The sequence below is a fragment of the Phragmites australis genome, chromosome 20 (assembly GCF_958298935.1).
Source record: "Phragmites australis chromosome 20, lpPhrAust1.1, whole genome shotgun sequence".
NCBI classification, from domain to species: domain Eukaryota; kingdom Viridiplantae; phylum Streptophyta; class Magnoliopsida; order Poales; family Poaceae; genus Phragmites; species Phragmites australis.
Window position 1 is genome coordinate 16,277,969 of NC_084940.1, and position 72,089 is coordinate 16,350,057.

At 46.4% G+C, this 72,089-nt stretch overlaps 1 protein-coding gene across 1 annotated transcript; it reads right to left on the bottom strand.

Moving 5' to 3' along the window:
• Nucleotides 1-48,000: 48,000 nt before the first annotated feature.
• On the bottom strand, nucleotides 48,001-59,064 carry LOC133902229 (dehydrogenase FPY6). The gene is made up of 12 exons (XM_062343837.1): nucleotides 58,709-59,064; nucleotides 58,311-58,451; nucleotides 57,842-57,890; nucleotides 57,625-57,642; nucleotides 57,415-57,530; nucleotides 57,213-57,326; nucleotides 49,989-50,039; nucleotides 49,547-49,635; nucleotides 49,410-49,470; nucleotides 49,199-49,276; nucleotides 48,843-48,950; nucleotides 48,001-48,422 (listed from the first exon to the last, which is right to left on the bottom strand). The coding sequence occupies exons 1-12, from the start codon at nucleotides 58,850-58,852 to the stop codon at nucleotides 48,297-48,299; spliced, it is 1,095 nt and encodes a 364-aa protein (XP_062199821.1). The 5' UTR covers nucleotides 58,853-59,064; the 3' UTR covers nucleotides 48,001-48,296.
• Nucleotides 59,065-72,089: the final 13,025 nt, after the last annotated feature.

Consider the following 72,089-nt stretch of genomic DNA (forward strand, 5'->3'; position numbering starts at 1 on the left):
TCTTGGTGAATTTTTGCATCGTTGCTCTATCTTGTTTTATTATTTGATTATTTCGAACTCTGAATATTTCAATTTTTTAGTGCTATTTGACATTAATCATGGACGCTAATGATCATGATAATATGTCCATTGATCATGATTTTTTCTTCAAGGACTCACAGGGGACTACAGCCTCTTTGATAGCAGTGCTACAGGTGGAGGACCCAAAGGTGAACCTCCGGTTGGTTCACATACAGCAGCACCTCCATCGTTAGGCTCTACAATTGCGCACATTAGCAAGCACCAGCTCTAAAAGATCAAGAGTCAGTACTTTCAAAGTTTGGCAAGACTTTAAAAGGTTCTACAAAGAGAAAGATGGTGTAAATGTCAGGTATGCTAGGTGTTATATTTGTTGCAAACATGAATTATCTTCAAAGTCCTTATGTGAAACGGGGCACTTGAAGAGGCATGCCACAAGTTGTAAGCGAAAGGGTGGAGCAGCCATGAAGCAAATGGTGTTGCAGTACAACCTCGACGGCTCTATTCGTCATTGGGAGTATGACTCCGCTAATGCTCGAAAAGAGCTATGCTGCTTCATTGCAATAGCGGATCTACCACTCAACATCAGTGAGCCTGCTGCATTTGAAGATTACATTAAACAAGCTCATAATCTTAGGTTCACACATGTTTCTAGATAAAAAACTAGTAGGGATATGGTAAAATACTACAATATGTGTCGTAGCAAGCTTAAAGAAATGTTACAAACATGTACATTTTCAGTTGCTTTGACCTCGGATATATGGGTAGGTAGGTGTTGGGGGAGGATCTCCCGTACCCCTTCGGATGGCAAGTCAAAGTCTGCCGGTGGTTGAGCACTGATAAATATTGCAGTTGTGTTTCAGGAAGTGCAAGCGAAGGCTCTGGCGGGCCTTCGGTCGGAGGCCGAAGGTCGATCCGCGACACTAGCTGCAAGCATAGGCGAAGGCTCTGGCGGGCCTTTGGTCGGAGGCCGAAGGTCAACTCGCGGCATCGGGGATTAGGATAGGCAAAGATCCTGGTGAACCTTCGAGTGGAGACCGAAGGGTGACCCGCAGTGCAGCGCTGGGACTGATCGAAGGTGCATGGTGGGCATTGAAGCCTGTGTAGTTGCTTAGGGTAGTTGTAATTATGCAGATGTACTTGATGGTACCATAATGCCCCCAAATATACCGAGAATATGGCAGTTGGGGGGTGAAACTATAAATCCTAGCGTGAAGTGGTTGAGTAAGGGCTATAAATAGGCTTGTACTGTAACTGAGGTGACTGAGGAATTAAGATTATCTCACCCTCTAAACATGTGTCACACTCTGAAGCCTTCGGCTTCCCCTCCAATCTGAAGGCCTTCCTTGTCTGGGGACTTAGGTTCCAACAGTTTGCGCCCACCGTGGGGATCGAATAGACTGAAGCCATGCCACCTTAAAAGAAGACAAAGCCGCTCGGTACATCAGAGACATTGCTGGAGCGCCCGACTCCAGCCGGGGCTTCGGCCAAAACGCTCCCTTCGGCGGTGCCGGGTCCGAGCAACGCTTTGACCGGTGGAGCCTTCGGCGGCCACCAATAACACGATGGTGTTGATGTGGCGCCCTCAGGTGATAACAGAGATAGCCATGAAGCAGCCATCCAGGAAGACGCAGCAGGAGCAGTGCGAGGCATAGAAGCTAATGTTCGCACCCATTTTGAATCTTCAGCAAAAGAACGAAGAAAGGCACATGTTGAAGAAGAGTGGGATGACCTGGGTAACTTCAAAGAATATGAAGACGAAGATGAGACAGAAGAGAAAAGAACAGTCAGGCTAGAAGCCAAAGAATTGGAGAGGCAGATTGTGCAAAAAAAACGCATGCTGGATAGCTTGGCAGCAAGTCGGAAGGCCGCGGAATATCACCGGCGAGCGGAAGAAGCAAGAAGAATGCTGGAGAAAATGCAAGAAGAGATTGACATGCTGCATCGCGCAGATGAAACAGCTCGCCACATGACTCCGTTAGAAGTCATAACATGACCGGCGCAGGACCTTCGGTGACGGTCATGCGCGGGTGATCCAGAGTCACCACTCTCCGTTCGCTTACAGAACCAGCCATGGCCTTCGGGCTTCAAGATGCCTAGAGTGGTAATGTTTGATGGAGAGTCGGATCTGAGAGAGTTTGTAATGAGTTTCGAGGCGGCAGTCAAATCCGCTAGAGGAGACAACGCAACACAAGCGAAGGCCTTTGTATTGGCCGTTAAAGGGATAGAAAGGTCGTGGTACTCTGCGTTGCCTCTAGGATCCATTTATTCATGGGAGCAACTGCACAATGCCCTATATAATAATTTTCATGGAAATCGAGCGGACAAGGTTACAACCAGTGACCTCTTCGCACTGAAGCAACAGCCCATGAAGACACTGCAGAGCTATATGCATCGCTTCGTACACATTCGCTACCAAGCAAAGGGCTTGAGCGAAGACACCATCATTGATGCCGCTATAAAGAGCATCAGAGGAGGGCTTCTGGCAGGAAAGCTTACATGATAGAGGCCAGAGTCTGTACAGGAGCTCTTCAATAAGATGAAAGAGTACGCAAGGTCCGAGTTGGATCACCTTCGGAGGAAGAATGAGATGGCGGCTTCAAAAATGCTAAAGACAAATGCATCAGCCAGAGAGGAAAGCACTGGACACTCTAGAGATAGATCGAAGCATGTCAAAAAAAGCCAAAGCATTTGGGTACACATCGAAGCAAAAAGAAGTCAACCAGATAAACTCCGGACCAGTCAAAGTTGCCTAGGCGATAAGCGAAGTGCAAGGCGGGGCTACTCGAGGAGGCCAGAGTGTCAGAGGCCAAGGCCGAGGTGGACGGGCTCCGCAGGACCCAGCCACATTCTACTATGAGTTACATGGCGAAGGTGCTGGTCATAGGACTAAGTAGTGCCCACAGGTCATAGCCATGAAAAAAGTTTAGCAAAGCAATCCTTCGATCATGCAAGAATCGTGCATCATGCCACACATTTCAGGCAGGGCGAAGTGTGGGAACACAATCAGACACGCAACCCAGGCATAACGTTTGCTAACCAGTGGTGACCAATGGTTGTGCCAACACACCAATATATTCCTATACCTTCGGCCCAGCCAGACCAGATGGCTGGCCAGTTGGCTTTCCATGGAGAGCTACCTCCGCCTCCACCAAGACCAGCGATCGAACCCCCCCCCCCCCCGGAGACTAGCAGATCGGTGAGCACAGTAAACCGCTAATACAACGTTGTGTTGGCAATCTCTAGAGGATCCAATTTGGAAACAGAATCGAAGAGGCAGCAAAAAGATTATGTGCGAAGGGTTAACCATGTTGGTGTGGGGCCAACTTATGTTCATTCAAGGTAGTCCGATGTGCCCATTTCCTTCTCACAGGAGGACATGAGGGTTCTAGATTACCCACATAAAGACGCCTTTGTGGTTATGGCAAACATTTCAGGAAATGAAGTGCACAGAATTCTGATAGATGGCGGAAGCTCGGCAGATATCATCTTTGCCGATGCTTTCGATAGGATGGGTTTGCAGCGAAGTGACCTTCACCAGGCTGGGTCCCCACTACTAGGCTTCGGGGGAAAGGCAATCAATGCTTTGGGGAAGATAGCAATCCTGGTGTCGTTTGGCGAAGAGTCAAACTTTTGAACGGAGGATATCACCTTCGATGTGGTTGATATCAACTATCCCTATAATAAAATATTCAGATGAGGAGTCCTGAATACATTCGGAGCAATACCGCACCAAGCATATTCAGATGAAGATGCCAGGTCTCGGAGGAGTCGTAACGGTGCTCGAAGATCAACAGGTGGCCCGTAGGATTGAAGTGGGAAATACTCTAGGCCGGCAAAATGTGCACGTAGTGGCTGGACCTTTGATGGATCATGGAGAGTACAAAGAGCAACTAGAGGTACATAAAATGGTGAAGGCTGGACCAAAAGGGCAGACAAAGAAAGTGCCGCTTTGTCCAGACAGGCCAGACAAAAAAGTCATCATCGGGGCAGAAATCACAAAAGAAGATTAGCGAAGGTTGATAATGTTCCTTCGCAACAACAAAGATATCTTCGCCTGGTCTCCAAAGGATTTGCAAGGAGTCAGCAAAGAAATCATTCAACACACTTTAAATGTAGACCCAAATGCGAAGCCCGAGAAGCAAAAGCTTCATAAGGCTTCAAAAGAAAGGGAAGAAGCAGCTAAGGCTGAAGTGAAGAAGTTGCTTGATGCTGGCGTGGTGCGCGAAGTATTGCATTCGGAGTGGCTGGCAAACCCGATGCTAGTCAAGAAAAGAAATGGCAAGTGGAATGTGTGTAGATTTCACAGACCTGAACAGAGCTTGTCCGAAGGACGACTTCCCACTGCCATGAATTGATCAGCTGATAGATTTTGCTGCTAGCTGTGAGATGTTGAGTTTTCTAGATGCATACTCTGGGTACCACCAGGTTTGGATGGCGGAGGAGGACGAGGAAAAAACAAGTTTCAGAACCTCCTTCGGTTTATATTGCTTTGAAAGGATGGCATTTGGCCTTCGGAATGCTTGTGCCACCTTAGCCAGGTTGGTACAAACAGTGCTAAATTCATAGCTAGGGCGAAATGTCTTGGCATACATCGAAGACATAGTAGTCAAAAGCGTCAGAAAGGACCACCACCTCGAAGACCTTCGGGAAACTTTTGAAAACCTACAAAGTGCAGGCCTAAAGCTGAACCCTAAAAAAATGCGCGTTTGGGGTGCAGTCTGGAAGGTTGCTTGGCTTCTTAGTCTCGAAAAGGGGCATCGAGGTGGAACCCCAAAAAATTCAAGCAATAATTGACATGAGACCTCCGTAGAGCAGGAAACAAGCACAACGCCTGGCAGGCCGCTTGGCAGCGTAAACCGGTTCATCGCAAAATCAACTGAGCGAAGCCAACCTTTCTTCAAAACGCTAAAAGGCTCTGACCCCTTCAAATGGGGCATAGAGCAGTAGGAAGCCTTCGACGAGTTGAAGAAATATCTAACGAAGCTCACGGCCCTGTCCAGCCCCGATCCCGAGGCTGAGTTGTTGCTATACATAGCAGCATCCCCTTCGGCAGTAAGTGCCGTACTTGTGCAAGAAAGGCAAGAAAAAAAACAAGTTTCAACAATTTTCGGTATACTATGTGTCAAAGGCTTTGGCGGGCTCGAAGTGGTTCTACACCGAAATGGAAAAGGTGGCCTATGCACTAGTAATGGCATCGCGGAAGCTTCGCCATTACTTTACGGCTTACAAGATTACAGTGCCCACCTCCCTACCCCTTTGTGACATGTTTGAAAATCGTGAAGCTACAGGGAGGATTGCAAAATGGGCTACAAAGATCACACCATTCATGATAGTTTTTGTTGCAAGAACAACGATCAAGTCTTAGGCATTAGCGGAGTTCATGGCAGATTGGACGTCGCAGGCCGAAGCTACAGAAGAAGTACCGTTAGACCCGGTCTGGATTGCATATTATGACGGAGCCTGGGGGGCTTCGGGCTCTAGTGTGGTGGTAGTGTTGTCTTCGCCTTCGAGAGTGAAGTTGAGATATGCCGCCAGGCTCGAGTTTCGATCGACAAACAACGTCGTGGAGTACGAAGCAGTTCTCCTTTGCCTTCGCAAGGCGCGAGCTTTGGGCGCCCGAAGGGTATTGGTAAAGATAGACTCTAAAGTAATAGCAAGCCAAATTGACAAGACATTTCAGGCAAAAGAGCCAAAGCTTGTCAAATACATGGCAGTGGTTCGAAGCATGGAAAAGCACTTCCTGGGATTCACAGTCAAGAGGATATCAAGAAATGACAACTTCAAGGCTGATGACCTCGCAAAGGCCGCGGCACAAAATTTGCCAATACCACTAGATGTGTTCTATCAGAAGTTGAAGGTGCTAGCTGTAGAGGTATCTTCGCAGAAGGCACACTCAGTTGCTATAATTGAGAGCAAAGATTGGCGCTCTCCCATAATGGCTTATCTTCGTGGCTACTATGAGCCCGAAGATAATGTCGAGGCGAAGCGCATGGCCCAAAGAGCAAGAAACTACAAAATTGTGGGTGACGACTTGTACAAGATGGGAGTCTGTGCATCAATTCCGCGATGTTTATCCCAGGCAGAAGGGCAAAACTTCCTGAGAGAAATACATGGAGGACTATGTGGCTCGCACGTAGGCACTCGAGCCCTCGTCGAAAAAGCATTTAGGCAAGGATTTTTTGGCCGAAGGCGGTCAACGATGCGGAGTATATAGTCCAAAGTTGTACGCAGTTCCAGTACTTGGCGAAGGGATCAAACAGGCCTTCGACAAAGACACAGCTCATACCACCAATCTGGTTGTTAACGCAGTGGGGAATTGACATTATCGGCCAGTTACCAGCTGCCCGGGAAACTTACGTTACGCTGTCGTTGTAGTAGAGTACTTTTCCAAGTGGGTGGAGACAATGACACTGGTGAATATAACGTCAAGAAATATCCAAAAAATCTTGTGGCAGGATATCATCTGCCGCTTCGGAGTTCCACACGAAGTGACCATTGATAACGGCATGCAATTTGATAGTGAAGGGTTCAGGCAATTCTGTGAAGACTTGGGAATCAAAGTCCACTTCACGTATGTGTATCACCCACAGTCAAATGGAGCTGTGGAAAGGGAAAACGACATTGTTTTTGCTGGTGTCGCAAGACGTCTGCAAGGCCTGCCGAAAGGAAAGTGGGTGGAAGAGTTGCCAAAGGACTTATAGTCCGTAAGAACAACGGTAACAAGACCAACTGAGTTCACACCATTTCATCTGCTCTTTGGTGAAGAGGCAATGACTCTGGAGGAATGTAAAAATATATCATTTTGAGTCACAAATGAATCAGCACAAAGCGAAGAATTGACATCAAAAGATGCGCTGGAGGAAATGAGAATACAGGCCGCCGAAAGCTTGACCAGATACCAGGAGGAGACTCGAAGGTGGAGAGATAAGAAAGTGTCCCCAAAGGACTTCGCCCCTGAGAATTTGGTACTGCGAAGACTCAACAATGCTTCCATCATGGGAAAACTGCAAAGCAAGTGGGACGGCCCCTTTTTGGTGAAGAGGTCATTAAGGCCCAGATCTTATCACTTGGCTACTGTAGAAGGTGATGAGCTCCCGCATACTTGGAATGCCAACAACCTTCGCAAGTTCTATGTGTAGTAACCGAGGAAGTCTTCGCATCAGTGGGTGAAGCACACGAACCAATGCAACATTTATGTAATTTTATTTTCCTTTCATGTTATCAAAATAGTGTACGGGTGCTGTACTCTTCCTCATGGGGGGAACCCTTCGTTAGGGCGTGAGGTTTTTAACGAGGCAGCGACCTTTGTAAACACTATAATATATATGGAAATACCCCCAAGAAAGCATGTACTTTTGTTGAGTATGCATAATTCATCGTTGAAGTGTTGCAGGCCTTCGAAAAAAGGAAGCACATCAATCGAAAAGAAGTGCGCCAAGAACTCACCATAAAAGTTGAGGTGCGAAATGTCAAAGAAAGACATCTTACCCTTCGACCTCGGATAGGCATAAACCCAAGGAGAAACTTCGATTATGGGTTGCTTCGAAGTTGTCCACATTTTAAATATTTTCTTTCTGCAGCATGCTCGCATCTATGGCAAAGTAATTACGATCGAGTTATGAATGTCCATAATCCTTAAAAAAAGTCGAAGTGCTGCTCAACCACAAAGAAGGTGGTGCACCTCTCGGCTAAGTCGGGGGCTAAGAGTGCCTGCCCCCGTACCGAAGGAGAAACAAACCTTCGGAAGAAAAAACAGCCGAAGTGCTACTTGACCTCAGAGAAGACGACGCACCTCTCGGCCAAGTCGGGGGCTAAGAGTGCCTGCCCCCGCGCCGAAGGAGAAACAAACCTTTGGAAGAAAAAAAAGCCAAAATGTGGTTCGACCTCAAAGAAGGTGGTGCACCTCTCAGCTAAGTCAGGGGCTAAGAGTGCCTGCCCCCACACCGAAGGAGAAACAAACCTTCGGAAAAAAAAAAAACCGAAGTGCTGCTCGACCTAAGAGAAGGCAGCGCACCTCTCGGCTAAGTCAGGGGCTAAGAGTGTCTACCCCTGCATTGAAGGAAAAACAAACCTTCGCAAGAAAAATAGCAATTACAACGCGAAACCAAGTTATGCACTACCAGGCTATTAAGAGCAAAATCCCTACTACCGAAGGACCCTACGATTTTAAAGTGGGGGGGGGGGGGACGGTGTTTTCCAAATGATGCTTCATGTACGTTCTTGCCAAAGGTCCCTATGGCTTTAAAGTCGAGGGGGGGGGGGGGACGACGTTTACCGAATGATGCTTCGCTTGCGTTACTGCCGAAGGTCCCTATGACTTCAAAGTCGGGGGACGGCGTTTTCTAAATGATGCTTCGCGTATGTTGCTGCTGAAGGTCTCTACGGCTTTAAAGTCCGGGGGGGGGGCACGGCGTTGTCAAGATTACACTTCACGCGCGGTGCTACCGAAGATCCAACTCGATAAGCACAGTATAATAACAAAACATCATAATCGTCTCAACATCCGTTATTCCGCAAAATCATCAACATCAGGATCAACAAAATCCTTATACCATTGGCTAAAGCTAAATTTAAAGGCTATGCCTTGACTGGCATGAAAAGGCAATGTTGGATCCAGTGTGGATCCAACGTAAGAAGATGAAGAAGTGGTAGACGAAGATACAAGCGAAGTGCTCCTGACTTCGATATGTCGCACTATTTGCATAGAAGGCCCTCGGTGGTAACAAAATTGAAATTGGGGGGGGCAGGAACCCACCATTATCGTCTTCCGGCTTTGGCTTCGGGTCGTCAAGAATATGCAGAGGCTCAACGCCTCCGCGTGCAATCCGACGGGACTCACGCTCAGCCCTATGGGTATGTTAAACCGAAGGGCTAAAAGACTTCCAAAATGCTTTGGATTTGGCATTCATCACATCATAAGCCCTACACTTCGCCCTCCAGTACCTCTCAAAATTGATAGCTAGATGACGGCGGTGGAAGGAGTCCCAGCAAAACCAAGACATGAAAAAATTGTCCTGCATCATAGTGATGGGAATAGCATCTTCGGCTACCTGCGCAGTGTTTGAGGGGAGGACCTGCGCAGGGAGCGAAGAAAGTCAAAACATTTAACAACAAACAAAATTGTATATATTGCAGAATGCTTCAGTCGATAACAACAAAATGTTCAAAACCTAACACGACGCTTCGCGCATTTTCTTCACACCTTCCTGGGTTCTTCGGCCGCCGTGATCGTCGCCTTAGCTGAAGGGTCCTCCTTCGCCTTTACCTGCAGCAAAAAGGTTCAATGAATGCGTAGACGGCGCAAATCTCGACCCTCTTAAAAAATGACAAAACATGTACTTGCTGGCGATTGATTTCTGCTTCCTGGAGGGTGAGCTTGCAGCCATGTTTACACCAATAATTAGTGGTGAATGACTGCGTAGTGACCTTTGATGCCCTCGACACGGCCGAAGTTGACATATCCATTGGGTAGCAGAAGGTGGGTTTTTGAAGTGCAATGTGATGGTCACAGCCAGTCATCTCAATTGACTGTACTAAACTCTAGGCTGAGACCATGGCGCAGAAGTCACCGTACAACTGGGCCACAGGCAAAAGGCTTCCGCTGGTTTCACTGATCCATCCAATAAGTTCACCCAGCTCGACAAGATCAAGCGTTGGAGGCAGGGCCGAAGCACCGATCCCATCAAAGGTATTGCTAATGGCTTCGCAGACTGCAACGACCTTCGGCTCCAGCTCTCCAAGCATAGTGAGGGTGTCTTCGGATAGTACCTTTGCCCCGTCCAGCTCTTCATGCAGCCGCTGCGTTTTAGCTATTTCAACAGCGCAGAGGGCTTGCAGCATCGAAACTTGAGCTTCGGATGCCATTAGATTCTACCGGAGGCATGTGACCTCTTCCTCAGCACTCTATTTGCCTGAGCGAAGGGAGCTCACTTCTTTTTCAAACTGCTACAGGCGCAGATCAGCCTCTCTCACTTTAGCCTTCTCCGCCCAGACCTGAAACATGTCCCTCTGCACCTCTGCATTTCTTGCGCGGGCCTCAAAATTTTCCGCCTGCTTGAGCTGGGCACGCGAGATAAGCATAGCCTGCGATAGCGCACGGGTATGAGAATGAATAACCAAGGAAACAATAAACGACGGTAATAAATAAACATAATAAAATATATACAAATACCTTCGCAATGGCCGTCGAAAGTGTCGATGAGTTCGATAGCAGGCTTTCACGTGAGAGAAATCTCAAACTCGGGTAGAACGAAGGTGCTAAAAATTTTCTTTGCATCACTGACCTCCCTCGAGCTTGGCTCAAACGATGAAATCTTGAAGGCTTCGGCTTCAATAGCCTTCGCGTCGATTAACCCGCCGTGACTCATAAGCCCCTTTCCGCCACGGCGGGGCATGGGTGGCGAAGTCTCCTCTTCCGTCTCTGTGGCTCTGTGGCCACCGAACGGCTTGTCATCAGAGGAGGAACTCAAGGATGAAGAGGAAGACGACGAGTCAGCTAAAGTCTCAATATTCTTGGCCCCTTCAAACTCAGTCTCCCCTACTGCTGGCTCAGCAAATGTATGCGGATCCGAAGGCTCCTCCTTGTCGTCACTAAGAATTAGTGTGGGAAGATCCACGTGCGCGCAAAAGGACTACTTTGGTGAAGAGGAGTGAGGATCTTGTGTGCCCTTTGGGGGCTCCTGTTGAATGGGTATAGCTCAGAGGGCCAGTGAGCCCTCGGGAGTCAATTCCTCATGAAGGTCATCGAAGGCCACTTCGCGAGGTCTCTTCCTTAGGGCGAGTGCTTTCTTCCTTTTGCCCCCTTGCGGTGAGGGGTTTGCGTTTCTTCGCGTCCTCTGGCTGCCGGCGGAAGGTTCCCCGTCGAAATTGGCGGTTAGGGAGCCCTCTCCGCTTTGACCCGGTAAGGGCGCGATCACTTTTGGTCTGTCCTTGTAGGCGAGACCTCGAAACCCAAAAATCTGGTTCAGCTGTCGTCCGAGACCTTGCTCAGCGCATAGCTGGGCTTCACCCTGGGTGAACTTCCCGAGTAGTATCATGGCCTTAGTCTCCACTTCGGCTACCGTTAGGTCTACCACAGAGTAAGAAGTGTAAGCAAATGATAGCAAAGATGCACTTAGGAACGTGATAAAGATAATACTTGTGAAACCTTGCAGAGAAGGATGGGGACGACAGAGCCCCTTTGGCCCTTTGTCTCCAAATTCCGGGATGCTCCAGTCCCAGCTGAGGGGCCATACTCCGGCTGCCATGAACTCTTGTACGAGATCCCGAGTTGACAGATACTTTGCACATCTAGCGAAGGCCTCAAGTGCCAACCTTTGAAAGGCCTTCAACTGCACATCGGGGGCACGGTTCCCCTTCACTTCTTCACACTTGGATACAAGAAAATCTTCCCGGTCCACTAGTGGTGAACTGCATCCAATCCTTCGGCCATTTATTTTTGTATACCACGACTGGCGTGGTCAGGCCAGCGTGGTAAGTAAAGTTTAAGCATCCATAATGAGTTTCGCTCTTCACACTCCGGGCGAAGATCGGCTTCGGCCGATGGTGAAGCCGGTGGGTAGCGGTGAAGGCCCCAGCTGACACCTTCGCTCCTTCGAAATGGGCCGCCTAGGTGAACAGGCCAAGCTGTACAATAGCGTTTGGCGTGAGCTGATGCAGGTAGACTTCGAACAATTTCAAAACTTTCGAGACCATCTCATCGCAAGGAAAGTGGAGACCCGCTCGGAAGTAGTCAATGAAGACGATAGCTTTGTCATCTTCGGGCTACGGTGTCTCGAAGCTCCCCGGGAGCCTAACCTTTGAGACATCACTAATCAAGCCCTGCCTTACCAGCCCAACCAAGACCTCATCGTCCACCTTAGATTTCCCATCCAGTAGGTCTTCGGGCGGTTTGCCTTGACCTTCGGAGCCATTCGCGCTGAGCTTCGAAAGCTGAGAGACTGCAAGAGACTCCGGAAAGAAAACCTTCGTACGAGAGCTACGGCTTCAGCGAGTTCAAGCGATAAAAATTAAACCACCGCGTGAAGCATATTTATAGCGGTGAAAACAGGGGGTAACGGTGGTTAAAACGAGACGAGTCGGAAGTTGAACCGTAGCAGTAAAAGACGTTTTGGCATGCAGCGAAGACATTTATCGTCCTTTATCTGATGGTTGTGTAGGGGCAGAATGGTCATACCAACAAAAATACAAACGAAAAATAAAAATAACAATAGTCAAAATGAACAACATGAGGGGGCAATCTGCTAAAAAGTTAACCTAGCCCTCGGGGGCCTTTGACAGGCCGAAGGGGACGGCGTTGAGCTATATCATCCGATTTACAGGCTTGGCCCTTCGAAGATGAACCTTACCTGTAGGGGGCTGCTGTTGGGGGATGATCTCCCGTACCCCTTCGGATGGCAAGTCGAAGTCCGCTGGTGGTTGAGCACTGATAAATATTGCAGTTGTGTTTTAGGAAGTGCAGACGAAGGTCGATCCGCAATGCCAGCTACCAGCATAAGAGAAGGCTCTAGCGGGCCTTCGGTCGGAGGCCGAAGGTCAACCAACGGCGTCGGAGATTAGGATAGGCGAAGATCATGGCGAACCTTCAGGTGGAGACCGAAGGGTGACCCGCAGTGCAGCGCCGGGACTGGCCGAAGGTGCCTGGTGGGCGTCGAAGCCCGTGTAGTCACTCAGGGTATAGTTGTAATTATACAGATGTACTTGATGGTACCATAATGCCCCAAATATGTCGGGAATGTGGCAGTTGGGGAGGTGAAACTGTAAATCCTAGTGTGGAGTGGTTGAGTACGGGCTATAAATAAGCTGATACTGTAACTGAGATGACCGAGGAATTAAGATTATGTCACCCTCTAAACATGTGTCACACTCTGAAGCCTTCGGCTTCCCCTCCAATCGGAAGGCCTTCCTTATCTGGGGACTTAGGTTCCAATAGTAGGGCTAGAGAAGATTATCTTTGTGTGGTTGCTCATTTATTAATAATGATTGGGAATTAGAAAAGAGAATAATAGGTTTTCGGTTGATTGATGACACGTATACCGGTGAAAATATTGCTGAAAAAATATCTCAAGTAGTTGAAGACTTTGATCTCACGAATAAAATATTTTCTATCACTCCATTATTTAGTACCTATGCTGAATCTTTCTTGTTACATCCATGTTGTGCTTGTCATGTTATCAGTCTTATAGTAAAATCCTGTTTAAAGAGTTTGTTGCAATACCTAGACGATTTCCGTACTGCAATATCTTTTGTGAACTCCTCTAACCAGCGAATTGCTGCATATAAACAGTACTGTGTTGCAATGGATGTGCGTCCAAGTAAGTTTGTTGTGGACATGTCGGTAAGATGGAACTCTACTTTCTTGATCCTCAAAAATATTATACCATATAAGAGCATATTTTTTGTGTTTATTCATACACATTATCATCAGCATGGGGTCAAACTTTACTAATAGAAGTGCATTGGTATGTTGCAGAAAGGATACTAGAGTTTCTTGAATTTTTTATGAATTAACTGTGAGTTTATCAGGAGTTTATTATCCAACATCTTGTTTAGTAGTGCATAATATTATTAAAATTGCTACTCATTTAAACAGCTATGAAAATGACAATCTTCTAAAAGATTGTGTAGTTCCTATAAAATCTAAATTCTTAAAGTATTAGAAAGAAATTTCTTTGTTGTACGTCTTTGCCATTAGTTTATATCCTAGAGCTAAAATGCAGCTTTCTGTATAGTTCTCGCAATTATAGGTGATGCTCTTGGACACGATTATTCTAATTATTATACTAATATTCGTTGTAAGTTATTCAAAGTTTATAGTAAATATGAAACAAAGAATGGCGGAGTTTGCCCTCAACGACCTCCACTAGCACACATAATAAGTAAGAAGATGACAACGTGGGCAAAATATTTGGTGCATGTTCTTTATCAATAAGTTTAGACTCTTTGTCACGATCGTCTACGACCGCCGGAATTTCAACATCCAGAGGGTAGCTAACTACCTTCATCAACAACGATGTTATCAGCTATAAACAAGAAAACTTTAACATACTATAATGGTAGCATGAGCGTAAGACAAATTATCCAGTGTTTTCACTGTTAGCATGAGATTTATAACGGTTACCGTATCTACAGTTTCTTCTGAGACTACCTTCAGTCTTACTAGAAGGATAATCAAAAAGAGAAGAACAAATCTGTCAAGTGAGATGGTTGAAATACTCACCACAGTAAAAGATTAAGAACAAGTTGAAGCACAAATGCAACGTACTGCAAAGAACACTGAGCTTAAAGATTCATTCCAAAATTTATATCTGAATGTTAATGAGAATGTATAATTTCTAATTTCTGAGCTAGATTATACTCTTTTTTTCTTTGCTAGAAAGGTTTTTAATGAGATAACCTATCAATAAAGCTTAATTTTATGTTCCTATTATTTCTAAGTTTTTTATTTTATTAATGACTCTTATTTTTTTGAAATTGACCCACCACCCACCTCTCGTTTTGGCCTATAAATATTATCTCAAACTCCCTATAATTCTATTAGCCCTATCTCTCTTTTTCTACTTGCTAGCAGTAGCCACTTGCCTACTTCAAGAAATCAATTTCATATTTCCATTTATAGATCAAGATAATGAGAACTCGCATGCATGGTTATGAGTGTAGCAACATTTTGAAAATATATTTAGAGAAATTAATGAAAAACATGTAAGATTTGCTAAGTGTATATATGCAGTCATAAATTAGCTGTCAGATCTCTAAATGGAACGGAACACTTGAGGAAGCATATTAAATATTACAAGAAAAATTCTAGGGTTTCTACGTAATTTTCGAAGCATAGTCGTAGGTTGTACTCTTTTCTCCTTCTAGTGGGAAGGTTTTTAACGAGACAACCAATTAATAAAACTCTTTTTTATTTATTTTCTATAATTTATTTTGATTTTTTTGATTTTTGTAGCTATTGTTTTTTTTCTTATTTTTAGACTGCTACCGAGCCGAGTGTGCCTCCACCGTACCCACCAGCCCGGCCGTACGCCGCTGTGCCAGAATCATGCCTAGATCGGTCAGGCATGGCATAGTAAAAAATGGGCTGTGCTGTGAGCCGAGAACGCGACACACGCGCTAGTACGGTACAACCAGTTACAGTAGCTAGACCTATCAAATTGTACCGTAGCTGAGTTGTACCGAGCTGAACCTATGTCAGGCCGACTTGAATGATCCATTTAGTTATCTCTGCATTACATGTCTCGTGCTAATAGGAGCGGCTCCCTAACGCAAATTGGAATATGAGGAAAAATGTATAACGGCAAATGAGAGACGTTACTTTACAAGGCTCTTGCCTTGATTATAGCATCTAATTTATTGGCTCTTGCGGTACAAATTGAACTTACATCAATGCCCTTACAAAAATAGATCCGTACAGTGGCAGAGGGTCCTGTCCCCGCACCGCTGCTCACCCGCTCCGGAAGCCTTAAGTGATGATGTAGCAGCATGGACTAGTTACAGAGCTCGACAATGTTTGTTCCTCTTCTTTGAAACCATTTTGATGAATCACAAAATAATACTGATTGGCCTAAAATCCTCGACGGTGTTGACATTTTTTTTCCTTTTGAGAGGAGAGTGATGGATGCCTGGTTTAACCTCCAAACATAAAGGCAATTATTATGAAAGAGCTAGAGAGAGAGCTTGGATTACACATATTCTACGAGAGGAAGCCTCACTTATGTATCGAGAAAGATAGTAGATAGGAAAGATATGTTATCACTATTATAGAATAGATCTTATTTGTCGGTACATCATTGTTGGCTCGTAAGAATCGGTATTGATAGAGTATCAATGTCGGTTCGTATTAAGGAACAGCACTAAAAATATATTAAAAAAAAACCAGCAGTGAAACTTAACTATAGTTGTTGGTTCTTACGAACCGGCAGTGATATTATGATATCTCGTTCTTCATATGAATCGGTAGTGATGGGTTGACTATTACTATTGGTTCTAGGAACAATCCGACAGTGATAGTTTGTCAAGTATTACTATCGGTCTGTGTTACTAACCGACAGTGATAATAAGTATCACTGTCGGTCCGTGTTACGAACCGACAGTCGTAATGGATGATAATTTATCTAAAAAATCATAACTTTTTCATACGAAGTCGGATAGGGACAAACCTTATATGAAACTATAGTCCTTGACGAGATCTACAACTTTGTAGTTGAAAATCTTATAATTTAAAGTCATTTCAATATCCAAATAATCGTTTGAAATTTCAGACAGAAGAGATAAAAAGGATTACATATGCTATTGTTATCATAAAAATTTCTTTGGTGAGATGGTAAGTACGTATCGCGCGAGCTGAGTGATTCCGGGTTCGAATATCATGAACTGCACATGCGTGTATTTTGCGTGAAAAATCATGTGACTTGTGGCGACTGCATGCACATGGGGTGCCTGGTTGGCAAATTTTTTTTGCTTTTTTTAGCCAAAACATATCGATTCGAGCATGGACTATCACTGTCAGTTAAAGGCTTCAGCCGGCAGTGATAACCAACTATCACTACTGGTTGAATCCTTTAGCCAGCAGTGATAACACCTTCACTGTCAATCCCTGAGCCGACAGTGATAGTCAGGACTATCAATGCATGTTTCCCATTGCCGACTCCAAAATTAGCAGTGAAGGCCACTTTAGAACCTACAATGAAGACACTTTTTTAAGTAGTGTATGCACAACGATGGCCTCTTCTCTCAATGAGGGAGCAACAGTGGCCAAGTGAGAGCAAGAGAGAGAGTCTCACGATGCACGTGTTTCCTTTGTTATCACACCTAGTTTTATAAAAGAACAAAATCAGATGTAAACTACATATATATCAAGATCAAGTTTCATACATGCAGCGACTTCATCAATGTATCACACATAATGTCAATTATTATAACATGTAACTTAAATAAATAGAAAGAATCTCAATGGTCTTAAGCGAAACACAATAGCAAAACACAGCGGAGCTCCCATCTTCAATCGATCGGGTGTCCACCCACCTAACAATCTTCATCTTTATCTGAGAAGTAGTCTGGTTCTCCTTCATTATTTAAGCAGTATATGGATATACATTTGTATAAAAATAGTAAATGTGATTACATATCGTACTCCGCAATATATGGAAAATAAATAGTATGAAAGCTTGAATAAAAGAACTGAACATAACAAGTAAAATTTGCATAAATTCCATCTAGACTAAAGTAAGAGTTATAAAAGCATCATATTTGACTAGGTGATTTATCATGTTACTACCAACCTCTAGAAAAATCTTCACATGTTTTCCAACTACCTAAAGTCCGCATCAGGTTCCCAAACTAACCGACTTGATACCCATTGCAGGTAACTAAGAACCATCCACTACTACTACCTATCATGGGTACCAACCTGCCAACCAAACCAAACTAATCACGTGAAGGGACCACGCCACTCTTAACCGTGAGCACGACTGATATATCAGTTTACACTCTGCAGAGGTCGTCCAACTTTACCCACGAGTCGTGATTCCCATATACCCGTGCCATTACAACACTTACACACTTCCAAGTTGTACGGCTACGTTTCACTACAAGGCTGTTACAAAGTATCCTCCCAACGAGAATAAGCTCGTTGAGGTTTCACCGTCATCAAAGTAGCATCATACCACCCATGAGCCCCCTCTTGCATCTTGTAGCTTCAGAAAGAATTACTATTTTCTTACTACACCACTATTGGCTTATACCATGTTAAAAATCTACTAATTAATTGGTTAGCCGATACCCATATAAGTCTCGTGGTTGAACTGTTAATTAAGGTTAGTCGTTCCATGAACTAGTCCTTAGGATACCGAGCAGACACTAACACCAACCAACTATAGTGCTTCTACACACTTGTGCATTCTCACACCATGATCATCTAACATTCTACTCTACACCCCTATGCTCTCAGTTGCTACAACAACTACCAGAATTCTCAACTCATTGTCATATAGACCATTAATTATGTTTAGCCAACAACATGGAAAGGAGATTTGGGCCAGCAAGGAAAAATGGAGATTTTTCTTTTATGGAAGTATTTTCAAATATTTTCTAGAATTTAAATGGTGCGCCTCGGTGTATTCAAAAATTAAATTTTCACACAATAAAACACTACTGCTACTACTCAACATGAATACAACACAAAAACAAAAGCTGAATAACCTAAATTAATTATTTGATTTAGAAATTAAGCTTTTCTCTTAGGGTTTTCGAATGAAGGTTAACATCCTAAATCTAAGAAAAAAGAAATTTTATTACTATTCAAAAACTTGGAAATTTAGGACGTTACATTTGTCTAATATAATGATCTCTCAATCTAACCTTAACCTAAGAAAATTATATGACTTCTAAAATCATAATAGATGTTTCCTATCTACGTTCTTTCTCGGTGCACAAGCGAGGCTTCCTCTGGTAGAATATGTGTAATCCAAGCTTTCTCTCTTGCAGCTCTTTCATAGCAATTGCCTTTATGTTTGGAGGCTAACCCAAGCATCCATCACTCTCATCCCAAAGCAAAAAGATGTCAACACCATCGAGGATTTCAGGCCAACCAGTATTATTTCGAGATTCATCAAAATGCCATTGCAACTATACAAGTGTACAACAGATAGGGGTAAGGGGGTTGCCCATGCTGTCCGGGTCGTTCTGTCTCCATATAAGATGCCGAAGGGAGGTACCATGACTAGTAAGGAATTAGGAGATACAACGCATCTAAATGTTGCCGCCTTGGATGGCAGGTATCAGAGACGAGAAAGAAGGTGCAATGATATGTTTGTTGACGATGAAGTTGTACTACTTAAAAAATGGTTATATTTGTCGTATGATCTCTACTGGCTCATCAAAAACGGGTAGAGATACGATTATCATTGTCGGTTCGTAAGAAATTAGTATCACTATCGTAATTCGAACCGGCAGTGAATGATAGAGTGGACCCAAACTTTTGATAGATTGTAGTTTTGGCTCGTGCCCTGACGTCCGGCGCTGCTCGCACTCTCTGTCTTATCTGATCACACGCAGCCCTCCCCACCACTCTCTCTCTCTCTATCCTCAGCTCCTCCCTTCCACCTCTACCTCTCTCCTTAGCTCCTCTCTCCCACCTCCACCTCTCTCCGAGCTCTAGATCTCCACTCTCTCCGAGTGCGCGCAGTGGCCTCCTCCTCCCCTCGCCCCTCCCTCACCAACCCCTACCCCTCCACCCCTAGCGAGATCCATGGCGGGCTTCCTCGCTAGTGAGGAGGTAGACGATGCGTAGCTCGCTGCCTTTGTCGATAGCGATGCGGCAACCAAGGGAGTGGGAATTGGTGAAGCTGTGGTCGCCGACATTGAGGTGGAGGTGAAAGTGGTAGAGGCGGCGGAGGGGCAGGTGGAATAGAGCAAGGGATTCGATGGCCCAGTAGGAGATGAGGAGGAGTGGCACCTTGGAGGTGCGGTTGGGCAGGGTCAGCGGGGGGTGGGCATGGTAGGCGCGACAGGTGGCAAGGAGGAGGTAGCCGGAGAGGAGCAGCCCAGTAGGTGGTTGACCATCCCATTTCGCTCAAGACCTAACTAGCTGCTGGTGATGTGTGTGTGGTGGATTGGGACAATGATGGATGGTGGCGGATTGGGACGACGACGATGCGGTGATGGGGGCAGCTCCGGCTCGAATCATTCGAGCCGGCTCATGATTTTTTTTTAGAAGAGGCTTCACTACCGGTTGAGGACCCGGTAGTGATAGCTTGAGCACTATCACTGTTGCTGGTCCATTGTCGGTTCTAAAACCGACAATGAAAAGAGTTACAGTATCAGCATTGTTGGCACTCTGTAGCAGTGTTGGTGCCTTGCCTCTGACATTCCCTGCACTGTTAGGGGACCTCCTTCAGATCTCCATGCATGCACGGCACTGAATTTCCACCGTAGGTAATTGGCTGTATCAAAATAAGAGTAAGTTCTTTTTCTCCTTAGGACCTTTCACTCCTCGATTTTTATTTCTTCTTTGACATTATGAAAGCAAAAGAGGCGTGCCCAAGAACGAAACATCGCAAGACATAGACTCCTCAGATAATATAGTGCTGGAGTAAAACTCCAAGTCCCTCTCCATGACATATAACTAAAAAATAAAACACAAAGTCAATTAGTGTAGTTCATGTACTTGTTGAACAAATCATAGATGTCAATGTCACTCGCGAAGCTTGAGAAGCATACGTATCGCACAATATCTTTGTTGCTTCTAAACACAATTCTTATCTTGATGTTTCTTTATTATAATATATGAACATGCGTACTGACCCCAAACAAGAAATCAAGTTTTTCAATTCCATGTAAGAACTAGTGCCACGATAATAAAGCTCTTTTTAGATAAAGAGAAAATTGCACCGCATGCACACTACTGTACAACATGTCATTAGTGGTGTCTCAAAATTAGTATTAGTGGTGGATATTTGTCAATGTAAAGAATATACGGATCCTTCACCAGGATGATCTGCAACGATCAGTTTTAGGCAATATCTACTTTTGTTCTTTGATCCATGACCCCCGCGTGACCAGTTGACACCAGCGCGACCACGACCAGGAACTTTGCAGGGTTCCTCGCGACCAATCCTTACTGGTCGCGGAGCAGGTACTCGTCTAGGCTAGCCAAACTTCATTTAATACCGCTACTCACGTCATTTTCCTTCCCTAGGCAGTTCACTCCCGCTGAGACGGCATGGTCAGCGCTAAGTTACCTTATCCTATCCCGCAGACATTAATTGTTATAGGACGGGCATGCAGACGTGACAGGGGGCGCAGCAGGCGCGCATGGGAAGCCTGCTATAGGACAGGGCAGGTTGGGCGCTTCGGGCGCAACAAACGGGGTGCGACCAATGGACGGGACGGCCGCTGCAGGTACCTAGGACAGGAACAGTGAATGTAGGCTTGTAATGATTGATTATATCATTTTTCTAGGACAGGCATGAGTCTTCTTATTGGGCCTACTTGTAAGACTTCTTACCCCAGGAATATAAAGGGAGGGATATCTTCTGTAAAAAGAGGAGGATGAAAAAGAATACACAGGATATATGGCTATTACCTCATGAGGGGTCTGAACCTGAATAACTCTGATATTTTTGAGCAACAAACACACACACATTCCATAGACACACTCGGAACTCCGATCACGCACCCACTGTCCAGCATACCTCGGAATTATTGTCAGGAATTTACCCTCGATAGTATTGAACCGCAACTGATTACTTGACACTGATAGTGAGTGACTATCAGTGCTTATTCTGAAACCAACATAGAAACTCACCATCACTGCTGGTTCATGAATCAAACCGATAGTGAAGCCTTTTTCCTAAAACAAAGAAAAAAAGAAAAATCCACCCAAAACGACCACAGGACCACACACTTGACTCAATTTTTCATTCAAAATACACGCGTGTGCGGTTCGTAACACTTGAACCCAAGACCTCTCAGCTCGTGCGATCCATCCTTAACATCTCACCACAGAGGTGCTAGTGATGACAATAAGATATGCTTTTCTTTTGATCATTGTTTCCTGAAAATTGTTATGATTATTTGGGTATCTAAATGACCTCAAATAAAAAAGTTTTCAACTACAAAGTTGTACATCTCATCAAGTTCTGCAATGTTCATACAAAGTTTGCCTACATCCAACTCCGTATGAAAAAGTTTTTGTAAATTCTATGCAGTATTTAGTAAAACAGCCATAACTTTCGCATATGGAGCCCGATTTTGACGTTCAACCTATACTTTTTAAGCTAATAAGGAGGCGCATAAAAAATATGCATCTTTATACCTGTATGTTTCTTGACCCCAAAAAAGGCTCAGAAGATAACAGGATCTCTGAAGTTTTTGGTCGAAAATTTTCCTACTCCAATTTACCTGAACATTTTTAGAGATATAGTGCTACATCTGAAAGTCAGTGTTACACAGATATTTTATCAATCCGAGTTACTAAACTCACGATAAAAATATTTGAATTTACAGTTTTCAACTTTGTGACCTTACGTGTGACTTTTTTAATCATTCCTACTAGTTTTACACTAATCTTGCAATTTAGTTTGCGATCAAGTGAATGATTTCCTTCAACAATTTTTTAGATATTTATTTGTGCATCTATATTATTTCAATTAAAAAATGATCAACTATAAAGTTATAGATTTTATCGAGGGCTATAATTTTCATATAAAGTTTATCCCCCTCCGATTTCGTATGAAAACGCTATGAATGTTAGTGTATTTGTGAGTAAATTTCAAAGACTCACCACTACTTGAGTCAATTACTAAATTTTTTCTGATTTTTGGGATTTATTTGAGACATTAAAAATTATTAGAATTTATAAAAGTAGGTTTCTTTGAAGAATTTTAATTAAATATTACTTTAGCTCTTTTATCAAATCAATTAAAATAGGTTACTAATAAGCACTAATTTACTCATAAAAATATTTAAAAAATTTAGAATATGAACACACTTAACACTAGCATATACGCTGACCACGCTCTTTTATGCTCGTGCTCGTACTCAGTTGTGCTTGTACTCGTGCTCATTTGTGTGCGTATACACGAAGGCCAGAAGTTCAGCTCGTTTGTGCATCTATATAGTTTTAAATAAAAAAATAATTAACTATAAAGTTGTAGAATCTCATCGATAGCTATAATTTTATATTAAGTTTGTTATCATTAGATTTCGTATAAAAAAATTAAGAATTTTTTTAAATAAGTTGGCATCCTTACCTCCCCATGTTGCGTGAGGACATGAATTTTTAAAGCTCAGTTACTGTAGCAATCGCCCCTGGCACTCTATCGCTAGAACCGATACTGAAATCGACTATCAGTGCTACCGGTTCTGGCACATCATTGTTTAGACAGAGGCACATTATTGTTTAGACATGAGAGGTTAAAAAACAGTAATATACATTTTCAGTAAAAAAATTTGCACAACCAACACTAATGAACTATCATCTATAACCGATTATGTAGCGGTGGCACTGAACTTAGCTGTCTCACTTAGCCTCCAAACTTCCTGTTTACTTCCTTAACCCCTTGAACTCTCGTGGTTGTCTCTCCGAGTATCTCGAACTTGCAGATTATTTCTTCAGCCCCTTGAACTATCGCACCTAGCCCTTGAACTTGTGCAGTTCTCTCACCTAGCCCCTTTGAACTTGCTTCTGTTGTGGGAGCTAGGTGAGAAGTAAGCTCTAAATTCAAGAGTTTAAGGTGAGACAATCACGTAAGTTTCAAGGAGGCCAGAAAGTAAAATGAGTAAAATGCGGAAGTAAGTTCTGAGTTCAGGGGATTAGGTGAGACAACCACACAAGTTCAATAGGTGATAACGTATATTGCGGACCTAAGTTCTAAGTTTAGAGCTTTATGTGAGACAATCACACAAGATGCGAGAAACATGTGTGATTGTGTGAGACAATCACACAAGTTTTAGAGCTTCGAAGGGGTTAAGTGAGACAACCGCGTAAGTACAGGGATTTATAGTGTAATTTTCTTTTAGATCAAGGAACAAAGAGCATCCCGGCCTAGGATAATAAAGCCGGTTGTTGACGCGAAAAATGTCACTCTAAATACCGAGCACATCATGTGCAATATTCGACGAGCACAGCACCCAAGATATCCTGATCGTGGCACTGTGTTATCGGACCTTCGTCGTAACCCACACTCGAGAGGGACCCCATCGGAGTGCGGATGACTGGTGACTTATCATTAATTGTCGAGATCAAGAATAAGTAGCAATATAGATGGAAAAAAGGAATGTGACTACAGGAGCTAGGAAAAGAGACAAAAGATATTGTAAATTGTGTTTGATCGATTGGTTGATGTTTCGATTGGCTATGACTCTCTCATATTTAAAGGGCGGCAGGTCTTAGCCGTACAAGATTAGGACTCCTAATTCAAATCGAAAAGACATACAGATATGATTCAGCTATGACACATAAGTCCAAACTTTCTATAACTAGCCTATCTTTCCTATTTGACTAGGTAAACTCCCATATATCTACCTAAATATCCTTTATTGTAGCTCGACCTTCCTTAATTCGACTACATTCTCAATCCGAACATATGTCTGTGTCGCGTGGTTGTGATTGCCTGGTCGCTGGTCGTGGTACTGTTCTTCTAGTCGATGGTAATGTTTATCTAGTCGGATGTATTGTTCACTGGTCAGAGGTACTATTTGTTGGTCGGAATTATTGTTCCTGACCGGAGGTACTGTTTGCTGGTCGAAGTTACTATTCATTGTTCACTGGTCGGAATTACTATTCCTGGTCGGAGCTACTGTTCGCTAGTCGGGGGCACTATAAATACCACATTTTGTCATCAACACATGCTCCCTGCTTTTTGGTGAAGCTTTCTCACTAAAAAAATATATCATCTCCCTTTCTACCCCACTAAGGGCGATGATTAACTCATCGGCCATGGATATTCATTAGGACAATGACAATCAATACATCGGCCATACGTTTTTAAGCATTTTGCCACACACTAGGATAAAATTTCTTCAAATATTGCATGTTAATAGCTCTAAGCAATTTCTCCCCTTGCAAACTTTCTAGCAAATAAGAATTTTCATAGACGATACTTATAATTTTGTATGGACCTTCTCAACTCGGAGACTATTTGCCAAACTTGTTATCTTTCGATAAGCAAAATAGTCTTTCATACAATATCATTTATTTGAAATGACTTTGCTTTTACCTTCTTGTTATAGACTTTGGCTATCATCAGCTTGTCTTTCTCGATCTTCGTCAAAGCCATCAATATTTCATCTATCACTTCATCAATTGTGTCCATCATTAGGTCATAATAATCCACAGCTGACAAGTTATTCTATTTGGCCAATCTTAAAGCACCAATATTAACTTCAATAGGTAAAACAATTTCTTGCCCATAAACAAGTTCATACGGTGTTACGTTAGTAGCACCATATCTAGATATACGATATGCCCACAAAGCCTCCGATAGAACCTCATACCACCTTCTATGCCACCTTCTATGATGTTTCTCTATTTTCTTCTTGATGAGCTTAATCAAAATCTTATTACTAGACTCGACCTGACCATTAGCCTAAGCATAATAAAGAGATAAATTAAGAAGCTTAATTTTTAATGATTCGGCAAATTCACGTACCTGATGTCACGAATGAAGTACCTTGATCCATAGTCAAAATTTATGAAATGTCGAATCTATGAACAATATGCTCCAAAATAAAGTCAATTACCTCCTTATGTATCATGTTCTTGAGAGGAACAGCTTCAGCCAATTTAGTAAAGTAATCCATAGCATCTAAGATGAAATGATGACTTTTTGATGATAGAGGATGTATCTAGCCGATAAAATCCAAGCCCCAATCTCGAAATATCCATGGTTTGATAATAGGATACATTATAGCAGCAGGAACTAATTGAGCATTATCAAATTTTTTACATGCCTCACATCCTTTATAATACCTGAAGCAATTATTAAGCATAGTAGGCCAACAAAAACCAGCTCTTTTCAATAATCAATTCATCTTACGCGTTGATTGATGTGTATCATATATGCCTTCATGTACTTCACCCATAGCAAGTCTTGCTTGATCCGAATCCAAGCACTTGAGAAGCACACCATCCATGATCCAGCGATATAGATCATCATACAACAATGTGTATTTGAAGGCTTATCGTCGAATCTTTCTATCAACATGTTTACTTGGATCCTTCAAGTAATCAATGAGAGGTCTTCTCTAATCTTTGAATTCGGCAACTTCAACATGTTCTCCCATTGACGTAACCGAACCCAAAAGCTCATGTTCGGCTCTACAATGTTTGACACTTTCAAGCATTGGTCTTCCAATCACAAAGAATTCGCCTCTATTAACATGATAACCCGATGCTTGCTATGCTAAATCATTAGCTCCAAAATTATCATCTCTAGACACATGCTTAATAACAAAATCATCTAAAATAGTAATAATGTCTAGACATTTATGAAGATAGCTATTTAGTGATCTGTCAAAACATTGATAATTACCGGAAACTTGCTGCACAACTAGCAACAAATCACCAAAAGCCTCTACATTCTTACACCCCATGGAACTAAAAATTTCTAATCCTAGCAAGAGAGCTTCATATTCGGCTTGATTATTGGTAAAAAATAATCTAGATGGTAAGATGTCTAAAAACACCACCTCTAGGTGAAATACAAACAAGACCAACACCTTACCCAACTCTATAAGTCAAACCATCAAAGTAAACCTTCCATGGTTCAATAGATATATAGTATCACGTCCCGAAACCCGGCATAATCATGCATCGTAAGCATTATGTTTAATTTTATATAATTTTGTTTGAATGTTAGAGCATTTTGTTTAGAGTCAATCGGTTGAGAGGAAGTAATTCGGGACAGAAGGAATAGAATTCGCAGCTAAAATGGATTAGTCTCTAACACGTGGGGCCCATGAGAGTTAGCCAACCACTCCCCTCCCTCTATCTCTCCCACTCATGCTCTCTCTCCCTCTCTCATGCCAATAGCAGGGGTAGCAGCCCCTCTCCCTCACTCTCTCTCACTTTTACACCCTCTCCCTCCCCAACCAAACCAAAAGAAAGGAGGAGGATCAAGGAGGAGCAAGGGAAGGTGTGATATCATGTGATGAAAAATTGGTTTAATTGATGAAATTGGCAGAGTAAAGTGATTTAGCATAATGAAATTTGGTTGATGTTCATGAGTTGCTAAGATATGCTTGGATAGCATAGTTGGTTTGATGCGTTATCATTAGTTGGGTATGCTTATGTTAGTGTGTTGGTTTTCCATGGAGTTTGCATGGTATTGCGTGAACTGATATTGAGTCAAGTCAGGAAGGACTTGTGCTCATACTCGATTGTTGTTTGATTCATGTGCAGGTGTTGCTCGAAGACGGACGTGGTCGATGACGGATCAACGAACTAAGTTCAAGGAGGAACTGAGGTTCAACGACTGGTTCAGGAGAAACTGAGGTCATGGTGATCGAGGATGTCATGCGGGACGTTCGAGCTGAGAAAATAATGCATATGGAGATAAGGCTTCACGATGGACGTAGGAGGTAATCTGATCATGAGAAGACGTGAAGACTAATTCTTGTTCAAGTCGAAGCAGGAACGAGGGAGTCGTGTGGTGGTTGGACTTGAGACAAGAGTTAGTGTCAGAGATGGACTCTCTGAGTTGGTTACATATATGCATGTGTGCATGGGAGATGTGCATGCATGATTACATAAGAGTTGTTGGTTAATTTGATTAATTAGCAGAAGCTGTTTGTCCTCCTGTGATTAGAGGAGGATAGAGACCAGATTGAATACGACAGCGAGTTGTAGTTCGATTCAGTCACGTTTGTGTGTGTGGCTACCCTATAAATAGAGAGGTCTGTTGTATTGGGTAGTAAAGGGGCGCAGAATGTAGCAGAGAGATAGAGAAACTCGAGAGAGAGTTGTGCTGGGATTTCGTGAAAATCCTTATTGTATATTTTGGAGAGGCGTCTTGTTAACTCATCTATCCAATAAAAATCAAGTTTTGTAAGTTGATGAGTTGCTGATTCAAAATTTACTCTCTGTTTTATATTCTGCATGCTCAGTTTTGGTTTTCAGTTAATTTCATGTGTCTATGAAGTTTCATCTTGGTTTAATCCATCCAAAACCTTGCTAGAATATCTAGTTTTTGATCTGAGAAAATTTTGAGTGGATTTGGTTTGTTCTCGAGTAGCTTTTTGTCAACTCGACTAAGTTTTGATCTACTCGATACTGGTTGATATAGTCTACTTTGACCAGTAATAACTTTTCATCCACATATCCGATTTACTCGATACTTATTGGGTTAGTTTAGTATTTGAATCTAGTTTCTGCTGACCAAATTTGAGAGTAATCCAACCAATAGATCTTTCTCTACATTGTTTTTACTAGAGCTTGTGCATTCTATTTCGAGTGGAATACCGAATATAAATCGAATTTCAATTTGGGTGAGTTATTCTTTGAATTTGGTTTCCGCAATCATTCACCCCCCTCCGATTGGGTATTTTGCGCATATTCGATCCGACAATTGATATCAAAGTCTTAATCCTTTCTAATTGATCTTAATCGGTAATTAGAAACATGGCTTTAGATAGGTATTCCACAAAACCTTGTGTTTTCGATGGAGTTGATTTTCAGTTCTGGAAGGCGAAGATGGAGGCCTATATTCAAGCACAGGGTTTTGCAATTTGGGAAAAGGTCTACAAACCATATGTGGTCCCTGAGAATAATGAATTGACGGCACAAAACATGTCTCATGTCGAGGCGAACAGCAAGGCAAGGAGCCTGATCATCAAAGGCTTGGGAAGGAGCGACTTGGATCGAGTAATCCATCTCAAACCGGCGTATGAGGTATGGAAAGAACTCTGTGATTATCATGAAGGTTCAAATACTATTGAAGAGGTACGTCAAGATTTATTTAAGAAAGATTACATGCGTTTTGAGATGAAGCCTGGTGTGTCACTAGATGAATTCTTTGTTCGGTTTAATAAATTTTTTAGTAATTTCTGTGCTGTTAATATTACATATATTGATGCCGAGAATGCACGTAAATTACTAGGAGCTTTAGATATGCCAGTGTGGGAGATGAAAGTTATATCTATTAGAGAATCTATTGTTATGAGTTCACTTACATTCGATTTACTTTATTCTAAATTGAAAACTCATGAGCTAGATGTTTTTGCTAGGAAGAACGTAGATAAATCAATTACTTTGATCTCTCAACCCATCATGTCCCATATTGAATCTTCTTCTTCAAGTTTTTCATTATCTTATATATCTTCACTAACTGATGGTCAGCTTGAGTTGATTCCTGAAGAAAATTTAGCACTGCTTTCTACTCAGTTCACTAAAGCATTGCATAATGTGCGTATGAGGAAAAGAGGAAGTGGAGGTCCTCAAAGATGCTATGAATATGGTGATCTCAACCATATTCGTTCCAATTGTCCTAAGCTTGCAGATAAAGCATCAAAAGAGGAGAAGGAGAAAAAGAAGCGACCGTTCAACAATAAGAAGAAAAAGAGCTTTCTCAACCGCAAGGTTGTGCATCAAGTTCTTTCAGCGCTCGAACAAGTCAACTTAAGTGACATTGATTTAGAGAGCAACAAGGATGACACAACATCTAAGAGCAAGACATTGTGTGATTTGATTGGATTGTGTCTCATGGCAAGCAACAAAAAAAGCTCAACCGAGGATGAACTTGACAGTGACGGTAACGAGGCTTCTCGAGCGAGGAAGGAGAATATTTGGCTAGTCGATTCCGGATGCTCACGCCACATGTCCGGTGATAAAAATTCGTTCTCCTCCCTTATACATGCATCTCGTCCTGAAAATGTTACTTTTAGAGATGCTTCTTCTACCTCGGTTGTTGCAAAAGGTACAGTGCAGGTAAATGACATTTTTATGTTCAAGGATGTTGCTTTGGTTGAAAACTTGAAAATTAACTTGGTTTCTGTCTCACAAATGATTGATGAAGACCTTGAGGTGCGCTTTAAGAAAAATGAATGTAAAGTATTAGATGCTTCAGGTGATCTAGTTTTTAGAATCTCACGTTTTGAAAGAGTTTTTAAGGCTGATTTTGATGCATCATCTTCTTCTAAGCTTAGATGTCTTATTGCTAATGTTTCTAAGATTTATTCTTTTGGTATCGTAGACTTGGTCATGTTGGTATGGATCATCTCACTTGAGTTAGTGGTTTAGATCTTATTCGTGGCTTGCCTAAGCTTAAGGGTGATAGAGAATTAGTTTGCTCTTCTTGTGGACATGGTAAAATACATTCAATTTCACATCCACCTATTACCATGGTTATGACAAATGCACCTGGTCAATTTTTACACCTTGGTACTGTTGGTCCTTCTAGAGTACAATCTTTTGGAGATAAATGGTATGTGCTTGTTATTGTTGATGACTACTCTAGATATTCTTGGGTTTACTTTATGGCATCTAAGGATGAAGCTTTTGGTTACTTTAGAAGTTTAGTTCTTAGATTGTCTGTTGATCTCCCAGGATCTTTGAGAGCGATTAGAAGTGACAATGGAACATAATTTAAGAATTCTTCTTTTGATCACTTTTGTGCCGAGAAAGGTATTGAATATCAATTTTCATCACCTAGAGTTCCTCAACAAAATGGTGTAGTTGAAAGGAAGAATAGAACTCTCATCGATATGTCTAGGACCATGTTAGATGAATTTCTGCTCCTAGAAAATTTTAGGCTGAAGCTATATCTCTTCTGGTTATGTTTCAAACCGTGTTTTCTTGATATATAAATTAGGTAAAACTTCATATGAGTTGTGGTTTGGACAAAGGCTAGTGTATCTCACTTTCGAGTTCTTGGCTGCAAGTGCTTTGTGCTGAAATCTGGAAATTTGGATAAATTTGAGTCTAGATCAACATATGGTATTTTTCTTGGATATCCTGCTCATACTCGTGGCTATCGAGTGCTTGTTTTGGAGACTAACAAAATTGTTGAATCCTGTGAGGTTACTTTTGATGAGACTAATCCTGGAACTAGATCAAGTGATGCAGGTACAGGTACACATATTCAGAGGGAGTTCGAGAGCATTTTTGTGGATGATGATAAGGTCAATGAGGATGAGATTTTCAACTGTAGATCCCTTGACATCTTTGATCACTTCAACTACAGTTGGAAATCCTCAAGCTATTACATCATCTGTGCGTATTGAAGGAGAAGAAGAGATTGATTCTCAAGTGATAGCACCTTTGCACATTCAGTGGAGTCATCCACTTGATCAGATGATTGGAGATTTGCATGAGCGAGTCACACAATCCAGGTTTATTGATTCTAATTTTCATGCTCATTCAGCTTTTGTTGCTTCTTTTGAACTCAAAGATGTTTCACATACATTAATTGACGAATCTTGGATCAATGCCATGCATGAGGAACTTGAAAATTTTGAACGCAACAAAGTATGGAAGTTTGTCGCACCTCCTCTGGGTCATACACTTAACGGTACTAAATGGGTTTTCAAAAATAAATAAAGTGAGGTTGGTGTTGTTGTTAGAAACAAAGCTAGACTTGCACAGGTAGAAGGGCTAGATTTTGAGGAAATTTTGCTCAAGGTTTTACACAGGTAGAACGGCTAGATTTTGAGGAAATTTTTGCTCCGGTTGCTATACTAGAAATCATTAGAATTATTTTAGCATTTGCTGCATCTAAAGGCTTTAGATTATATTAAATGGATTGTCAAAAGTGTTTTTCTAAATGGCTACATAAATGAAGTGATTTATGTTAAGCAGCCACTGGTTTTGAAAATCCTAAATATCCAGATTATGTATACAAGTTGTCTAAAGATTTGTATGGTTTAAAAGAAGCCCCTAGAGTGTGGTATAATAGGCTTAAAACCTTCTTGCTTGAAAAGAGTTTTTAAATGGGAAAAGTGGACAAGACGTTGTCTGTGCTCGAGCATGGTAATGATCAACTATTTGTTCAGATTTATATAGATGATATCATCTTTGGTTATTTTTCTCATGCTTTGGTGTCCTAATTTTCAGAAACGATGAACATGGAATTTGAGATGAGTATGATACGTGAACTAACATACTTTTTGGGACTTCAAGTCAAACAAACCAAAGAAGGTACTTTTGTTCATCAAAGTAAGTATACATGAGACCTGCTACGATGTTTTGAGATGGAAAACAACAAGCCGATCATGACACCTATTGGAGCAACAACGACACTTGATCCTGATGAAGATGGTGAGCTAGTTGATCAAAAAGAATATAGAAGTATAATTGGATCACTTTTGTATCTCACTGCTTCAAGGCCAGACATACAATTTGTTGTATGCTTGTGTGCACGATTTCAAGCTTCTCCACGTGCTTCACATCGACAAGCTATCAAACGGATTCTAAGGTATCTTTATGAAACTCAAGATTTTGGCATTTGGTTTTTTGCTTCTTCATCTATTAGCTTAAGAGCTTTTTCTGATGTTGATTTTGGAGGTTGTAGAATTGATAGAAAAGTACATCTGGTACATGTCATTTCTTGAGTAATTCTCTTGTTGCATTGTCATCTAGAAAATAGTCCTCTGTTGCACAATCTACTACTGAATCTGAAGATGTAGCTGCCGCTAGTTGTTGTTTATAAACTCTTTGGATAGTTGCTACACTTAAAGATTATGGGGTCAATTTAGATAGTGTTTCACTTTTCTGTGATAACACTAGTGCTATAAGTATTGCTAAAAATCCTGGGCAACATTCTCAGACTAAACACATTAACATCAGATTTTATTTTCATAGAGACAATCTTGAAATAGGAAACATTGAACTTGTTCGCGTGAATACTGAACACCAATTGGCAGACATTTTCACAAAACCTTTGGATTCTTCTCAGTTTACTTTTCTTCGGAGAGAACTTGGTGTTATTCATCCTATGGGATTGTTTTGAGGGGAAGTTCTTATATCTTGGAATTTGTCAAAGTTTATAAAAATAAGAAAACAGTGAAATATGATGAGCATCATATCTGATACATATGTGACTTTTGAAGCTAGTGCTTATGCTACATATGAGTTTTTGCATTTTCATATCTACATGTGTAACGGTGTAGTTTTTGTCATGACTTTTTAAATCGAATGATAACTTGAATTAAATTTTTTCATGGTTAAACTCTCTTGATTACTTTGATCTTTGATAGTGCTAAATAATAATTGATAGACAAAAGATCAAGTAAGTATGCACTGTCGCACTTCTTCTTTTCAAGACTGCTTATCATTGCACTTTGATATGAACTTGGAAGAAGTCGTGTATGGCCAAAATCATTGTCTTAAGCTTCTGATTGTCTTTTTCACATAGGCTTGGCATGGTTGGATAGAATAAGGCAGATGGTGCATATAATTCCTTGCAAAAGAATATGAGAAGTTCTTAACATCAAAATTGGCATTTTGTTATATGTCTTTTTAAATCAAAACAATGACATAATTTTGATATTCATGTTTTTGATAGCATATAAATTGAGGATTCAAGTGATTGAGATTGGGAGACCATGCCTTACAAATAAATCATTAATTATACTTGATAAGTTGTGCTTACACTATATTTTTACATGTGTAGATGGGTAGGTGAAAGTATTCTTGATAGTGTGGCTTGGTCGAGTATTTATTATATATGTTGATGAATTTTGATGCCCATTGAAATGATTGAAATAACTAGAGTTGATTCTCTCTTTTGAATTTTTGATGAAATCATTGCCAAAGGGGGAGAGAAAGTTGCTCATTTTTGCTTCAAAGGGTGAGAGAAATTTTTTTATTCAAAGGATTTTTTTTATCTTTCGATTTCACTTTGCGTTTGATTTTAAAATAAAATCATGTCTGTTAGAAGGGTTGCCAATGTTCACATGAGGGTTGCCAATGTTTTCATCAGGGGGGAGATTGTGAGATCATGTGATAAAAAATTGGTTTGATTGATGAAATTGGCAGAGCAAAGTGATTTAGCATAATGACATTTGGATGATGTTCATTAGTTGTTAAGATATGCTTGGATAGCATAGTTGGTTTGATGCGTTATCATTAGTTGGGTATGCTTATGTTAGCATGTTGGTTTTGCATGGAATTTGCGTAGTGTTGCTTGAACTGATATTGAGTCAAGTCAGGAAGGAATTGTGCTCATACTCGATTGTTGTTTGATTCATGTGGAGGTGTTGCTCGAAGGCGAATGTGGTCGACGACGGATCGGCAAACTAAGTTCAGGGAGGAACTGAGGTTCGGTGACTAGGTTCAGGAGGAACTGAGGTTCGGCGACTAGGTTCAGGAGGAACTAAGGTCGTGGTGATTGAGGATGTCATGCGGGACATTCGAGCTGAGAAAACAATGCATATGGAGACAAGGCTTTGCAATGGACGCAGGAGGCGATCTGATCGTGAGAGGACGTGAAGACTAATTCGTGTTCAAGTCGAAGCAGGCACAAGGGAGTCATGTGGTGGCTGGACTTGAGACAAGAGTTAGTGTCAGAGACGGACTCTGAGTTGGTTACGTATATGCATGTGTGCATGGGAGATGTGCATTCATGATTACGTAAGAGTTGTTGGCTAATTAGATTAATTAGCGGAAGTTTTTTGTCCTCTTGTGATTAGAGGAGGATAGAGACTAGATTGAATATGACAGGGAGTTATAGTTCGATTCGGTCACGTTTGTCCGTGTGGCTACCCTATAAATAGAGTGGTTTGTTCTATTGGGTAGTAAAGGGGCGCAGAACGCAGTAGAGAGATAGAGAAACTCAAGAGAGAGTTGTCTTGGGATTTCATGGAAATCTTTATTGGATGCTTTGGAGAGGCATCTTGTAAACTCATCTATGCAATGAAAATCAAGTTTTGTAAGTTAATGAGTTACTGATTCGGAATTTACTCTCTGTTTTATATTCTGCATGCTCGGTTTTTATTTTCAGTTAATTTCATGTGTCTATAAAGTTTCATATTGGTTTAATCCATCTAAAACCTTGCTAGAATATCTAGTGTTTGATCTGAGAAAATTTTGAGTGGATTTGGTTTGTTCTCGAGTAGCTTTTTATCAACTCAACAAAGTTTCGATCTACTCTATACTGGTTGATACAGTCTGCTTCGACTAGGAATAACTTTTGATCCACATATCTGATTTACTCGATACTTGTTGGGCTAGTTTCGTATTTGAATCTAGTTTGTGCTAACCAAATGTGAGAGCAATCCGACCAGCAGATCTTTCTCTACATTTTTTTACTAGAGCTTGTGCATTCTATTTCGAGTGGAATACTGAGTATAAATCGAATTTCCATTTGGGTGAGTTAATATTTGAATTTGGTTTTCATAATCATTCACGCCCCCCCCCCCCCTCTGATTGAGTATTTTGCGCATATTCGATCCTACAGAAGGCCAAGGAGGAGTTTCTCAATGAGCTCCTCCTCCGCAACTCGCTGGAGGTTGTTGTCCCTGTTGAGCTCAAGCTCCTCGGCCACCTCTTCTTCTTCCTCAAGCCGACCACCACCTCCTTGATGTCATCTCGAGCTCCATCCCTTCCCAAACCCCCAAGACTGAGCCACAAGGTTGCTAGGATGTGGTGAGCACCTCAACCCCCTCCCATTTTATTCCTATGGTTGGATCTTCCGGCATCAAGCTCAAAAGAGCTCAACAATGGCCTCCGCCACTATTGGAGGAAATAGCCAAGTTTCTGTCATTTTTGGTTATGCATGTTATCCTACGTGGTAGAGGAGGTCAAGATGATACTCTAGGTCCAAAATACCCACCCCAAAAGCCGCCAGAATCGTTGCCAGAGAGATCTACGGTGAAAATAAGAATTTCTGACCTCACCCGGAGGTTCAGGGTTACAACCTGGAGGTTCCGGGTGATCCTAGCCAAAAATAACCATGAACCCCATCCGAAGTATAGCCCAGAGACTCCGGAACCCAGAGGGCTCGATTTCAACCCAAAGCATCCAGATTGTACTATTCAACAAGCATTTTTCCTTTTTTGTTTTCATTGCTGAAACTTATAAAATTCATAATAAATTCTGTGTAGCTCCAAAAATTATGAAACCAATTTTTTTGGTTTTATAATAGTGATCGTCGAACCAGAGAGTAGCGGGTTATCGCGATGAGGTTTTGTGGTAGATCTTGATTTGAAGCTAAGTAGAAAGGTAAGCATCTAAGCATATTCATCATAATACTTTGGATCATTTGTGTCTACTGTGATAAATTATGCCATATGTATGTTTTGCATGATAGTGAGTCAATATTGGGAATTGTGGGTAGAACCTATGTTGTTGCATTGTTTACCTACCTTGACTTGTTGATATCTCATTTCCTTGTAAACCGAGTATGACAAATTGATGATGTCTAACTTAAGAGTACTCATGATTCTTAGCAATACATAGGTCCTTCGGTAGAAGTGAGCGGTGGTTCAACCCCCACTCACGAGCTTAGGGTTTATTTACTTGTTCACAAAAGAAATGATAATATTGTTGGGATGGATGCGATGTGAGGATAACGCGAGATTTGGGCAGTGCTAGGGGTAGGTCGGGAGAGAAACTCGAGTGCCATAGATCAATTGCATCGGTTAAGTACCGTCCATTGGCGTCGTTGGCTTTAGCACTTTTATGTACTTACCACATACCTGGATATGGGACAGGTAAGCCAAGTATCGTGAGTCACCATGTTCATTTGACCTATGCGTCGAGATGTGAGCGGGAATGCTGTTAGGGGTGCCTGAGATTGTGTTGGTAAGTCGTGGTACGCACGTGATCTAGGTGCCTCCACATTACTTGACATGGGAACAAAGTTTCGGGGTGGATACGTGAATCATCACTCGTAACTGACGAGTTGTGTGGGCGGTGGTCTCGTTTCATGTGGGTCCAGGAGTACTTCCCTGCAGGGTGTAAAAATCAATTCAAATTATAGCGCTCTCGGTCATGAGCATGCTTTTGTCCATCCACATCAGTCGTAGAGTCACGAATGTGGGGTGATGATGTATGGTATGTATGATGTTGTGGTTATGGTTCTCAATTGGATAATATAATTCTTTTACATACATGTTCAGGATATTGATCTCAGGATAGATGGATAGATGTGGTTAAGTTCAGGTGCTCACATAATTGTGTCAAAGATTGCTTTTGCATATGTTTAACTTAACCATGTGGCTGTCTTCATGCTGACATATAAATGCATAATCCTTAGAGTCTGGTTATTATATGTATCCATTATGGATTAAGTCTTGCGAGTACCTTCGTACCCATGCTGCTTATTTTCTTTTCAGGTGAAGTTGGGTGCCAGCTACTTGTGTCCCATTGAGAGTGGTGTGGTGGTGAGTAGCCGTTATACTACTCTAATCCTGGTTGGTTGCCTTGTGGGCAAATGGCTCCACCGGTTCTTATTTTCTTTAGTTGTGTCTTCCACTGCTATTCATGTTTTGTTACGCTAGAATATACCTTGTTAATTGTTAATGTATTAGCTTGTAACCTTTTGAACCTCAATTTAATCTTGATGTTGTGATATTCATGTTGTTAAAGGTATGTGTTGGTAATAGCTTTTCCTAGGAGTTACCAAGACACACATACCGAGATTGCTGGAATTTGATTCGCTTTAATCATCGGTTACTATGATTGTTGTGGTGATATGTGGGTTAGCATGTGGCGCGTCGTGAGACAAACACGGGCTAACTCTCATCTTGTCAAATGATCATTCTGGTGATTAATTCAAATTAAATTTGGTCAGGTCTTGACAGCTAGTATCAGAGCATGGTTGGCCGTAGGTTAGAATAGTATGGTGGTTTTAAGTAAAATATGCCAACTTCACTAATGAAACTCATTAACGTTTAATTTCATGCTCTAAAGATGTGATCCCTTTTATTCCATACCTTTTCTTAGAGCTCCCTCTTGTCTTATGCTTGTTAATGTGACTCAATTTGTTCTCTAACTCACCTTATTCGCTCATGGGTTAAAGGCAAGTTGGAAACGCTCGTAGTTCCGGTGCTTTCCTTACTAAAGAAAGAAAGAAATGCGAGAAGGAAGCTGATGATGAAATGGTAGGAGCTACGGACAAAGAGAAGATGTGATGAAGATGTACAAGGAGTAGGCCTTCTACGTCGAAGTTTCCCTACGCACTTGTTTAGGAACCGGGGCCAGTGAGCTAAATTTAGTCGAGCATAAGAAACGTCGAGTTAGGGCGTGGCTCCTTTTCACGAAAAGATATGACGTTTCTAGCTATATTATTTCCCCTAAGTATAATGTATTGTTGGTTGCTACATTTAGATTGTTTGTTTCCGCATGATGTTGTTACTTATTACGATATTTTTATGATTTATATTGCATTGACGCACTCGACGAGAAAGGTAAGAAGGTAAGGAATGCATCCCGACACTACTACAGAACTAGACTTATATGTCGGCCCATCATTTCCAGCTCCTCATGGGCCGGTAGTGATGGGGCATCACTGTCGGTTCATAGCCACGTGGGAAGAATCAGCCATCATGGCATATGAACCGGCAATGGTAAAGGTCATCACTGCTGGCTGATGGATTGAGCCGGCAGTGATGCACCCACCCTCATCACTGCTGGCTTAATCTACTGACCGGTAATGATATCTCTAGATCACTGCTAGTGGAATATATGAGCCGGTAGTGATATCCTCCTCTTCGCCACCTTCTTCTACCTCGAGCTAACAAAGCCATTTCAGAACTCTCTCCCTCACAAAATCTACTATAGCAACAAACACTTCATCCCTTCTCCCACATTGATTCCTCCACCACTCAAGCTCAATTTTGGTCAAGAAGGAGGTCTAGATGAGCTCTCTCTAGCTATTGAAACAAAATCCCTTCTTTCCTCTCCATTTGCTCATTTTCCTTTTCTTCATTTTTTAGGGCAAGTGAACTCTGAATTTTTTCCCAACAGCAAGCAAGCTTCTAGTAGGAGCGAGGTCAGTAAGTTGAAATCTTATCCCTATAGAGACCTAGGCAAATCTTCAAAGTTGATCCTAATGAACTATAGGAATAAATTTAGAAGTCTACAATATAGAAACTTTAGGTATGAGCATATTTATTTTTGATTTTTAATGAAATAGAAAAATTAGCCATGATATTTTGCTACGTAGCAAGATCCAATTGTATTTTTTATATTTTTATTTAATTAGCAACCTTCAATATAGAAACTTTAGGTATGAGCATATTTATTTTTCATTTTTCCTTAATGAGTTCTAGATAAGGGTTGAATAATAAACAAAATTTATAGGGATGTCACCAACAAATACTCATCGGAAGCGGACACAAAAGCATACAAAAGATGGCTCCTCCAACTCGGGTCAATTGCCAGTAGAAGATGGCAAGGTAATTTATTTGTTGGTGATCACAAAATTCTCTAGATATTTTGAATTTGGATTTACAATAATGATATAATTGTAGATAGACATAAGATGGATGTATGATGTGAGCCATGTGAGCACTGAGTACAAGAACGACGTGGAAGGTTTCCTGATAGTAGCCGCAGTGCACAAGTCAAAATACACAGTCTTAATACATGTGCTGTCCATGCATCGATTGCAAGAACAAGAATCAGTTCTCCACCACCCAGTAGATACATTCCCACTTGATGCCAGGGGGCTTTATGCCTAGCTATATCCGTTGGACCGAGCACGGTGAAGCTGAGATCGTACAGAAAGGGTAATACATTGGAAGAGAAGACGAAGATATGTGCACCGATATGTTGATCGACTAATACATCGATATGCTGTCTGATGAAGATACGTTGGCTGATGATGATCTAGAGGAGATGTTGACTGATGCTGATGTCGATGATCCGGAGGAGATGTTGCGCGATGCGGAGGGGAACTTCACCAATGAAAGAGAGTTTCAAAAGTTCAAGCGTATGGTAGAGGACTTTAAAGCACCGTTGTTCCCACGCTATGAGAAGGAGCACAAAAAGTTGCGTACTGTGCTTTCACTGCTGCAATTAAAGGCAAGCAATGGGTGGTCTCATACAAGCTTCACAGAGTTGTTACTGTTCTTGAAGAAATTGCTTCCAAAGAAAAATGTGCTGCCAAAAAACACATACCAGGCCAAGCAGGTTGTGTGCCTATTGTGGGTTGAAAGTACAGAAAATACATGCATGTCCAAACGGTTGTATGTTGTATCATGGAGGGCATGCAGACTTGCAAGCGTGTCTCATCTATGGTGCAGCACAGTACAATTGTGACGGTGATGATATCGATGGTGAAGGAAAGAATAAAAGGTGTCCTGTGAAGGTGATGTGATATTTTCCTATAGTCTCCCGTTTAGAGTGTTTATTCGCGAACAAAAGGCATACCGAACTGATGCGATGGCACACCAATGAGCGCAAGGATGATGGATTGCTGAGATACCCCGTTGATTCTACGCAGTGGAGAAACATCAATAGGAAGTATAAGAAGCTCTTTGTAGAAGATGTGAAGAATATAAGATTTGGGTTGAGTACGAATGGGATGAATCCATTCGGCAACATGGGATCAATCAGTTTTATACTCTGCAGAGTTTGCACACTTTACCCACGAGTTGTGATTTTATCACCCGCATTACCAGGTGACAGTCTCCATGTTGTTGTGCCGGCCAAGAACTTACACACTTCCGAGGTGTGTGCTAGGAGATCACTACAAGACCTTTACAAAGCTTCCGCCGACCTGCAAGAACCCACTGAGGTTTCACCGCTAACAGTGATTCCATCACTGCAGAAGCACCCTCTTGTGCCACTCAACCGTCTAATGGTGCTCATAGAACCAGAGGAGTGGCTAATTAATTGACCAGGTCGTACCCATATAGGCCTCATGGTTGCGCTGTTTAGCCTGGTTACATGTTCAAGAAATGGTCCTTAGGACCCCACACAGGAACAGACACATTCCCATCGTGCAGCATAGCACATGCACCTTCTTGCACCAACCTCAAACCAACCATCCTATTAGGATCCCTATACCATATTGCTATAAAAGATTACCACTCCCGATTCATGTTGCATAATCATTAGTCAAGTTTAACATTTACCCCAACCATGACAGCAACTAGCATATCTACCCTTCCATTTCCCATGACTCATCAACAACGACAAGGATAATCATATAAAATCCAGTAAACCCTAATCATAGGCTTTCATTTTAGACAAGCATGTAATGAAGGATAAAGAACTACATATACGCCCTAAAATAGGAGCAAGTTGTTCAAGGACACTTGCCTGGATGCTGCTCAGTGATCTTCGTAAACTCAGTTCTGGCATATCTCGAAGCCTCGGCCTTGTAGCTCATCGAACCTTAACCGTTGCTCCTGGAGATCCTCGTATTACTTTGAAACATAGTCGTCTACTTGCAGGAACAACTGATAAAAGATAAAACACAAATAACTAAGAACAGTACATCAAACAAAGGCATCACATCATAAAAACTCTATGGTTGGATAGGATACAAGATTAGACAAATTCATAGAGTGTTGCTTGGATTTGAATGAAATTCGTTGAACAAGATTTGAATAGATGAATTATATTTGAATAATAAGGGCTAGAACAGAATTAACTATAGAAGGCAGGGGCTAACATGTAAACATCCTAAACAGGAGATGAGGATAGAAATAAAGGATCTTTGGAGGGTTTATTTGGGATTCTCACCAAGAGAGAGAGATCAGAGAGGAGAGCAAGGGAGTTTGGCATGGAGGAGTCGGCCGGCGGTGGGCTCTCAGCGTCGCCAGTGGGGGAAAGGCTAGGGGTTGACGGAGATGGCACAAACGGAGTCACTGCGCAGCCATGAGCTCATGGAGGGCTCAGATTGACCCGAGGTACAGAAGCACATGCATACTGGAGAGCTGAAGGCGGCGAGGTGCACGATTAGATGGCGATGGCAACGACGATCACTGATGTTGACGTTGGGCAGCAATTATGTTTCAACCAATCAAGGAGAGCACGGTGTAGAACGCGAGAAGACAAGCTCGATTTTATGGTTGGTTTTGGTAGAGAGGTTCTGAGATAGCGGCAAAACAACGACAAACGCTTCCAGGTTCGGTGGTGGCCACACATAGACACGACGAAGAAGACGTGCGTGTTCTCAGAGATTGGCTATGATATTCAAGAAATGGTTTGAATAGAAATATTCATATTTTCTTGAACACGATTCTGCAGTGATGGTTTGGATAGGGCTTCACCTGAGAAGGGGATTGATCGGTTGGAACTTTGGCGAGATTGTGCAACGACGTTGGAAGTTGGGATCGTGCTCCTGGTGGCGTCACTGCAGATGCGAGGGAACCCTCATGTGGCTGCACAGAAGATTTGATGGGACACACCGTGACGCGGTTCGTGCGTCCAAACGGCTCTTGGATTGACGGGTAACGCGAATGCATTCCAGGTGCACGCGCAGAACACTCACAGACATGGGGGCAACAGCGCAGCGACCACAAAATCATTGGCGTCGGTGCTCTTCTGGCCAAACTACTTTTAGGGATTGTTGAGAATAACTAGGGGCACATCTCTGTGAAATGGATGATGATTGGAGCTCCGGTTCGCCGGGGAATGCTGCTGACATTCTAGGTGCGCAGAACGTGTATGGGACTGGGTAATAGGAATTGCAACATCGAAAACAGGGGCTCTGTTGCAGATTTGGACAATCCGATTTTGGGAGGATGTAGAGGACTAGCAGGGGCACGTCTCAACCAAAGGACCCATGGATTGAAGTGCTAGTTCACCGGGGAACGCGATCTGAACCCGCGCTGCATGCGTAGAACTTCAGACTAGGGCAACAGCACAGCGATTGTGATCCCTATCGCTTCAGGGCTCTAATGGCCAAACGGGTTGGCGAAGGTGTGTGGGACATCCAGGGGAATGTGTTGGTTAAATGGCATGGTGATCCAACCTCTGATCGGCTAGGGAACATAGATGCCATTTGACGATCGCGCGGCTATCTGCGATGGCAATGGCCGTGGCCGCGCAGTGAGGGCTTTGGCCAGGCTGGGGGTTCGATTAGGGCTCACAAATGGCATCCATATAGGAGAAGAGAGGAGGGGAAGGGGCTGGTTCGGTCCTCACCTTGATGCGACGATCGGTGACGAAGAATTCGCAGAGACAACGATGGCACCGGGAGCGGCGACACCGGCGGCACGGCAACATAGCCCAGCGAGCAGGAGTACGGAGAGGATCCTAAACAGTGCTAATGACATGCTGTAGCATAGAGACATAGTCGACGGTGGCGGGCCGACAGGGCAGCTCATCCATGGGCGATGACTCATCGGCACGGCGGCAAATGGTGGCAGTGGCGACGGAGATCCCGGCGGCTTCTTTGTTCCTCTGGCCAAACATTTTTGGGACATGGTGAGGAATGACCTGGGTCACATGTTGGTGAAATATCAAGGTTTTTACCTGTGCGGATCACCAGGAACACCGATGCCAACCAGTGGGTCGAACGCTGGACACGAGGACGACGAGTCATGGCAGCAGCCTGGTGGCGTGGTGGAGTTGTGTGCGTCTTGCAGCTGCCTAGAGGGCTCTTTTCAATGGCACTGTGAGGGAGAGGGAGTGCCAGGTGGGGAGGTGAAAGGACGGCGATGGTGGAGGCCGGAGTTATGATCATTATGGATGTCGGTTTCACGAGCTATTAGTGGGGAGGGGAAGAGGAAAGGTTAGGCAATCCGTTTTGCTGCTCTTGAGGTGGAAGGGGAGGATGTGCTGGACTTATTTATCAGGCTGGGTGCGGCTAGCCTTGAAGTGAGGAGAGCAAACGGCCGAATGACGAAGATGAATCAAACGGATGGAAGTCGAAACGGACGGCTCAAGTTCGAGGATGATTTCTCCACAGTCATAACTCCAAATTGAATGTTTTAGAACTCTATCTTGTATTACTCGAAAAGATCTACAACTTTGTTATTCATTGGAATTTGTGAAAACTCCATCTTAATTTCCAAAAATTCGTCACAAGAGAAACTGTTTGAATTCAACCCAATCTGCATAGCTCTGATCTCAAGGGCAAAAACTCCTAGCTCCATTATCCAAATGGGGACTTCCATACGCACAAATCAAAGCTCTCAACGAGACCTAGAACTTTGGTATTTTCAATATTTGCATTTGCGGCTGTCTTGAACTTCGAAACTGCACGAGAAGATGAGGCTAGGCAATGAGGAGTAACAACTGCCGGCTTCAATTGCCATTATGGCCATTAAAGCGATGATTTCCACTTTGAATTGCTGTGAATTGAAAGAGAGTGGAGTGACCACTGGTTTTGATTACTTGATGGATGTCAATGCGTTTTGATTAAGCACCTACTCGAGCTTAGTTGACCGGCCATGGCTACCATGCGAAGGGACCACGTCGTTTGGAGGTGGATGAAAATGATCAAGTATATGCACAAGCAAGAGAGCTGGTTTGGGCTAGCTTTAGCACACATGTGGGCCATCCTGCTAGCAATTCAACATGATGCAAGGTTGATGGCATGATATTGGTTTGGAGTCATAGGCTAGAGAGGAAAATATTGAGGAAAGGTAGTGCACATTGGGTTGGATCAAAAAGGACGTGAGATAAGATTATCCACGGAGGATATTTGTATGATAAGGGAAAAATGGAACAAGGATTTATCCAACCTTGAAATTCCTTAACCTATTCTAGTATTTTATAAATACATTTTCATCACACAAAACAAATTCTTTTTAAACTCTAAACAAAATTTTTGGAAAATCTTTTAAATTTCAGGAAAAATGCTATTTTATTGTTTTAAAGTGCTCACAACCCAAAATAGGAATTTTGGGGTCTGACAACTTGACTAACATCCTAAAAATCATAAGCTTCTAGCTTTTTCTTGAGATGAGATAACAAGCACGAATAAGCTAAGTCGGCTAAGTCTTTTTCAGAAAGTGCAAGTTAAAACATCAGTTCTTTGTATTTATAAATCTCCTAATATAATCAACAATAGTTTCATTATACTTTTCTGTAACCGATGTTAAATGTGAAAGTCTCAATTCAGTATCAGCACTATAAAAATATTCATGAAACTTTTCTTCTAATTGAGACCACACATGAACCAAATTGAGAGCAATAGATGTAAACCAAGTAAAAGCAGTTCTAGACAATGACAAAGGAAACAATCTAACTTTTAACACATCATTAGAACTAGCTTCAACCAATTGTGCAAGAAATTGACCCACATGCTCCCTAGTCATTCTATTATCCTCCCCGGTAAATTTCACAAAATCAAAAACCTCAAAACCACGGGGGGTACAAGATTGTGTCATAATGCTTGGGTATGGATTTTGATATGCACGATCTTTCCTCCTAACATCTAAGCCGAATTGTTCCCTTAGAACAGTAGCTACTTATTCTCACATGATTTTGGTGTAATCGGCCACAATCTGCTTAGGGTTAGCTATTGGCTCAAGTGGTGGTGTAGGCACATTCGGCACATAGGAAGTGATATGAGGTGGTGTAGTGAAGGTTTGTTCATGTATTAGTCCATAAGGGATTCCTGATCCTTGTAGCGGTATAGGCGGAACACTATATGCTATGGTTTGATAAGAAGGTGTTTGCATATTGGGATAACTTTCGGCTCTTTGAACTGAAGTTGAAGTATGGTGCGTAGCATATGGTGTTCGATATGGGTTTTATGTCACATCAGTTTTAATAGCATAAGAAGGAACATGATTAGGTGCAACACTTCCCATGTAATTTTGGCCATCATGAGGATTATTAGGGTAAGCACAAGAAGCACTAGATAATGTATTAATAATAGTAGGAGTTAAAGCAGTAACATTACTAGCAATAGGTTTTTTCAAATTTTGCTCCTCATGTATTTGTAAAATTAAAGGCCGAATCTTTTCAACTAATGTATCATCAACCATCTTTTGAACACTATTAGCCATTATTGCACCAATAGATTGATCAATCATACTAGCAAGTTCTTCATGCAAAGGAGAGGGTTGACACTTACATTGGCCGGTACCTTAGGGATATGATTGGCGGGCGGTGGAGAACATTCTTTCTTGAACACACCTTGCCAAGACTTCACATAGTGCGAGAGCAACTGTTGCCGATGTTGTTCCAAGTTGGCTTCGATCGCCGTATGAGCTTCTTCCAGCAACTCATCGTAGGATGCCATAATGATGTTGTCTTTGTCAATTTCTGAAGTAGGCATCGTTAGGGTTTCAAAATTCAGCTAGAGGATAGCTGAAAACTTCTTGCCCAACAGAGTCACCAAAAAGTATGTTGACGTAAAAAGATGCCACGCCAAACACTGAGCATCTTGTGTGCAATATTCGATTAGCAGCACCTAGGATACCCTAGTCGTGGTGCTGCTTCTTCGGACCTTCGTCGTCACCCATACTCGAAAGGGACCCCGTTGGAGTGAGGATGATCAGTGGCTTGTCCTTAATCCTCGAGGTCAAGAAGGGGTAGCAATATAGATGGAAAAAGGGAACGGGACTACAGGAGCTAGGCAAAGAGATGAAAGATATTGTAAATTGTGTTTGATCGATTGGTTAATGTTTCAATCAACCATGACCCTCTCGTATTTAAAGGGCGGTAGGTCTTAGCCATACAAGATTATGACTGTTAATTCAAACCGAACAAGACTTAAAGATATGATTCGACTATAACACATAAGTCCAAACTTTCTATAACTAGCATATCTTTCTTATTTGACCACGTAAGCTCACATATATCTACCTAAATATCCTTTATTGTAGCTCAGCCTTTTTTAATTTGACTACATTCTCGACCTGAACATATGTATGTGTCACCTGGTCATGATTGCTTGGTCGCTGATCGTGGTACTGTTCAGCTGATCGGAGGTATTGTTCACTGATCGGAGGTACTATTCCTGAGCAGAGGTATTATTTGCTGGTCGAAGTTACTGTTCACTGGTCGAAGTTACTACTCATTGTTCGCTGGTCGGAATTACTGTTCTTGATTGACATTATTGTTCACTAGTCAGGAGTGCTGTAAATACTACATCTTGTCATCAACACCGGCCTATACCTGCTGATTGATCATTTTGGACCATGAACCCTTGATTTTTGTTTTTTCTTTGGGGAAGGGGGGTTGGGGATGGAATAAAGTTGAAGAACTAGCCTACAATATAATCCAAATGCACATGACTTATTGCACTGATGGTAGAATAGTGAAACAGTAAAATCCAAACGCATATCATTCGTGGTAATGATGATACAAGGAATTAAACAATCTATTCAAGAGGCTTGCGAATAATGATGATACAGGAATTAAACGCAAACAGGCTTGCGAATAATGATATGATATACATCTTGTCCAGATACAGGAGGACAACAACAGATATATAGTAGGTCAACGTGTCACCAACACCAGTAGTCCAGAACAAATTAAGTGCCTTCTATTATAATAACCAACAAGAAAGAACATCGCAACCAACTTAAAAATGCGGTATACAATTCTGGAACAGCACACACTTATGTTTGCGTAACTCGAATAACCACCTCGATCGTTTATTGATAGGATAGCACCAGATAGATAGCCCAGGACAAGACTTTGATGGCATGACAAATCTCACAACATGCTGTCACCAAGATGGCAGTTGCTCTTGGATCCCGCCAGCTCAACACGGACAGCAACCCCTCTCTCTCTCTCCCTCTCTCTCTCTCTCCCTCTCTCTCTCTCTCTCACTCACTCTCTCTCACACACACACCTTGTGTCGCCAAGTTACCAGCAACCTCTGCTTCTGCTAGCTACACTCCTGAGTCGATCACACCTCATCTAGTAACCTTAACAACAAATAGACCCTTTTTTTTCTGAGAAAGCAACAAATAGACATGAGAAGAATCAGCCGGGGCCGGGGCCAGGGCCGGGGCCGAAACCTGCCCAAAGCCCAGCCCGACAAGCCCGACTAAAGGTTCATGCTGGGTTTGGGCACCAGGTTGTCAGCTCGAACAGTACTAGGTCCAGCTTGGACCTAGCTTAATTTATTTCAATTGTTTTCAGCTGTGAAAATAACTATGTTATCTGGCCCGGGATGATATGCCAAGCCTGTGCAGACATTTTAAGCCCGAAAGAAACCAGCCTTTATTATTTGGAATAGCCCGAAAAATGCTCCGGTCTAGGGACAATTCAACTGCTACTTGCATGTCCACCACCATTGGCTTATGGAGAGGAGGGGAATTCATTCCTCTGTTTGTGTGTGCCTGTGTGGGAGGGAGATAGGAGGGGTCAAGACGGAGCAATTCATCTGCAGCTCCTGCCCCAACCAGCAAGGTTGATGACAAGACCAGACCAAACCGTCCGCATGAGAAAAAAAGGTAAGTCAATCGGAAGATGCCGGTTCCAAGTCACTGACAGATGGTCCCAGCGACACGATGCTCCCCAGATCAGGCCACTGGCAGATTGGCCTGACGCCCTGACAGAACTCAGGGACATTCTGTCCTGTAATAATGCTCAATTTCTCGTGAACACAGAAATGCTTGACGTGTAAACCACAGATCAGGTATAATAAATTCAGTATTTTTGTCTGATGTCCACATGTGAAAGACATGTCACCTGCTTTATTTATGCGCTGCTGCTAGCAAGCAAGTAAACAACAAGGAACAGTACATGTGATCCTTTAGACAAGGGTACGTGATGTGTACGAGGTTAAATAATGGTTGATCTGAGTTAAAGAATGCTGCTTCTAGGTCTGTCATTTTTGCATTCTATACCCTCGATGGTATGAACTTAGATTGGAACAGTGCTAGTTTTACTAATACGAAAAATCCATGTGTCTAATGGACAAATCACTGTTGAAGGAACTTTTTTTTTTTTTGCTATTTCAGATCTGTCAGAATCTCTTCACTTGAACTGGGGCACCTTGCTTCGCACTAGATTCGAGCATGGCTTCTAGAACGGCAACATCACGGGCACCTTCGACATAGGAACTGCGAGGTTCAGCCTTGTGATCCCCATCCTGCATGACCATCTTGTTTAGGAAAACAAAAAGAAACCAAAACGAAGCAAAAGTATGTAGTAAAGAGTTAAATGTTCTTGTGTCAAGCTAACCAAAATGACCAATTCCAATTCATGCAAACTAACCAGATGTTCTACAACAGGATAATATTGAGCTACTTTTCCTATGCTCGTAAGTGCTCATCGGCACCTAGAGTGAACCAATATTATGCATGTGTTTCCCCCATAAAAGCTCATGATTAATGGTTAACTTTACTGTTTTAAAAATACATAGAGTTCAAACTCGATGTTGGAACTATGGCAACTTGGATCATATCTTTGGATTTTTCAAAAAGGGAAATTCCAAGATATTTCAATGAATACTTCTTGATGTAATGAGAAAACAAAATAACTTGAAGCTGATTAATACTCAAAACAGTACTTTGCTAGCCTCCAAGATGTCATGGACAAACGCCTTCAGTTCTTCATTCACTCCACAGAACGGGTAAAATGTCTTCTGGCACTGCCCATTTTCACTGGAGAATAACACCTGCAGATGCATGACGTCGGTCATCAGTAAAATGTTTATTTACACAGCTTCACTAGCATCTTGGTTGAACAGAGGTACTTATTTGTACACTGCATTGCATTCACAATGCTATCATACGGCACTATCATAGATTGGTTGAAGATAAAAACAAAGGGGGAAAGCCTGTACGGCAGTACCGTCCAGCAGCATAAACAGTGCACGAGCAAGCCATCAGCTCAATTGACACTTGCAAGAAATTGGTCTTTTACCTGGTAGCCATGTTTCCCACTATCAATTCCACGCTCTATTTGAATTGTTCCTTTTGTTCCATCGACTCGCCATAATATCTGTATAATTACTAGCAAATTGAGAAACACTGACAATGAAATTAAGAGTATTTGATAAATGGTATATGAATAGAAGGAAATAATTGCATTTATGTGCCTCCAGTAAAGCATGTGAAACAAGATTAAATTCAACCTTTGGTGATCTTGAATTGACTGCAAATACAAAGACACCAGCACATCCATTTTCTAGTTGGCTGCATCAAACCGTCAAACATCTGTAAGTTATAAAAAATTTTGGTTCACAAATCACTTTCTATTTTGAAAACTTACAAAAGGGAACATATGTTATCTGGTGGCGGCAAAGCCATATCCACATGACGGGAGATAGATGATACAGTTGCTATTTCCAAACCTACAAGCTGTTAGAGAAGAGAAAGAGATCGTCATCTTAACAAAGCAGGCAGGAAAAGCTAATGGGTGGATTTGTTATCTTAAATGGCACATCAATTTGATAAGTAGTAACCATTTCTAAGACACTTGGATGAAAGGACACAACTATTAAAGATTTATCAAGGTGGTAAATCTGACCACTTCAACTTAAGATGACACATGCAGCTTTGTTTTCTCAAGACTGTACTTTCTATGTTGATGTGGAATACCAAATCCTAAAAATGGATTACAGTTATTAACTCGGCAATGTTGCCTCCGGTGACATAAGCCAGAACCTGATCTATACTTTCTAAAACTTCGAAAAATATCGTGGTGAAATTACCATTCGTAGTCCTGCAATGAAGTGCACACCCATGTCCAGTATGAAACCACCCTGCAATGTAAAGTTATCGTAGTAAGAACAAGCGAAAGGCATCTGGAGTTCACTACGTTGAAACAATTTTTATACTGATTTGGGGTGATACTTCATTTGCAGATGACAGCAGAAAGATATTTACAGGAGTATAGATATTGAAAAGGGCATCTACAAGTATTTGGATACATTCAAAACTGCAGAAGTTGAACAGTCCAACAGAAATATCCTTGTTACATAATGAAACTTAAACTTATAAAACTAGAGAATTTAGTTAAAGGTGACAACTGACATCACAAATGCTACCAGCTCCTATATAGATTTGAATTGTATATATAAAAGAGAAAACCAGGTAAATTTTATTGACTAAAAACTTAAATCTGTACTAAAAAGGAAAAGCATGCAACTTATTCAAATATTGCATCATTTCCTTAGGGCATATATTAATTTGACAAGATGATGGTTTCGCAGGATAAAAATCCTTTGGTATTAGGGGTGAAATCGGCCCTGAGTCGGACGGATATCACCCTATCCATATCCTATTTCATTTTTTTCTTCTCGGAATCGGAGTCGGACATGAATAATGTCGGATACGAATACATCATTGTTGGGGGGAAATACTCAGCCTGCAGACATTATTAAAGGGTCGTCATCAAGAGCTCCTCCGAAGCCCTTGGGCTTTGGATCCTCAGCCGGAAGTCCGGCTTCCGAAGACTGTGAACCCCTCCGGCCACTGCCTCTCGGGACAGGGGAAGTTGTTAGTCTCCGGAAGGGATTCTTGGGGGCCATCATTAAGAACCCTCGACGCTCTAAGCCCCGTCAGCCTATGCCTGTGAACCTCAAGTCCTCGAAGGCCTCTCGGGTCTTCGGGCTCCGAAGACCTCCAGAGTCCCAGTCCTCCGGAGCCTAGGCAAGCTCTTCGAAACCCGAGGAGTGGGTCATCAAGCCTTAGAGAAAAATCAGTCAGATGGGGCCCACGAGCCATCCTCCGCTTGCAAGAAAGTGACCGGTATTTAATGTAGGTACAAGTGATGGCCATCCTGACATTCGGGACAGTGCGGCGTCGTACCGCAATTGACGCCGACCGAGTATCGCACCCTCTGGGTCACCTACACTATTATGTTTGCCATATTAGATAATATCTTCTAGTTAGAGCTAAATATATTCTGTCTGAACCCAGGCTGTGTAATTTGACTAACCCCAAGTCCCTGTAGCATTGCAGTAACTTGCATCGCTATTTCTATAAGTGTATATTTCTATACTTACACCCCAAATGGCACTATAAATACAGACCTAGGGCAATCAGGTCAGGAGGCACTCTTATGGTGATAAACACATCAATATTCCTTTCTCTCCACTTCTTCTCTAAACTTGAGTCTCCTCTTTAGAGGAGGCTCTCGCCGCACTTGTTCGTGGAAAATATTTTCTTGCTCCAACAGCGCGCTGTCCGTGGGGACTCGAACATAGAAATACAAAGAGAGGTAGGATGTCGCCCAAAAAGAAGACTACCAAGGCTGCAACACAGGCGGCCGACTCCCCGGCCACGCATGTGCGAGGGTCACCCAACTACGCAAGCTATGTACACCCACTGGTTCCGCCACTGGACGGAACGGCAACCCTCCGGCCACCGCCGACTCGGCGGTGGCCCTGGCATAGGCTGATGCTAAGGCCCTGACCGGTGCAGAGGCCTTCCAACAATGGTGTAGCGAGGACCTCGCAGCACCCCAAGGGGTTATGGACGAGACCGCGGCCGTGCACACCGCCCTTTAGTGATTCTAAGCGCTCGAGCCCAGGGGCACTCATGCTTGGGCCCGCCCTCACGGTGTCTCTTGTGACGGCGCCCTGGATACCTTTGTCAAGCCTGCGTCTCCTGTGAATCTAACTGTCGGGCAGCCTCCTCTACCTCCCTTGATGGAAGGGAGCTCCAGAGAGACAACAGGCTCTAGTACGCGCAAATCTCGTCAACGCCTTCTACGCCAACCGTAGGCTCCGGTACCACAGGGAGGGTATTGGTGCATCCTGCACGGAGCCGGACGTGGCCATAATACTGAGAATTGCCGAAGCCTTAGAGCCTTCCGGACGAAGTACCTCGGGAGGCAGGCGGGTCGCCTAGCAAGGGAAAGAGCCAGCAATAAGCGGTCTAGGGGTCGTAAAACCAGAACAGGCCGCCAGGTAGGTCTCCAGATTTTACCGAGCCCCCTCGGCCTGCTCTACCTCCTCCTACTCCGCCACCAACGGTACAATACCCTAGCGATGAGGATTGAGTCCCACCAACAACCCTAGCCAGAACAGAGTCCGACAGACCCTCGGCGTAGGAGGCCCCGCCTGAACCACCGGAGCAGTAGGGCCTCTGGAATGCCTCCCACGCTGGGTTCGATACTAGGTCAGTTGGTCATGACAAAGGACGAGGGCTCTAACAAGACGGCCCTAGGTGTCTAGAAGATCCACGAGGCCAAGAACCTTCGGCGGACAACACAAGCTGGAGAGACCAACCATTTCCCCGCCTAGGAGCTACGAGGACTTCCGAGCCTCCGATCCTGCTAGGGAGGCCTTATTCTGGCAAAGGTACGCCCACGACCACCTAGCAATAGCTTGCTTAGCTGGTAAAATTTTTAAGACAGAAGGGGCAGCGTACTCTGAAAGTAGTTAGCCTGGCTGTTAAGGACCTCTACAATAGATAACTATTTGATAACAATAGTAGACAGTAAAACTTAAGTCATATCTTTGTTCAAACAGTATATAGTAAAACTTAAGTCACACCTTTGCTCAAATAGTGCACAACACGTTAAAACCTCTGTAACATGAAGATGCTTTCAAAACCTTCGCAAAACAGAGATGTCTTGAAAACATCCGCAAAACGGAGATGTCTTTGAAAACCTCCGCCAAATGGAGATGTCTTGAAAACCTCCGCACACGGAGATGTCTTAAGGAAACTCTCCGCATCTTGAAGGTGATAGCCTCTGTGCCGAAGAGGTAAGAGATCCTCCGGCATCTTTTGAGGCCTAGCCTACGTGCCGGGGAGGTATGGCCTCGCAAGCATGTTGAAGTCATAGCCTCCGTGCCGACGAGGTGTAGACCCCCGGCATTGCTACATGTCGGAGAGGCGTGGAATGGCCAGAGTCTCAGTAACATCAAGGTCCCAGACCCTCTAACATTGCTACATGTCGGAGAGGCATGGAACTGGCAGAGCCTCAGTACTGTCGAGGTCCCAGACCCTATAGCATTGCTATATGTCGGAGAGGTGTAGAATGAGCAGAGCCTTAGTACCGTCGAGGTTCCAAACCCTCAGGCATTGCTACATGTCGGGGAGGCATGGAACGGGCATAGCCTTAGTACCGTCGAGGTCCCAGACTCTCTAGCATTGCTATATGTTGGAGAGGTGTGGAATGAGCAGAACCTTAGTACCGTCGAGGTTCCAAACCCTCCGGCATTGCTACATGTCGGGGAGACGTGGAACGGGTATAGCCTTAGTACCGTCGAGGTCCCAGACCCTTCGACGTTTCTACATGTCAGAGAGGCGTGGAACAGGCAGAGCCTCAGTACCATCATGGTCCCAGACCCTTGGGCATTGCTACATGTCGGAGAGGCGTGGAACGGAAAGAATCTCAGTACCGTCGAGGTCCCAGACCCTCCGGAATTGCTACATATCAGAGAGGTGTGGAACAGGCATAGCCTCGGTACCGTCGAGGTCCAAATCAGCTTATTGATTAATCCAAAAAGTACTTCATACACACATACATACATGCATACACGCATGTATACACTCATGGCATACTCACCATCATAGGAGCTGAAGGGCTTACTCCGCATAGGCCCCGAAGCGCATTAACTCTGTCAGGCCTCGTCACGGTAAACCGCTGAGGGGGTCAACCACGCAGTTTCCTCCAGATTTCGCTATCGCCATCAAACTTCGCCATCATCGCTCACAGTCACCACTGAGAGGCTCCACAATGGTGAGAAGCTATATTAGAATATACTGACTATGATGCTAGGCTGGAGCTAGTTCCTTCTACATCCGCTCATCCCTCCGTACCTCAGGGCCAGCGGATGAGGGGTACTATTAGGGGGAAATACCCCAGCCTGGAGACATTACTAAAGGGTCACCATCAAGAGCTCCTCCGGAGCCCTTGGTCGTTGGATTCTTAGCCGGAAGTTCGGCTTCCAAGGACCATGAACTCCTCCAACCACTGCCTCTCGAGACAGGGGAAGTTGCTGATCTCCGGAAGGGATTCTTAGGGGCCGTCTTTAAGGACCCCCGACACCCCTAGCCCCGTCAACCTGTGCCTATGAATCTCATGTTCCCAAAGGCCTCTCGGGTCTCTGGGCTCCGGAGACCTCCAGAGCCCCAGTCTCCCGAAGCCCCAGCCTCCCGAAGCCCCAGTCCTCCGTAGCCTAGGCAAGCTCTCCGAAACCCAAGGAGTGGGTCATCAAGCCTTGGAGAAAAATCAGCTAGAGGGGGCCCACGAGCCGTCCTCCACCTGCAAGGAAGTGACCGGTAGTTAATGCTAGTGCAAGTGGTGACCATCCTGACATTCAGGACAATACGGCGCCGTGCCACAATTGACGACCGGCCCACTATCGCACCCTCTAGATCACCTACACCATTGTATTTGCCATACTAGATAATATCTTCTAGTTAGGGGTAAATGTATTCTGTCTTAACCATGCTATGTAATTCAACTAACCCAAGTCCCTGTAGCATGTGGTTAGTCCCCAAGTCCCTGTAATTCGACTAACCCCAAGTCCTTGTAGCATGTTTTGTTCGACTAACCCCAAGTCCCTGTAGCATGGCGACCATGGTTGTTACGGCGGTATGGCGAGGCGCGGCGACCCACCACCTTCACAACTTTACAGCGCCATGGCGCGTGGCGTGGCGACGCCATACACACGTGGCGAATATACACATTATAGTCTAGAATATTAACAAATAACAATGTAAATGTAGCTTAACAGTTATAATCTGCGATATTAGAAAATGTAAATGTAGCACAAAAGGCAAATAACAATGTAAATGTAGCACAAAAGACATATAACTCTCTCATGTCTCAAAGTTGTACTGTTGTGTCATTGTGTGCTAGTGTGCTTAAGCTACTGTTATGTGTGCTAACTGCTTAGTGTGGTACTTTGCTATGTGTGCTACAGCTTAGATTATAGCTAATGCTTACTCCCTACTGTTATGTGTGCCTAGTGCAGCAGTGCTTGAGCTGTGTGCTACACTGTTACGGGCCTACTGCTGCGTGTCAATGTGTGCTTGAGCTGTGTGCGTGCTAAGTGCTCAAGTGTGCTACACTGCTACTGCTAGTGTGTGTGCTACTGGCATACTGCTACTCTGCTAGTGTGCGTGTGCTCATAGTGTGATACTGGCCTGCTGGCTGCTAGTATGCGTGAGAGTTGAAACAGAACAAAAAAAAAACACAATAGAAGAGGAGCCGAGGAGCTACTCGATGGAGGGCGGCTGGGGGTGGCCGGCTCGGGAGATGTCAACTCGAGGGTGAGGGCAGCCGACGAGGGAGACACCGAGGGCAAGGCCGACGGAGGGCGAGGGTGGCCGAAGATCCGAGGCGGGGGCGGCGAACACAACAGGTGCAGGGGCGGGCGGAGATCGACTGTCCCGCCTTCGCCACTGGCGGCTCGGGCTAGGGTTCCTCAGTCCTTGCGGGCTCTCGATGGATGCGGATAGAATGGTGTGGGCGGATTCCTCAATCCTTAACTGGATTACCAGGTAAGTCACCACCAATCTAACCTTCTATTACGCCTGCCACAGAGCCGTCATGTGCCACAGGACGCCATACAGGCGCCACGGGGACGCCGCGGTGAGCTACCATGTGCCACAGGACGCCATACAGGCGCCACGGGGACGCCGCGGTGAGCTGCCATGTGCCACAGGACGCCATACAACGCCACGGGGACGCCACGAGGACGCCACAGGGACGCCACGGCGATATGGCGGACGCCATACACGGCGGAGCTGTGGCGTCCCTGTGGCGACAAGCGGATTTCCGCCACGACGACATATCGTCGTTATGGCGACGATATCCCGACGCCATAACAACTATGATGGCGACTAACCCTAAGTCCCTGCAACAGGCTAGGTAAATGTATTCTGCCTGAACTTGCATCACTATCTCTATAAGGGTACATTTGTATACTTACACTCCGAATAGCATTATAACTACAGAACTATAACCATCAGACCAGGGGGCACTCTCTTGGTGATAAACAAATCGGTATTTCTTCCTCTCCATTTCTTCTCCAAGCTTGAGTCTCCTCTCTAGAGGAGGCTCTTGCTGCACTTGTTCGTGGAAGATATTTTCTTGCTCCAACAATCACAGATAGTATCAGTCATGAATACGAATCGAATACCTATCAAAAACGGTGCAGTAACGAATATTTTTTTTGTCGAATATCACACGAAAACAGCTAATGTTATAATCATTCGGCCATTCAACATGTCAAAAATTTAATCTTAGCTATCCAATAAGCGAAGTAGCAATATATGACATCTCACAAGCAGTACTAGTGCATAGCCGCATGGTTAGTGCCTTAGTGACACCATAATACTTGACCGCTGACATTACATAAACAATCGCACAAATTAACTAGAAGCATTAGTACCAAATATTAAGTTATTGAGAGGTGGCCCAAAAAGAACATGGACCCTACCAGTCAGTCACACTAGCTATTTGTCCTTAGGGTGCGATGTGTATTGGGCTAGGTTGTTGGGCCTCGAAAGCCAGATATCCCTGAGCTGGTATCCGAAACTATCTGATAGCTACTAGCCGAGAAACGCTCCAGCATATCCCAATCCGACGGATAGTGCCCTGTCGAATCCGATACAAACTATCCGAAGCTGATGCCGAAACCGATAAGTATCCGAAATTTCTAGCCGATTCAATCCGGGCCTGCTCAGCTGGTCTGTCGATCGGCAATTGTCTAATCATTTCACCCCTATTTGGTATGACATCTGAATATCTGATATTTAGTAACATTAGCAGATAATTAGTATGACCAATGAACTATATGTTGCTCATATGAGCTATTATGGTAATCCGAAACTTAATTCATTCTTAACCATTGTCTAGTACACATATTTATGCTGCAGCTTGGAATTTTTTAAAGTGACAGTGTAGAAAACTGAAGATGAAGCATGTGATATAGAAAAAAAAACAAATTGTACACTACTTGTTCCCTTACCACAAAATTCCGTCTCCAGGAGCTATTGAAATACGGATTTGAACTGTTCATTGACCCTTCAATGATAACTTGGATGTTCATCATATCACCGATATCACTCATCATTTTCCTTGACTGTAGATCACAATTCGACAGGTTAGATTACCAGCGTAAATTAGTAAAACACCAACAGAAAGAAGACTATAAGATTGTGATTGTGTACCTCCACAAAGGCAGGTTCAAATCTATAGTTTTCTGCCAGAGCCCAAACTGGTTTATGTGGGAACTGGTTTGGAAACGAGTTGTAGATTGACAGTGCGGTTTCTGCTTCTGTTGTCGCTAAAATTTTTATGACAACACTTATCAGATATATGCATATGTTGTATCCACTATGATGCTTAAAAAAGATGTAAAGAAAGCAAAATGTACTTACATCCAGAAGCAGGTTTCTCTTCACAGCACCGGAAAATATATCATGCAAACAGCGATAAATAAATTATAATATTTGAAAAAAAACAGATTTTTGTCATTTGTGTGCAAAATACTAATTAATGAGATAAACAAAAGAAAGAAGTGAACTCGTTTTATTGCAGCTACTAGTCTTGTACCTCAAATCACGTCATTAAGATCCTTTTTATTTTGCCATTTACCTTGAATCACATGCTTTCCTGCCTTGAGCATCTTTAGGGAAAGCTCAACCTGCAGATTTTGGATAATGACATGAGAAACTCTCGACAATCAACAGGGTGTTAGATTATTGTTATAATCCAGCATGTTATCATTTCTTTGATTCAGAAGTAAAGTGGAATTTGGAATGTAGTTAACATAAAAGATTTTTTGGAAAACTAATTAACATAAAGGGATTATTGTCAAGTAGGTTAGGCAAGGAATAATGGACAAAAAGGTAAACTCAATGGTTAGGTAGCTGCAACCTAAAAGTCAGAAGCTACAATGTTCAGTTGAATAGTAAAGTTCTCAAGTGTTATTTAAATAAGTTTCTGGCTTGCTCATGTACAGTTGTGTAGTGAACTAGACGATATTTCTTCCTTCTGTCGGCGACTCTTTGAAGATTATTCTTATTGCTGAAAAGGAAAGACAGAAATTCTTCTGAACACAGACCTGGACTTGCCCAGCGAGAACAACAGCAACGCCCATGATTGAACTGTCCCCCATTATCTCTTCCAGCCCAGCATCACCCCATTTGCACTCAATCTCTGGCGCGAAATCGCGAGCAAGCTCTGCGGCTGCTTTTGCAGAGTCCTGAACGTATGTGCCAAATTGGTCAGATACAAAGGGGAATACTGCAGGACTGATCACAGACAAAAGGGTAAGCGAATTTGCAGTGATGTGTCACAAACTACACCTAATCAAGGAATGCGGATTGCTAGCTCGTAGTGGAGTAGTTACAACTATCAGCAGTGGTGCACGCTGAGAGATTGATTGAACCCCGAATTTGCGCATTCTCTACTATCTCCAGTCGAATGCCAAGATCCGCAGTCCATGGAATGGGAGCTCACCTGGGTGCGGCTCCAGATGGCTTTGAGGACGACGAGGTGTGTGATCTCGCGGAGCCTGGGGATGTACTGCGTGCGCGCGAAGATGCCGGCGCCGACCATCGCGATCCGGGGAAGCCCCGACCGGCCGTCGCCGTCCCCCGCCATGTCCTCCTCCTCGGTTCTTGGTTCCTTCCTTTCTCCACTCCCTCACCTCACTCCCCGCCAAGAAAGCGAAGAGACTGCCGCCGCTGCTGCTGCTGCAAGAAAATGGATCAGATCTGACGAGCCTCCCTTAGTCTTGGGGGGATTTTTCCCTTTTTTTTCTCTCTTGCGGATTTCTTGGGGCGCGAGGTGTAAGCAATTATTAGTGGCGTGTTTTTCATCCAACGTTTCAGATGTTCTAGCGACCCAACGTTGACTACTTGTTTTTTTTTTTTCATTTGGTGCTTATGGTTAGATGTTTTAGAAAAGAAAGTGTTAATTATCTATATAAAAATTGTATATGCACTCACCTGGAATTCAGTACTGAGGTGGAGATTAGGATTCCCCGATGCATTTGGGGTAAACAGTGAGGGATTAAGTGGTGGCCTTTGTCTGCTCTGCAAGAATGACATCACGGTAACTTTGAAGAATTTTCCAAAAACCGTATTGATGTTTGGGTGGATGATGCTACCATACCAATGGAAACAAGACCCGGAGGTTCGCCACGTCGTGACAGAAGGAAGGAATCATGGCAAATGTAGAAGTTTCTTCGGCGTGAGTCCTCTCTCCCATGTTCAAACGACGTCCTCGAATCATCGTGCTCTACTTATCACATTGAAGAACACCATGTCAGAAAGGGGTAGGCGATCAGCAGGTCGACCCTTCCGGTACGAGAACGTGTGGCGACGAGACGACACGAGGGGTACCAGACTGTGATCAATGAGGGGACGGAATTCTGGTCCTTGTAATCTAGCCCGGCTCCAATCCAGTTTGCAGTCGACACTTCAAAATTGGGACCGTGACCTGAAGAGGAAAAAGGGTATATCCAGGCCTTGTGCAACTGTGTCCTTCTTAGTTAGAGTAAATGGACATTTATCGGGAATGTTTACTCCTACCAGAGGCATCCGTCAGGGAGAGCCTATCCCTCCCCCAATATTTTTCTCCTCTGTAAGTGATCAGATTCAGATGGTTAACATTTCAAAGTCTGCCATTTCCTTTAGTTCCAACTGCTCGCACCTGGTGAAAGATGAGATCAAACTTTTAACAGGTATTGATACTGAAGCTTTGGGTCAAAAGTACCTAGGTTTGCCTACTGCCGTGGGTAGAAAGCACCAAGGGGGTTTCTGAACACATCCGTGGCAAGATCCGAGGACTGATGGGAGGATGGTGTGAGAGGAAGCTCAGTTGTGCTGCTAGGGAAGTCTTGACTAAATCAATTGCCCAGGCCAACCCGACCTATTCGATGAGCTGCTTCATTCTCTCCCCACACCAGGGCCGGCCCTGTAGTTTGGAAGGCCCTGGGGTGACGTCACACCATGAACTCTTAAGGCTATATATATACAGTATATATATACACTGTATATCTATTATGTATCTAGGCGCAATACAGTTCACTTTTACGCTACTCCCAATTACGACATTAAAAGCAGTATAGTTGCGATTCATAAGATAGGTCAGTTATTATTAATATATATGGTCGCAACTATACTTGTCGGTGTATCAGGAACCGGGGGTCCCTGAGTCCCGAGGCCAGGCCAGTCGTCCGCCACGTGTCACCATCCCGCGAGGTCCCTCCCGCAGGATGAGGAAAATTTAAGTTCCGGGAGAGGGTGCTCGGGGCCACAGCCTTTGGTCCCCGAGCACCCCAGTTTCCCGATGACCCGCCGAGTCCAAGTTCCGGGAAGAAAGTGCTCGGGGAGGTGCCCGGTCACCCCCGAGCACCCTAGTCCCCCGACAATCAGAAGAGCTGAGTTCTGGGAAAGAGTGCTGGGGGGGGGGCATACGCAGCCCCCGAGCATCCGGTTCCCCGAGGGTCAGTACAAAAGTGTTCGGGAGAGAGTGCTCGGGGCTGCACGTGGCAGCCCCCGAGCACTCGGTTCCCCGAAGGTTCGTACGAGAGTGCTCGGGGAGGTAAACGGTACCCCCGAGCACTCGATGCCCTGACGACCCAGAAGGGCCCCCGAGGGGCCCGCCGACGAGGTGTCAACCAGTCAGAGGTTCGAGGCCGCATTTAATGGGCGTGCGCGGCCTGACATCCTGATATCCCCAACTGCTTCCGCCGCAGTGTCAGTCCCTGCCATGCTTTGGCAGAGAGGCATGGGGCCATTAATTGCACGGGTCCCGTCCCGTATCATCCGGTGTATCTCGGGATAACATTGTCAGGATCAAGGCGTTCCGCCTGCCATCCTGCCGTGGCAGAGGAACAAGACAGGGTGGGCGCACCGGGTGCCTCTGTGGCTGCTCGGTGGGCCCTCTCAACGGCGCCCGGCGCCAGGGCGTCCACAGTGACGAGTGACCGGACGTGCGCCGCGTTTTTCCACCGCCCCTGTCACTTCGCCCAGAGGAAATGATGACGCCTTTCTCAGTCGTGGCGTCTTAGAACTTGTGCCCCTTCTTTCCCGTTCGGGGTATGTCGTGGCCGGCGAGTGCATAAAAGGGTGGGCATACAGAAAGAGGAGAAGGAGGAGACACCATCGAAAAAAGATCGACTCGAAGCATCGAAAGAGAGAACAAGCCTAAGCAATCGGCCGTGCCACACTTAGACGAAGAACACTGCAAGCAAGCCTGAGCAGAGCTAGAACAAGGAGCCTCAAGCTCTTAGTTAGACAATATACTCTTGTAACCAGACATATTCCTGGAGGGATCCCCCTCAGGGAAAGTTATTGCATCCATACAGGAGTAGGGTATTACGCCCATGTGCGGCCCGAACCTGTCTAAACTCTGGTGCATTTACTTCCCTTTGCACTAGGTCGATCCTCCCCCACCACCGGCCATTGCATTTATTTCCGCTTCCATTTATTTCTCCGATGAACTTATTCAGGATCATCCCCCCGGCCGAATCTCTAAAAAAGGGGTCTCTCGGGATCCCTGCGACAGGAGTTCACCCTCCGACAGCTGGCGCGCCAGGTAGGGGGGAAGCATCCCTGAATCTGTTCGTTTGTTTTCTTCCACAGAAAAAGATGGCCGGTGGGCACCGTCTCCAGCGTTCCGGCTCCACTTCCAGTGACGGAGTGCTGCCCGACGTCCAGGACGCCCCAGTCGCTGCAGCGTTCCAGCAGCAGCCACTATCCGCGCGCGCGGCTTTTCCCTCCCAAGGGGACCAGGACGCTGGACCCAGCAGGGCCGCTGCCGCCGCCGGTACACCCTCCGACCCCGAGCAGGTGGTCGAAACCCCGGCCGCCAGGGCCACCTTTGGGCAGCGCCGGGTACCACTTCGGCGAAGACTCGCCTTTAGCGAGGCCAGCCCGGGGAGCGCGCTGCTTGCGGCGCATGCTCTCCTCAGGCATCCGCCCGTCCAGGCAACGCCGAACACTCCGGAAGGCCGGTGGATCCAAGATGTCGTCGCCCTGGTCGGCACTGCTCGCCGCCAGGTGCTGGCCGGGAGTTCTCGTGCCACCACCCAGCGTGGCGCTGCCAGAACCGGCTCATCAACGGGCAACGTTCGCACGGGCCGGGGGGCCTCCAGGCGGAGCGCCACCCCCCTAGCCGTGTCCGAAGCCCGGGACCTCCGCTTGCGTCTCAACGAGTGGAGGGGCCACGAGGATGCGCGCGTCACTCTCGAACGCCAGCGGGAAACCCGGCAGGAGGCCGAGGCGGAGGATCAGGCTTCCTCTTTCCCGGCCCACGATCACCGGGAGTCCCCGGCTCGACGGCATTCGCCACCAAGGACTCCCGGCCGCGCCACAGGGTACGGCACCGGTTGCCGTGCCTTTACCGCTGAGCTCCGTCGGGTCAGGTGGCCCTCCAAATTCCGCCCCGAGTTGCTGAAGAAGTACGACGGGTCCATCGACCCCGTCGAGTTCCTCCAGATCTACACTACGGCCGTTCAAGCGGTCGGAGGCAGCGAAAAGGTGATGGCAAACTATTTTCATGTTACCTTGAGGGGCTCTGCCCGTTCTTGGCTCATGAACTTACCCCCAGGGTCTATTAGCTCCTGGGATGACCTCTGCCACCAGTTTGTGGCTAATTTTCAGGGCACATTCACGCGCCCCGGTTTGGAGTGCGACCTCCACGCCGTCAAGCAACAGGAGGGGGAGACGCTGCGGCGCTTTATTCAGCGCTTCAGCCAGGTCCGCAACACCATCCCGCGGGTAGCCCCCCACGCTATCATCGTCGCCTTCCGGTAGGGCGTCCGCGACGAGCGGATGCTCGAAAAGCAAGGTACGCACGAAATCGAAACCACTGCGGAGCTCTTCGCACTGGCCGATAAGTACGCCAAGGCGGCGGAAGCCCGGGCGTGGCATGCTCGTCGCCCCACCGCCGACCAGCCAAGTTCTTCCCATTCCGACAGGCGGGAAAAGAAGAAGAGAAGGAAGCGCGAGGCCGCTCCAGTCGAGCCGGCCCAGGGCCCCGCCCATAGGCCGGCCCAAGAGCCCGACCTCCAACAAGAGCGCCGGGCGGTCGCCGACAGACGGCCCGCACCCACAAGGGCCCCTGCCAGGGCCCCTCCTCGGGCCCCGGCTCCTGCAAGAGCCCCGGCACCCGGCCGGGCTCCTGCTCCAGTAAGGGTCCCCGCTCACGCGGGGCCCGAGCCAGGTAAATAGTGCCCCATACACCAAACCAGATGGCACGATCTCACGGAGTGTCGTACGGTCAAGGGTCTAGTCGAGCAGCGCCAGAGGGAGCGCGACGAGTCCCGCGGGGGAGGCGATGTTGAGGCCGCCCCCGACAACGCCGAGCTCGGCTTCCAGGAGCCCGAGCATGCCGTCGCCTTCATCGACGGAGGCGCCTACACGCCTTCCTCGCGCCGTGGCATCAAGGTCATGCGGCACGAGGTGTGCTTGGCAACCCCAAGCGAGGAGGCCGCCAGGCCCCTGAGGTGGTCGGACGCTCCGATCACATTCAGCATGGCCGATCACCCCGCAAGTACTGCAGCCGTAGGGCGACTACCCCTGGTGGTGTCCCCCACCGTCTGCAATGTCAAGGTCGGCAGGGTGCTGATCGATGGGGGTGCGGGCCTCAACCTCCTATCCAAGGAGGCCTTCGAAAAGCTGCAGGCGTCCTCCAAACGCCTAAGGCCGTCGCTCCCATTCTGCGGAGTGACACCCGGGCACTCCCTGCCCCTTGGGCAGGTCGAGCTACCCGTGACCTTTGGGAATCGGGACAATTTCCGCACGGAGAACGTCCTCTTCGACGTCGCGGAGCTCCCCCTCCCCTACAACGCCATCCTCGGGCGTCCGGCGCTCACCAAGTTCATGATGGCCGCGCATTATGCGTATCTCACGGTTAAGATGCCGGGCCCATCTCCGTGATCGCCGACTCCAGCGGTGCCACCTCCTGCGCCGAGCAGTCGTACATGGCTCTGGTTTCAGCACGGACCGAAGTCGAAGGCTGCATAGGGGGCTCAGGACCCTCTTCATCCAAACCCCGACTCGCCGCCGACGCCTGTGTTCCTACGAAGGAGGTCGTGGTAGGCGAAGGCGCTACCCAGATCGTCCGGATCGGCGGTGACCTGGGCAGCAAATAGGAAAGCGCGCTCGTCACCTTCCTCCGGGCCAACGCAGACGTGTTTGCATGGCAACCGTCCGACATGCCCGGGATCCCTAGGGAGGTGATCGAGCATCACTTGGCGGTGCGCCCGGACGCCCGCCCGGTGAAGCAGAAGGTCCGGCGGCAGGCGCCTGAGCATCAGGAGTTCATCCGGGAGCAAGTCAGCAAGCTCCTTGATGCCGGATTTATCCGAGAGGTCCTCCACCCCAACTGGCTGGCAAATCCAGTCATCGTCCCGAAGGCCAACGGCAAGCTCCGCATGTGTGTGGACTACACCGACCTAAATAAGGCTTGCCCTAAAGATCCTTTTCCCTTACCTCGCATTGATCAAATTGTAGATGCAACCGCGGGATGCGATCTTTTATGTTTTTTAGATGCAAATTCTGGGTATCACCAGATCCTCATGGCCATAGAGGATGAAGAAAAAACTGCTTTTACCACTCCGGTGGGGACTTACTGTTATATGTCAATGCCTTTTGGTTTGCGCAATGCTGGGTCTTCTTTCCAACGCGCCATTCGCATTACCCTTGATTCACAGGTTGGCCGCAACGTCGAGGCCTACATCGACGATCTCGTGGTCAAGTCCCGAGACCGCACCACCTGCCTCAAGCTCAACCCCGAGAAGTGTGTCTTCGGGGTGCCGACGGGCAAGCTCCTCGGTTTCTTGGTTTCCGGCTGAGGAATCGAGGCCAATTCAGAGAAGATCCAGGCCATCGAGCAGATGCGACCCCCGGCTCGACTCAAAGAGGTCCAGCATCTCGCCGGCTGCATGGCGGCCCTCGGGCGCTTCGTCTCCAAGCTCGGGGAGCGAGGGCTCCCCCTCTTCAAGCTTCTGAAGAAGACCGGTCATTTTGACTGGACGCCGGAGGCTGAGCAGGCCTTCCGCGATCTGAAGAAGTACCTCACCTCACCACCCGTGCTGGTGGCTCCCTCCGAAGGCGAGCCCCTACTGCTCTACGTCTCGGCCACTCCTCAGGTCGTGAGCATGGTGCTGGTGGTGGAGCGTGATGAGTGCGTGGGGCCAGGTGCTGGGTCCCAGCTCCCAGTTGCCCCCAAACACTCACCCGTCCTCACGGCTCCCCCCGAGCGAGGGGTCGAGCCCGAGCACTTGGCTCCCCCTGAGCAAGGGGCCGAGTCCGAGCACTCTGCTCCTCCCGACCAGGGAGTCGAGCCCGAGCACCCGGCCAGCCCCGACCATGCCGCCGAGCCTGGGGGCTGCAGCAACCCCACGGGAAAAGCCGCCCTCCGGGCCCATCGGGTACAGCGACAGGTGTACTTCGTCAGTGAAGTCCTCCGGGAGGCCAAAGCAAGGTATCCCCAAGCTCAAAAGCTGCTCTACACCTTGCTCATCGCTTCCCAGAAGCTACGCCATTACTTTCAAGCGCACAAGGTCTCGGTGGTTACCACGTATCCGCTGGGACCCATTCTCCGGAACCGAGAAGGCACCGGGCGTATTATCAAGTGGGCGGTGGAGCTGGCGGAATTCGACCTGCACTTTGTCAATCGCCAGGCGATCAAAAGCCAGGTGCTCTCCGACTTCGTAGCAGAATGGACACCCGTCCCCGAGGTCGTCCCAGAAGAGATCTCTGCGTATCCCGGGCACGACGCGCCCGGATACTAGGTCATGCACTTCGACGGCTCCCTCTCGCTGAAAGGCGCTGGGGCCGGAGCGGTTCTCACCTCCCCAACGGGTGAAGAGCTCCGGTACATTGTGCAGTTGCAGTTCCGCGCATCCAACAACATGGCGGAATATGAAGGTCTCATCGCCGGCCTCCGAGCTGCGGTGGGGCTCGGGATTCGTCGCCTCCTGGTCAAAGGGGACTCCCAACTGGTGGTCAACCAGGTATCCAAGGAATACCAGTGCACGGATCCTCAATGGCGGTGTACGTGGCAGCGGTCAGGAAGCTGGAAAGGCATTTCGATAGCCTGGAGTTGCGGTACATCCCTCGCCACGACAACGCTCTGGCCGACGAGCTCTCCCGCCTAGCCTCCTCCCGTGCGCGCGTCCCTGCCGGAGTCTTTGAAGAAAGGCTCGCACGGCCGTCCGTCCTGCCTGCCGAACAGGACGAAGGGGAAACCTCGAACTCAATTCAGGGGACCCCGGCGGTGCCCTCAGTGGGAAGCCAAGTCAGGGTGCCGCCGTCCAGTGAGTGTGCTGCACTCGCTGAATGTTCTCAAGATGCCTCGTGGATGTCCGACATCCGAGGGTACTTGAAGGAAAAGTCCCTTCCCGGGGATGAGGCGTCTGCCTAAAGAGTCGCTCGGCAGTCCAGACGCTATGCCATAGTAGATGGGGATCTCTACCGGCGTAGCGCAGGAGGTGTCCTCCTGAAATGCATCTCCCGGGCAGAAGGCGGCGAACTTCTCGCTGAGATCCACGAGGGCGAGTGCGGTGGCCATTCATCGTTCCGCACGATGGTCGGGAAGGCCTTCCGGCAAGGTTTCTACTGGCCTACAGCCCTCCAGGATGCTTCCGAGCTGGTTTGGCGCTGCAGAGCATGCCAGTTCCATGCAAGGCAGGTTCACCAGCCAGCTCAGGCTCTTCACACCATCCCCCTATCGTGGCCTTTCGCGGTCTGGGGGTTGGACATTCTGGGTCCATTCCCCCGAGCAATCGGGGGCTATGAGTACCTCTACGTCGCCATCGACAAGTTCACCAAGTGACCGGAGGTGGTCCCAGTCATCAAGGTGACCAAGAACACGGCGCTCCAGTTTATCCGCGGCATCACCAGTCGCTTTGGCGTCCCGAATCGGATCATCACCGACAACGGCACCCAATTCACGAGTGCCCTGTTCGGGGACTATTGTGAAGACCTCGGCATCAAGCTCTGCTTCGCCTCCGTCACTCATCCTCGGAGTAACGGGCAAGTCGAGCGCGCCAACGCGGAGATACTAAAAGGCCTCAAGACTTGGACCTATGACGTGCTCGCAAAGCACGGGAAGGGATGGGTGGACGAGCTGCCCACCGTGCTATGGGCTAATCGAACCACGCCAAGTCGCGCCACCGGGGAGACTCCATTTTTCCTTGTCTACGACGCTGAGGCGGTCCTCCCCTCCGAGCTCACTCTAGGCTCCCCTCGGGTGCTTGCATACTCTGAGAACGAACAAGAGCAGCAGAGGCGCGATGACGTCGACTACCTGGAAGAGCGCCGGCGGCGTGTCGCCGTCCGGTGACTCGGTACCAGCAAGGCTTGCGGCGCTATCACCAGTGCCACGTTTGGGCACGGTCCTTTGAGGTGGGGGATCTAGTTTTTTGACGCGTCCAGTCGCGCAAAGGAAGGAATAAGCTATCCCCTATGTGGGAGGGTCCCTTCACTGTGATCGAGGTCCCGCGAGAAGGTTATTTCAGGTTGGCGGCAGAAGATGGACGACCACTTCCCAACCCATGGAACATCGAGCACCTGCGCAGGTTCTACCCGTAGACGGCCATGCTCGCGGCTCAGGTCAACCAGGCCGGGGGCTTCCCCCCGCCCAAGTTGATCGAGGGCTATCACTCATCGGGTAAGTCGCCCAACCTTGTAAAAATTGTCAATTCAATGTAAATCTCAATGCGCAGTCGTATGTCAATTTCTTTTTTTTGGATTCCATATGTTTAATCTGTCTGGTGAGATGCTCGATTGTGCGAGAAAAAAGTTCGCTCTCTCATTTTCCCCGCTGATAAAAGAATCCCAATCGGTATGCACGCGGGCAGTTGCCACTGACTTACGTCCGATGTGGTAGGTTGTGGTGTTCGGTGTCGTGACAGGCTCCCGGGCACTACCGAGTTCCTAGGCGCTCTGGGTAATCCTATCACTCGAGCTGCTCGAGTAGTCCGGAGCTCAGGCCCCAGGGGCGGGCTGTCGGTGCTCGGTCTGGTCTGTCATACCCGGGCGCCGCCGAACCATAGGTCCTCTGGGTTACGCCCTCTGCCTGCTCTTGTCCACCGGTCTGGGTATTCAAGAGGTCTCGGATCGAAAATAAGAGCAGTCTATAACAAGTACTGCACTAACAGAGCGCACCAAGCAAAGAAATTCCCTATTCTCTCTTAAGTCACAGGTCGACAATCAAAACAAAAGCAGTTCGATCGCGAGGGTCTTGATGCCCAGGTCACTAATCGGCCCCAAGGGTCCTCGGGTGGTCCCACCACTAAGGCATGAGTGGTCGAGATCACCCGACCCTGGGCTCCTCGCGTGCCCCTTGACGCTCGGGCGCCCCGGCTGAAGGAACCAAGCCCCCGAGCACCCCGAGCTCGGAGCGCACGCCCCTCCTGGATCGGTCGGCCGAAAGGCCGACAGCTGTCCGGTGAGTGGTTAAATTCAGAGGAGTTTACATCCAATATTATTCTGTTCCTGAGTCATCCTCGGGGGCCCTCGTATTCTAATCTGCCCGGTGAGATGATCTCCTCGCGCACAAAACCCTACCGTGTGTCTACTTTTTCCTGGAACGACAGAACGATTCGTAGAAAGGTGTACCGCATGTGCGGTAATGTCCGACTGAAGTTCTTCATGGTGGTCGGTCCGCTTTTAAGGGCCCCGAGCACTACCGAGTCCCCGGGTGCCCTGGGTAATCCTATCACTCGAGCTGCTCGAGTAGTCCGGAGCTCAGGCCTCGGGGGCGGGCTGTCGGTGCTCGGTTCGGTCCGTCTTAAGCCCGGGCACCACCGAACCATGAGGACTCTTGGTCACATTTTCGCCCGCGCGCGTCTCCGGTCTACTGACTGAGTGGTCACGAGGTGAAAAAGTATGCACCGGTCATGGCGTGTTCCGTACTGGATCGATCCATCTCCCGAGCAAGGAAGTTCGTGCCTTTGTCTTTTGACTTAGACGATGCGGACTCGCGAGGGCTCGGGGGCTGAACGCGCCAAGAACGACGATCGAGACGACTTCGTTCTCGGGGACGGAAAGGTTGGGAACGGTCCGACTGAGTACTCCCCGGGGCTTCAAGGCAAAACAGCGGAAGAAACACTAAGTACTCAAGAAAACTAGAGTTGCAAGCCCAAAGAAAAGCTCCCATTATATTCACAAGGAAAATACAAGCATTTCTAAGGGATCGCTCCCATACTTACATCCATCCAAGACAAAAACAAAAGAAGAGGAAACTACTACAAAAAGCCTAATCGGCGGCAGAGTCGGCATCGGAGTCGTCTGGGCCATCCCCGGGGGATGGCGGCGGCGGCACTTCCCGCCTAAAGCCAGCCGCCATCTCGTCAGCGGTGCTCCGAACCGCTTCCCGGGCGGCCTCTCCCTCGGCTTCGACCACTCCTTCCCGCGCCGGCTCCAGCGGGAAGTTTGGGTCTCTGCTCCGGTAGCAGGCCAGGACGTGCTCGGCCACCGCGTGGGCCAAGCCACGTCCTTCCCAGGCGGCGAGTTCCTGGACAGCCCAGGGCAGCGCCTCGAGGCGCTCGCAGACTTGTTGAAGCCCTAGGACTTGTCATGCAGGGCCATCACTCTTCTCATCCGCGACGAGTCGCCCAAGGCCGACCCTCTCCACGGCCCGCCGCATCCGCCGGAGTATGTCCTCCAACATTTGCTGTAGGTTGACCCGCGAGACAAAGGCAGTCTCAAGCTTCTCCTTCGCGGCCCGCAGCTGCTCCTCGAGTCCCTGGCCCCCGACCGGGCCAGAAGAACCGCCGTCAGTTGCGGAGCCCGCGGCTTGCTTTGTCTGCGCCACCAGTTCGGACAAGGCGCGCTCACGGGCGGTTAGCTCCGCCTCGTGTTTTGCGTTCTCCTCCTCCCTGGTGGCAATGGCCGCTGTCACCGCGGCAGCCTCCCCTTCTCGACGGGTCAGCTCCCCCTCCCGGCGGGTCAGCACGCCCTCCTGGTGGGCCAGCGAGTCCTCCCGGGTGCCCAGATCCGCCGCCGTGATCTCATTGTCGACCTCCCGGAGGGAGAGGTCCTCCTCCCACCGGCGGATATCTTCTTCAATCTTCCGGAGGTCTTTTTCCCAACGTTGGAGGCCGGCGCACGTCTGATCGGCCTCGCCCTCTCGGCGAGTCAGTTCAGCCCGGAGCTCCTCCGCCGCCTTCTCGCGGATCGCGACCGCTTCCTCCCTCTCCTGCGCCTGCCCCGCCCTGGCAAGGGCCTCGGCAGCCTGCTGCCGCGATGCCTCAACCAGGCGGGCAGCATCTTCTCGCTCCCACGCGGCTTCGGCGCGGGCGGCCTTCAAAATCTCCCGCTCCCGCGCGACCTCCGCGCGGGTATCTTCCAGAAGCTTCTGCTCCCGCGCGGCCGCCGCGCGGGCCTCGTCCTGGGTGCTCGCAAGCTGCACCCTCTCCGAGATCAGCCGGCGCGCTCTGCTTCGAGCTGCCTCTCCTTCGCGTCCACCGCTGCGCCCAGCCGCTCGCCCGCCACCTGGATGCCCTCGACCGCGGCCAGAAAGTGGTCGGCAGGCCGGCCGGGCGCCGGTGGAGCGCTGGTCTCCCCGCGATCCGCCTCCGGGGGGTCCGGGGTCCCCAAGGGTCACCACACCATCATCCGCCCCGGGCTCGGCATGCCCGGGGTAGGTTGGACCACCGCCGAGCGCTCGGGCGACGGCCGCGTTCCTGCCTCGGCCGCCGCATCCGCCGGCCCCGGCAAGGCCGCTGCTTCCGCCACCATCTGCCCCGGGCTCTGCATACCTGGGGTAGGTTCCACCAAGGCCGCTGCTTCCACCACCATCCGCCCCGGGCTCTGCTTACCCAGGGTAGGTTCCACCAGCGCCGCCGAAGGTTCGGGCGACGGCTCCGTACTTCCCTCGGCCGCCGCTTCCGCCGTCCTTCCCTCGGTCACCGCTTCCGCTATCCTCCCCTCGGCCACCGCATCCGCTGGCCCCCCCGCCATCGTTGCGTCCGCCTGCCTCGGCTCGGCCGGCGGGATTGGCTCTGGCGCTGGCGCCGGTGCTCCTTCGATCGCGACGGCGCCCGTGGGCGGCCTGCGGGAGATAGACGAAGTTTAAAATCGAAGCCTAGTTCGGGCAAAGACCGCCCAAGAATGAGCGAAGGATGAAACTTACTCGGTCGTAGTCCTCCGGTACTGCTATTTGGCCGCCGGGAGCCTGAAGTCTGGGTCCGGCGGGGCCGGCCCGGAATCCTCCCGTCTCCTCTTCCGCCGGGGGCTCGATGGAGCCGCCGCGCGGTTCCCGGGCGTCGAGTCAGGCCCCATCCTCACAAGGCGCGGTTCCAGGACCGGGAACGCCGTCGCTGCCGATGGCGACAGCGGGGAGTCCGGCACTGTGATGTAGACTCGGGGGGCGCTTCCCCCGATCCCCCGGTGCCACCGCTGCTGCGCTGTCGGCGGTGCCCTCCTCTCCGGTACGGCGGCTGCTGCCCGCAGCGGCTCCACCACCGGCCTGCGGCTCGCTGCACGTGGCGCCCGGTCCACCGGCCCGCTCCGGGCTGCCCGCGGTCTCCTCGCTGACCAGCTGGTCCAATCCAGGGAGCTCGGGGGCCTCGGGGCTCCGGCTTCTCGGCCGGTCGACGAGCCCCTGGGCGTCGAACTCCGGCAGTTTCGCCAAGATTGCCGCGCGCTCGGGGTTAGCGCAGAGCACCATCTCCGGCCACGGCAGCACCGCCCGGCTCGTGTCCTCCACACCGGTCACCACTCGGGTCATGCCTCTCAGCTCCGCTGGGCCCAGATCCCAGCTAGCGCCGATTTGGGTCCGGGTAATGTCTTCGGGCCCGGTGTAGAGCCAGCACGTCCGGTCCCGCTCCCGCAGGGGCGCCAGGCGGCGACGCAAGAAATCCGCCACCACCATT

What these genes read in the sequence shown, in the direction of transcription:
- LOC133902229 (XM_062343837.1), bottom strand. Translation starts at nt 58,852, where the DNA reads ATGGCGGGGGACGGCGACGGCCGGTCGGGGCTTCCCCGGATCGCGATG. An exon ending in TTCTCGCTGGGCAAGTCCAG is followed by an intron (nt 57,891 to 58,310) that starts GTCTGTGTTCAG and finishes CAAAATCTGCAG; the next exon opens with GTTGAGCTTTCCCTAAAGAT. An exon ending in GATAACATATGTTCCCTTTT is followed by an intron (nt 49,471 to 49,546) that starts GTAAGTTTTCAA and finishes GGTTTGATGCAG; the next exon opens with CCAACTAGAAAATGGATGTG.